This window comes from Halichoeres trimaculatus, unplaced genomic scaffold (assembly GCF_033239565.1).
Source record: "Halichoeres trimaculatus isolate MK-OKI-2021-1 unplaced genomic scaffold, fHalTri1.1 fHalTri1_scaffold_11, whole genome shotgun sequence".
Lineage (NCBI taxonomy): Eukaryota > Metazoa > Chordata > Actinopteri > Labriformes > Labridae > Halichoeres > Halichoeres trimaculatus.
Window position 1 is genome coordinate 21,744,604 of NW_027437189.1, and position 58,149 is coordinate 21,802,752.

Genomic DNA, 58,149 nt, shown 5'->3' on the forward strand with positions numbered 1-58,149 from the left:
AATTGTTTGGTTCAGCACTCGGGTACCTTTAGACCAACAAACAGTGACACTAACTTTTAATTATGCTGCTTTAAATGATGTGCTTTAAACTGTTCTCCTTGTGAGACAATCTCAATGTTGCACATCTGAAAAACATGACCGTAACCCTTTGTCACAGCCTTTAATTGCAGAGAATGTCTGAACGCGTATAATTATTTTCATTGCACTTACAGTTGGGATACCACGCTGGCTTTTTGAAGGTGACCATAAGTAATGCACTGAGGGTAGAGCTCTAAACTTAAACCAGAGTGAATCTAACCACAAATATTCCCACAAGAACTCAGTAAAACTTAAATTATATGCATCATCTCAAGTTGTACAACCAAATTTGGGGCTTTGGAGCGAGGAGATTGAGAGGAGCCCAGATTCATTCATTCCTGCATGCTGTATGCAGAGTGTTGTATACATTTACTGTTCGCACTGTACGTGCATCGTTTTCCTGAAACAGACAACAGAGGTGAAGAGACAAAAATGGAAAAGTACATTATTAATTGATTGACCATTCAGACCCATTTTTTTGCAACTTTTGGTAAGCATAAAAACACTAGTTATGCCGAGAAGTGGCCTCTTGGGGGTGCTACGCATGTCTTCCTTAATGTTATAAATAAATTCTTGAGTTTAACAAATGAGCATCACTTTCATCCAAAAGGTATGTGATAGGAATTTGTTTTTTTCTGACTTTTTTGATGTTTAAATGGCCCCTTCATTCAGATTCCAGTTATAAGTAGGAACTTCTGGGACTTTTCCACCCTTGCTTTGAAATACTTGCATTTTACAGTTGATGGATAGTCGTGGTCGTGGTCGTGTGTGGTGAACGATCTTTAATAGCGCTCTTAAAAACTGAGTAATTAAGTTAAACTGCTCTCCCTCAGTCTACTTGACCCTGAACTTTTATGAGTAATTTTAAACAATGATAATTTATTAAATAGCACTAACTATTCTGTTTTCGTGAAGTTAATGTGTATATGAGTGTGTGTTGTTGCCAGGGAGACGCCAGAGGGAGCGCCAGTGTTGGTGTGTGTTTCGGTGAGGCTGCAGCTGAATTAACGTACAGGCGAGGTAAATGCCGTCACGTGACCTGCTCGTTGCCGTTGGTGAGTTTTTCCCATTATGGCGGAGGGGCCAGCCGTGTGGATGGACCGTCTCTCCCTCTCTCAGTCTTGTTTTGTGTCTTAAGGGAGGGCGTTTCATTTTTATTTTATTTTTTAACATTTCGTCGCCACAGCCTGGTGTTCTTTCAACTAGACTACACTCGTGTTTGTCGGCGAAGTCATGGCAGACCGCGGCGCGGATTTGTCCGCCCTGCCAAAAGAGGTTAGAGACCAATTGGCGGAGTTGGATCTGGAGCTGTCTGAAGGTAAAGCAGGGGAGGGGGCTGACTGGCTGTTGATGGGGGGGATGCTATGGCAGATTTTTCAAGCTAGCTATGTCTGTCTCAACTGTCTGGGCTGACAAGCATTGTCTGAACCCATAGTTTCCCTCCTCCCATTCTACTTTAGGTTTATGACAAATTGAATGAAGCACATTTCCGGCACAGAGTTAGCTTCTGTTGAGCTAACAGATGATGTGAGTGAACGAGCTAGCAGAGCATGACAAGCAGCAAGCAGGAGGAAAAGAATGGCTTCATCCATTTCCTCGTGTCTCCTTTATGTTAAACCTTAGAGAGGCTTATTAGTAACAAAATGTCGATGTGGGGATGCCTTTCTTTACCAAATCCTCACTGGCTCATGTGTCACAGCCATGGCTTTGTGTGTGTTGCTGTCAGACATACTGAGATGTCCAGAGGCAAGGTCTGGCTATCAGGACTTGACCCTTCTCTCGTCAGCTTTGTTTTACTTCCTCTTATGGCAGGAATTTGATCCATCTGTCAGCACATGGCTTCCTGCCTGATAGCAGAGAGGTTGTGTTCTTGGCATATGGTTTCATGTTTCAGCTGAAAAAATGTTTTATTGCAGTAAAACTGAGTCACTGCATCGTGGGTTGAGGGGTAATGACAAGGCCTATAGCCATCTCCTCTGGTGTCATGTGAAGGTACAGTCTGATGAATGGCTATCATTAATTACCCAAGATGGTGTATGACCTCAGCTACAACAACCTTATACACCTCTGTGAACCTGCTATTACCAGAATTATAGGTTCATGTTCCTGTGGTGCTTATTGTGGGTTACAGCTCCCTTTAAGACCTGTGTCAGGTGTACACCTCCTTGGGCATGTTTGTTCTGCTCTTTAGGATGTACAGCAAATGAGTGATTAATATTTCTATTTATTCAAGTCTATAAATAACCTCACCATTCATTCATCCATCCAAAGCATAGTGCTGATCAACCCCTCCCCCAGAGCAGCTGTTAGCTCCAGTCCTGCTCCACACACTGTCCCATCCCTGACATTCTCACTGCTTCATGGCACCTAGGCTTTATTCTTCCAGCTGAGGTGTCTGAATCCAGTCCTGTGAAGCGACCACTCACTTGTGCCTGTGACCAAATCCTAAATCAAACTCTTTATGCTATAAAGATTCCAGAAATAACCACTCATATGCATCTGACAGTTGTATTCAAAAGAATCAAATTAACATGCGTATTTACAAGCTAATAAATGCTAGCTGTAACAAAGCTAGCCACATAGAAACCTTTTACAGCTCATAACAGCTATTGTTAACATGTAAACTGATGAATTACAGAATCTGCTTGACTTTTACAAGCTGGCTTTCCTTTGAGGTTAATTGTTATTCAGGTGTGTATCAGCCAGTAATCTATGTGTGTGTGAGATCATAATAGTTAATCCCATTATGCTGGTGGATTTTGGATGATGTAGGCCATTAATTAAAAGATTAAGACTCATGCTGATCTTTTAACACATAAAGGATCATTTATAGAGGTGGGCAACATGTTGTCTTAAGTAAGAGAAAGGTCATAAAACTCACGGTTTTATGCCAAATGATCTATGCTGTAGTAATTGTCTCCACAGCAGCTCTCTGGATATCTGGGGCAGGGTTTGAATTTAATGATGGGAACCTTTGAAAGTATGATTTTTCAGAGAGTATGATCAAGTATTTTATGTGTCAGGTGTTTATTTGCTGGGTTATCCAGTACAAAGACGATTGGATTATTGCCTTAAGTAATTTATTAGTTCATGTATCCTGGAAATGATTTACATCATACAATACATTTGTGATTCAAAATAAACCAAGGCATGGGAATGTGGCCATTGTTCTGATCACACTATAGGTACCAGATAATTATTACTTTTCCTGATACTACAGTGTGTTTCCTTCCTATAACCCAAACTTTGGTCGCTCAATAACAGTAAAAACGTTGTCTCCTTTAGATTTCACCCTGCAAATAATAATGCTGTTGTAAGCAGGAAGTGTTCTCTGTTGGTGGTGCATTCATGTGCTTGTCAGGAACATGTGAGACATGACATTGGATGCTGAACAAAGAAAAAAAAAAACACATGTCCACTTTATCCTGGCGGCCATTTTTTCTCACTTTATCTTTTGACTCTACTGCATGTCTGACAGCATGGCTCATGGTCACTGCTATGCTTTTCAGATAGCAGCTCCAAAGCGTTGAATGTACTGAAAATAAAGAGGATGAATGCTGCCTCAATTGGCCGTGAACACTTTGTTTTGTGGAGTTTCAGCTTCAAGAGCCTGTAAAGTCATCTGCCTCTTTGCAAGTGGATGCATGCTGCATGTCATCATCTTATAAGTAATTTCCTCCAGTCTATAACTAGCCCTCCTCTGGACCAAGTGGAAATGCCTGTTCCCTTGTTGCTGGGATAAGAACACAGGGCTGCCAAAAGGCCCCTTAAAAAACAGCCCAGTTCTGCTAGCCCCCTGTGACCATGGGGACACAATGACAACCATTCAGCTGGTCTGGGCCAGGAGCTCTGCTGCCATTTAGGCCTTTCAGCTGAGCCCAGCCTTTGTGTGCCTGTTGGAATGAGCTGCCTCCATAGGAAGAAAAGGGAGGGGCTGGCGGCTGGTCAGACTTGAGAAGATGACGTTTAGTTTGTAGAACCAAGGGAGGCAGTTCACCTCCTCACCCTGCCATGTCTCAGCTGGGCCAGGGGTAAAAGGTCATGTCTGCTTGCTTCCTGTTGCAACTCTACCTGGTGGACACCTCCTACCTACAGTCTGGCATTTTGTGCAGAAGTCTGGTGTTGACCTGACTGAAGGAAGAATCCAGACAGATCCTTTTTCTTCTATGAATTAGTTGGTGTTTTTGTAGGTCACAGAGCCTCTTCAAAAGCCAACAATTTAAGTGATCAAAGACCTCCAACTGATTCTGGTCTTTTCCAATGAATATCTCGTCTTTTAGCTGTGTTATTGCACACAGAGCAACACAGGACTTACTTTATGCTAGTCTGACTGGTTATTTTCCCTCTCTGCTATCACACACACTTGTTTTTACAGTTAAAAGACAGATGAAAGCCATTATCTGTTAAATAAATGGTTTGATTTATCAGAGGGCACAGGTAGAAGCGAGCTGTTAGCTGAGCCATGATGGGCATAGTAGCCGAGGGTTTGTAGGTCAGTATTCCGGAGGTTTTCATTTTACAAAATTTTTCACTATAAGCTTTACAAACCACTAAAGTCTGACTTAGGGATGGGTACCTTTCACATATGAAACGATACTGTACCGATGCCTGGTACCCGGCAATCGGTACCGGTACTCAACGGTACCAATTTTCGGTACTTTTTTGTGTTAATGTGGTAAAAAATTTCAATTTGTTCAATAATAAAGTATATATTTTTTTACAATTAAACTAGTATATTCTTCAATATATAACCTTGAAATGCTGTGTTCATGTCCAGCATGGAAAATTGCCTACTCTTCCACTCCCTCACAGTCACAAGGATGCGTTTGGGTACCTAAACATGGTACCTTTTGATTTTACATGAATCGATACCCGGTACTTTTGACATAATTCGGTCAGTACCTAAAAAAGTACCTAATTCGGTACCCATCCCTTGTCTGACTGCTATAAAACATTAAGATCTTGTAATAAGAACTGTATAAAGACATTTAGTAACACTTTACAATGACAATAACATCTTCACATCACTACATCTCAGTCTGTTTCTCTGTTTCCAGACATCTGATGATGAAAGTCATTTATCTGATGACATTAAAAGAAAGTGAAATGAAATATTGCTAGTTTTTAGCTGAAAAAGTTTTAATGTTTGGCAGACAGCCTTTTGTTTTTGTGTAATTGGTTTGTTAAGATTTCATAGTTACACATGACACTCTGGTGTATTGGATTGGTTTGGCTGAAAAACTCTAGCTCCAGTATTTCCTTTAAATCTGATAAAGTTGAAGTCTTTGTATATTCTTGTATTCATGTGTCAGCTTCACTCTCTGTTCACATCTATGAGTACGTTGGTCTACTCTAAGCACAGCAGACTGAGGCTCCAGATCATCGTTGTTTTCTGGGCCAAACATCCAGCATTTGGCTGCAGCAGAAGCTGGCTGGTTTCGTTGTCGTATTAAGACACACGACCCTCAGCAGAGGGTGACAGCGCTGATAGAGACCCACCCACTATCAGCCATCTATCCTCCTGACCTGAACCATCAGTGACAATGTGTAGGGCAAAACCTGATAGATCCTCATGGAAAGACTCCCCTCCAAACCCAGGGGAGGTCTGTGAAAACACCACACTTTTTCTCCCTTATTTTGAAAAGGGATAGGCAGTCAGTGGCTGTTTTTACAAGCAGTCACCCAAAGTGCTTATTTTGAGACAGATTACAGACATGCGATTAGACACTTCCTCAAACTCAAGGTCATGTGGTGCACAGCACTTTGTGTTGAAGAGAAGGTCTACTCTGGAGGATAGAAACATAAAGTCCTCTCACACAACTGTAACACAAGAATCAACCGTATTTATCAAATTCATTTCACAGCATTTGACCCCATCTGGCCTGATAAGTTTGCTTTGCTTTGTTAGAGCTCTAACAAATTTAGTTGCCTTGTTCTTGCTAAAAGAGTTTGCAAAATACTCAGAACTGATATTGTTTTTGTTATCACATCAGTCATCTCTTCCATACAGAAACATATTTACATTTATCTGCCTTTTTAGAGAACTTCCATGTAGAAATAATGACATGTAACATTTTTCCCAGGTCAGACAAACCAAAGATATCACGATAACATACTGCTGATTAGGTATGGGGGAGTACCAGTATCAGACCATTCATACCAGCCTTATTTCAAAGTATTGGTACTTGTAAAGGCTGCCTATACTCAAGGCAAAAAAAAATCTTACATGCAGTAAGTCCTCCTTGCCAGTAGTTGGCTCTACATTGCTGCAGTTTGACACCACAGCAAATGTGTGTCAGGTCCTTTTCAGAGAAAATGAATGGAGCAGGGAGAGCTAACAGTTCAACTGTTTTATTTTGCACTTTTGTTAATTTGTTCAACCACCTTTTAAGAGAGTCATTTGTGTTTTTTTTACTTAATGTCAGAGTGACTTTGCTGTCTCTTCAAAATAATCTGTGACTGTTGAATGATAATTTTATGTATCAAAAGTACTACTGGTATCAGTACTCGGTATTGGTGAGAACTCTAGAAGGAGTACTTATTCTAGTATCGGTCTAAAAACGATATCATTAGGCCTGTCACAATAACAAATTTTTCTAGATGATAATTTTCCAAAATATTATTGCCGATAAACAATATTATTGTCAATATTATTTTGATTTTTAACCCATTTTTTCATTGATGTAATTATGATAAATGGGATAATAAAGTGAGAACACCATATCAAAATCAAGAAACTTTAATTTCTTAAGAGTATTTAACTGTAATTAAAAGGTCAGGATCTTTTAAATAAAATAAATTAAACAAAAAATATAATAAATTTAACAAACAAGAAAGAGAAAAAAAATACAATGAAAATGAAATGGACTCTCTTTTAGAAAAAAATACATGTCAATGAAAATAATTAATACTAATCAAAAACAATAAAACATAGACCCTGTCTCTAAAGAAAAAACAAAACTCCAAAAATAAACAAAAAAAAACTATAGCCTAAATAAAAAGGAGTTTATACAGTTGCTGAATTGTTTGTAACATGTACTTTTTCCCAGTTAATCCGTACTGTTTGTCAAACATTTTTAACATTTCTGGCTTTCAACCATATTGAAGGGCTGCATTTCTTTGGCAATGTAGCTGTCTTTGAGCGCCCACCATTTGGTGCTTTTAAAGCCTCAGTAAGAGGGGATTGTCAAAGAACAAGGCTCCGCTGCACCTCCCCTTCTTCTTCTTCTTCTTCTTCTTCTTCGTCGCCACTATTTTCGAACAAATGCGACATATCAGCTCGTTGGTGTTCATGAGCTCACACTTTGTTCATTCTGATAAAAAACAAAATATTTCCACACTGGGACTGTGGCAGGCGGCTTAAGAACCGTACCTTTCGTGCCATCACTCATATTAGCGTGTGTTTCCTCCTTACCCCTCAGGATGCTCGCTTCAGCTTTCTCCGTGTGTACGCGCGAGCAGCCCCGTCTTCACCCCAAAGATGGCATTTTTGACAGATGCTCACTCTGCTATAAATCCGCTACACTCCGCTATAGAACCTATGCACCCCGATGTTAGGAAAGATAGACGTATTGAGCCATCTTCTCATTCAGCCTCTTTGGTCGAAAGAGAGGAGGAAAACAAACATGCATGCACGTGTCAGTTTATCGAGGCTGGCAAACTTACTGAGGACGTTTTTATTTATCGTTCGGTTAATTGATTTATTGATTATCATGACAGGCCTAGATACCATTGAACATCCCTACTGCTGATTATTTCCCATGATGCTTTTTACAGGAGCAAATCACTTTGTGAATATTTATATAATCTATGAAGATACATATATTTAAGTGTCAGGTCCTACTTGAAATTCTTGGGCACATTTATATGAGCTTTGGTATCAAAAGGCATGTTTCTTTTGGTAGATCCTTATTGTTTCTCTTAGTACCAGGTCAGAATGTACAAAAAGCACCAGTCTTTTCCCTCATTGCCTCAGAGCCAAGGCCTCAGGTCTAAGCAGATGGTGGGGCACTGTTGGCAAAAGTCTTTCTTTATGTGTGTGTGAGTATACAGTATGTTTGCACATGCTAATGCGTGTGGATGTGTCATAATACTGTTACACTGTGAATAGTTAATGATGGCTGCAGTCCTTTTTCTCTTCCAGACCTGTTGTAGGCTGAATTATTCACATGCTCTCATTAAATACCAGGACACCCTCACAGAGTGGTGTGGGAGTGGGTGTTGGTGTGTTGGTGTGTGTGGTTAGTAAGCGTGACTTCTTTACGTTCCCAAATTGTAGAAGTTGAGGCAGGCATGGGAAAAAAGAGGCCAACCTTCTTTGAATTAACGCCAGGAGATATTGACATCCCACTCATCAGCCCTCCAGACCTGCACATGTCTCACTTTCTACAGAAGATGCTTAACTTGTTGGACGTGCTCACGTGTTGTGTCAGGAAGGGCTGAGACACTATGACAGAGTTCAGCAGAATGATCGAGAACTGTTATTTCTCATCACAATACGCAATATGTTTGTGCTATTAACACATTACGATAATGTTCAATACGCACTATGTTTTGCTCTGTAAACTTAAAAAAACATTGTTACATACTTTAACATGTCTTCAGTCATTTAGTGTGGAGTCTGTAGTGTGAGTAAGATTAGTTAATAGTGATAAAGATGATATTGTTTTACAGTCACAATATAGTCCAGTGTACTCCATAAAAGCAGGTGGTGTGTAATGATGGTGCAGTGCTGAAGCTATGACACAGTTAGATGGTGTGTTATTAAAGACCCTGGTCTGAAGACCTCCCACTCTTCCTCTGTGTCCTTGAGTAGGACTCCATCACTCAAAGTCTGCTGCCCTGTGTCTGACTGTGGGCTCTGATCTTCATGTGGAAGTTCCCTTTCTTTGAGGTACAAGTCTTTGAATAAAAGTTCACATCACATTAGATTTTCCCTCCCCTTGATGTGATAAACAGGCTGCTTGTGTATCTCACAGTTAGAAGAAAAACAAGAGTTCAGACAAGCCTGTTTCCTGCTTGTTGTAAACCTGTGAGTCACTGTAATTAGGCGTGTCGTCCTCTCCAGGGCACATCCATCTGACATAAAGTGAGAGAACCTGTTTTAGCCTCCTGCCTTACTGGGCTGAGTTCATAGGTCCTGATGCCACCTCTGACTCATCAGAGGGAGAGTGGATGGGGAGATTTGTGGCAGCAGGACCCTTTCACAACACACCTGTATTCACCTTTTAACCAACCTGTTCCTGCCCCTGGGCTGAAGGCAACACTGGAGCACCTCTGACTCTGACGTTTCATTGCGCAATCTTCCCACTCCAGGCAGACTGTTGTGGCCTGCAGTCATTTAGTCAGGTGCCATGAGTGTGACACAGTAGACTACATTGACAGATCTGTTTTATACCTCGTCAGCTGAATGATCATCTCTACAACACCGTAATAGAAACAGAAACTCTGGTTGTTGCTGCTGTTGATGCAGAATCCCCCTAATGTATTGCTGGGCTATATCCACTGGATGACGGGCCATGTGACTGTGCTAATGCTGAAGAATGCTCTTGTGAATATAAATAGACCTGGCTGGCAAGACAAATTCGCTTTCATGCCTGAGGAGGAGAAAACAAGCATCTCTTTGACACAAAAGCCCCTCCATTATTGCAGTTGAGGCCACCCTCTTAAAGTCCCAAGGAATCACTTCTGATTGTGTGTATTTCTTTCTCACTGAGGCCAGTGTTTTCTGGTTTGTAGACAGCCGCCAGAAGCAAACGCTTCCTCACCCAACCGACTGGCTGGTTGGCTGCTACATATGGGTCACTGTTACGCCCATGGGTCGTGTGTGAAATACCACGACCTGTTGAGAACTGCTCTTTTCAGGCTGATCGGCCTGCTGTCTGACCCTTGCAGAACATTGCTAATTGTGAAAGGTGTTGGTAGCATGCTGGACCAAAGTTGTGCTTTGGTTTTTACAGCTATGCTCTGGTAATGGCTCCACTTAGAGTCTGCTTTCCATAAAAATCAACAAATTTTTCTTCACTATGAACTTTCTGCCAGCTCTGTTTGTTGTCAAATACATGTTTTCATTTGTCTTTGAGGCAGGTGCAAGCAGGGAGTGTTTACATCCTGGCCTGCTGAGTTCAGCTGTTTGAGAGCAGGATTTGAGTGACAGAAGTTTGGCATGGGAAAAAATTAAAACAAGAAATGCACTGATGGTGAGAATCAGAGCCAACAGTGGTGCTGATGTTTAAAGACACTGAAGCAGGTTATGAATTTTTTTTATTCCTCCTTCCTGATTGTCAAATACACATTAATATTGGTCTGTTTGTTTTAGTTTGTGGTCAGGATGCAGAGATAAACAAGTCTCCTTTCAACCCAGCTTCACAGTGCTAAATCACATGTCTCTGTAATCACTCTAAAAAGGGGAAGGTACATCATATTTGGTTGAATGAAGCAAAAATAAAGTTACACCCGTGGTGTGCAAGGTTATTGTTGGACACTTAACCACGTTAACTTAAATATCGCTGCAAAGTTTGAAATTCATTTTGAATACATTTTTTTCAAGTTGACATATTTATTTGTCAATATGTAATCTTGCAATGCTGTGTTCATGTCCAGCATAGAAAATAACCCACTCTTCCACTCCCTCACAGTCACAAGGATGTGTTTAGGTACCTAAACATGGTACCTTTTGATTTTACGTGAATCGGTACCCGGTGCTTTTGACATACTTCGGTCAGTACCTTTAAAAGTACCTAGTTTGGTACCCATCCCTTGGGATATGTGAGGGCACTTCAGGGGGTAAGGAAGATTTAAAAAATTATATAAAAAAAATAGCAACCAACCAAAATTCCTCCAACAAGTTTCATACCATCAACATTTGAATTTAGTATAAGTCCAAATTAAAAAAAAAAACAGGATATTATATCCTGTAGGTTATTCAATTCTAGTAGACACCCCCCCCCCCCCCCCCCCCAAAAAAAAAAAAAATAAAATAAATAAAATAAAATAAAATAATAATAATAATAAAATAAATAAATAAATAAAATAAATAAATAATAAGTCTCCTTCAATCCAGGATAACAACACAAATAACAGCTTTGTGGTTGAAGCTTAGCAGCAATTTTTCTGAAAACATGGAGAGACATGAGCAAAAGAAGGCGAAACCATAGCTAGGAAAATTTTGTTAGCATTTAGAAAAATGTGCTTGATGTGATTTATGCCCACAAGTTGCAACCTACCCAACGTATTGTGATTATGGTTTTTCTGTGGGGAGAAATTAGCCAACAGTAGAGTGGAGTCAGCACATCTTCAGCAGCAGTTAATAGAGAATATTTCGTAAAACAAAAACTAATATTTACAGCGCTGTGTTGTACGTCTTTTATTCCAACCAAAACTGCTTTGAACTTGTTAGGGGTTACTTGGCAGGAAATTAAATTCACAGAGGGTACATCACTGAAAAAAGTTTGAGAACCACAGGTTTACACAGCAGTGCCACACAACAGATAATAAACATCTGCTACTGACATTGTTACACAGCACATGATTTGCTCGCGCTCCATTGGCTATCAGAAGACCAAGTACCAGCTGATACTGTTTTTAAATTGATACATCGGTGCACCCCTACAAAGCAAACATTTTTCTTTAGCCTTGACTTTCTATAGCTGGTCACAGCTGAATTAGATAAAAAAGTAAATTAATTTTATCTTTGCATATAGCAAGTGAAAATAATTTTGTGACTGACAGCAGAACAAAGTTAGGACAGAAAACAGTTGTCTACAGGTAAAAGCATCTCACCCTTTACTACTTGCATCAAAACAGCACATCTGTCTGATTTTTTAATACAAACAGAAAAATTTTGCAACTCAGATTCCTTCTTTGTTGTAAATCAAGACCCTGTTTCTGCTGACCCACCTCTCTCCCTCTCTTCCTCTCATCCTTGTCTCTGTCCCGGGCTCTTCACCTGATCACTCCGAAGAGTGTGTGAAGAACACATGGTGTTTTCATAGCTGGTCACTTTCTATATGTCAAAGTGTAGGCCTGCGTCACAGGAAGGGCTGATGGGAAACCAGGGCTCAGTGCTACTGTTGTAAATGTACAATAAAAGTTTCCATAAGGTCACCTGCCTTCTCTGCCGGGGCACTCATTGGATTGTTTCTTTGGACTCATGCCTCCAGTTTGAATAGTTCTCCACTTAATTCTTGGGCTGAGCCAAATGGTTATCAAAAATACTCAGTGAGTCCTCAGGAAACCCCCCCAACAGGCTGATGTGTATCTCCCCTCTTGGCCCCTCAGAATGCATTGTGCTGGAGCTTGGCTTGTAGTCATGGCCCCCTTTAATTCAACTCCCCCGAGACTGAGGTAAAACAAAGGCCATGAAAACACATCAGATAGGTGGGGCTTCGGCCTCTAAATCCTGCTCAGTGAAAAGTGCAGGCCTCCTGACTCATGCACATCCACATCATGAATACTCCAAATAAAAGCTCTATGTTTGTAAAAGCACAACTTGAGTTCTGGCCACTCTCGTCATTTCCTGGAGATTAGCTGAAATGAGTTGTTAGCTGATCTGTGTGGTACTCTGACAGTTGTTGTGAGTATTAAAAGCTTTATTTTGTATTGACAGCATTGAGTTTGTCTCTGTGAAGATGTGTTTGGAGCTGAAGATAAAACACATACAGCTGTAAGCAAAGACAGATAAACACAGTATTTCTCACACTCGTTTAATAAGGCGCTCTGAGTTTAAATATAGAGCTTTGTCAAAATGTTAATCCCAAGATTTTCCGACTAAACTTTCCGCTGAAACTCAGACTTTTTTTTTTTTACACCATATTCGTTTCTCAGCTTGAGCACATTGTTCCTGAAACAATCTGTTTTTATCAGAACACAGCTTTTATCACCTAATGACAGGTCTCCGTCTTTCCCTTCATCACTACCTTCATCCTTCCACCTGACTGAACCATGGGGATGAGCCTGTATGAGCCACGACCCTGTGTGACCTTGCACCCTCAGTTCGACTTGAAGTGAAATGTTTCTGCTGACACAGCTTTATGTTTCTGACACCATGTCAGGTATTTCTCAGCAGTCTCACACTTTCCTGTTCTGTTGCACCTTGTCGAACGTCCCCACAGATTCAGCTCCATCGTTTCCCGTGCAGTAATACATTCTCATCCTGATGACAGCCGCTGTAATGACTGTGATAGCAGGTGGTGGGGGGTCAGGACAGTGAGCTGTCTACAGAGAGAAGCGCAGGCTAGGAGACCTTTGAGGTTTTAATATCAGCTGCAGACTCAACAATTGGGATGTGTGTGTTCCTCTAAGGCCATTCATGGCTTGTTAAGAGCTTATGATATTGATTTATGAGTCAGCTGTCTGGTTAACATTCTTCTCGCTGTATTAATGTCCTCTTTTAACCCATCATCCAGCTATTAAGCAGAGTCAAAGAGCCCCGTTTGTGAGTATGATAGCAAGAGATGAATCATAAGAGGTATCAGCAGGTCCAGGATCATAAGAAAAGTGTATGAGAGTATTTTTGTTTTGGTTGTTTTGACACTCAGAGGAGCAGATAGCTTAGATGATGAACAAGGGTTAGTGAACGTCAGGTCAGGTCTGCCTCATAGCTGACTCCCCTATATCTCTTAAAGTGATACTCTGGGATGGAACAAGTTGGGTCCCATCACAAGGTTTAGGGCAGAAATTACCCCTATAGCAGTGATTTTGTGCAGCAGAAGCCCAGAGCGCTCGCACCAAACACCCCCTCCCTGCTCCTCTGCTGGTTTCCTCTACACTCAGACGGGGCCATATTTTACTTGACCAAAAACACAAATATTTGTCTCTTGTTTATATCTGGCACACCGGGCACGCGGACTGATACACTAAGCGGCGAGCACCTGGTAACCAGCTGTGGCTCTGCAGCGACACGATGAGAACTAGAGCCTTATTTAGCGGTGTTTTTGTGTGAAAGTAACACGCTGAAAATTCTCCAAATAGAGCGTGAATGCAGACCGATATCAGGTTTTTTTGGTGGAAGTCCGTTTATTTGTGTTTTTGGTCAAGTAAAAATTGGCCCCGTCTGAGTGCAGAGGAAACCAGCAGAGGAGCAGGGAGGGGGTGTTTGGTGCGAGCGCCCTGGGCTTCTGCTGCACAAAAACATTGCTGTAGGGGTAATTTCTGTCCTAAACCTTGTGATAGGACCCAACTTGTTCCATCCCGGAGTATTACTTTAACTCCAACACCGTCTCATAGTAAGCCCACACCTCTCTCTTACTTTAACCGCTGTGCACACTCTGATTACCCTACGACGCAAAACATCCGTGTAACATGCAGTGAGCATCACCTTACTCTGAACAAAGTTAGAGTCAGGACCCCTCCACCATATCTGTCACCAAATCTGGCTCTGACCATCACTGTCAGACTCCTTTGACTGAGACCCTCATTCAGCTTTCATCACCTCCCAGTTGAACTAGTGCAGCTAGTCCTGTTCAGGGAACCCAGTATGTGCAGATCTCAGCTGACAGGGTTCTCACTCACACCAAGTCCTGGCAGCACATCACCTCCACTCTCATCCACCTCCACTGGCTTCCTGTCGAGTTCCACATCACCTGCAAATACTTCCTCCTACCCACAAATCCCTCCATGTCCTTGCTCCCCAGTACCTGTCTGACCTCCTGCACCAGCACTCTCCATCTCAAAACCCATTTGTCTTCAAACCTGGGTCTCTCTCCATACACCGCACTAGGCTGTGGACAGTAAAGCTTTCAGTGCAGCAGCCCCCACTCCCTGGAGCTCTCTTTGTTGCTCCATCCTTGGTCACTTTTAAACAGCCCTCAAAACGCACCTTTCATCTAGGCTTCTCCCCATTATTGATAACCCCACCCCCACCTGACTCTGTAAAGTGACCTTGTTTTTTTTTAAGGCTCCTTATGAATTCAAGTTCTTATTTTTCTCACTGGATTCTAGTGTTTATAAAACTGAAACTGGCTTCTCTAACAGAAACAAACACCCCAGATGTGTTTGTTATTTCTTCTTCTTTCAAACACACGCTGAAGCAGAGTCTGACCTGATTCTTGAATCAAACAGGTGATTTTAATGTTGGCTTAGTTTTGGCTGTGGATCACTGTGCAGTGTGCATGGGAGGCACAGTATCTGGTCACGGCGCAGCATGTTTCTGGCACATTCAAAACGATGGTCAGCTGAAAGCACGCTCTCACACAGTGGAAGCAGGATGGTGGAACGATACCACTCTCGAGGACCTTTTCTTTCCAGATTATAGTCTTAAAGCTCTACCACAAATTTTACTTTTACACACAATTTACATTTTCAGATTTTTTTGTGCTCGATTTTAAATGTCAAAGTCATATTCTCCCTTCAACTGCACGTAAGAGTCTCCAAAGGAATCTGAACCAACACTTATTAAAGCTCCATCCTGGTATCACACGTGCAGTGTAAGCTCATGAATGATGAGCTTCACTTGTGCATCTGAAACAGTTCGCTCCAACAGTTAAAGTTCACTTTCTCAAGATTCATGAAGTCAAACACTGCATACCCAGTCTACATACAGACACATTACAGTCTTTTTTATGAAACACTTTTTATTGCAGGACAAAGACACAGGTGCTAGTAACAACATGATCAATGACTCATATTTGACATAACACACTGACGCCTCTGAGCAGGATGCTGTAAACTGAATGCAGCTGTTAAAGATGTGTTTCATCTGTTATAATATACATGCTTAAAGTGCTGTGACAGGTTGAATACCCAAATTCAAGGCATATGATTTTCCTGAATGCAGAGTAACAATCATTACAGTCTGAGTCAGTGTACCAGAATCAGTTAAAGCTAATGTGGCTGAAACTGTCTTCATGTCTTCACCTGTTTTTACTCTGATGCTCGTGCAATACACCTTCTACTTTAAACACACCAGTGTTAGCTAATAGCTCGTTACGGTAACTTTAAGAGCAGCCTCGAGGGTAAACTTTATTAACCTTTGCTGCTTACTAATATACCGCCCACTTGAGTTTTGGTGACATCAGTTGTCTGACTCAACAGAAAGCCAGTTGTTCTTATCTCTTCATGAAATAATGGGCTCTGAATGTTACGAAACACAGTTTACTCACGATATTGTACAACATCCCAGGGAAGTTCTGTTACATACTGTAGATAAGTGTAAGATGGTGAATTAACAGACGTGTTAACTATGTAGTTTAGATTTCTCAGAGAGCAAAAGTTGCCCATCTCTAAAGTAGAAATCTGATTTCAATTCTGTGACTGTGTCAACACCACGGTACAGACACAGTACGCTCAAGGAGAGTGCTGTCTCTGCCAAATTCAACCAAAAGTCAACCAAAGTGATTCAAAGAAACCCTCTGCTCTCAGACAAGGGGAATTCTTTAAAGTCATCGAGGCAAAAACAACTTGAGGATGCTGACCACCCAATCCTAAGAAAAGTAAACAGTTTGTTGTTCTCCCAGTTTGTTGTTTTCATGATATGAAATTTGATCAGAGAAACTCTCACACAGCTGACCTGAAGTGTTTTCTTTTTTTTTCAACATTCTTTTTTATTGAATCTTTGGCACAAAGTAACCAGAAATTTACCATTCGTTACAATGAATGCGTGCATTTTCGCATAGGAAAATCAAAACGTGATAAAAAAAGGTATGCGTATTTACAAACTTACATAATCGTAGACATATGCGCATTAAACCCCCCCCCCAAAAAAGGCCATATCTGCATTAAGTTTTTCAGAATAAAAGAGAAAAAAAAAAAAAAAAGAACAAATAAATAAATAAATAAATAAAACAAAATAAGATAAGATTAAAAAAAACAACAGAAATTGATTCAATAAAATAATAAAATATTTAAAGTATTTAGAAAAAAAGGAAAAGAAAAAAATAAGCTATATACCCATATACATACATATATTAAGTAATAGTTATAACCAAAATAACTAGAAAAAAAATGAATAATAAAATACAGTTATAAGAATTAGAAGAGTTAAATGAAACAATTACAGTTTACAATAATAATACTAATACTACTACTACTACTACTACTACTACTACATAAATAATACAATTACATACACATAAATAAATAATTAAATAAATAAATAAATAAATAAATGAAAATGACCTGAAGTGTTTTCATCCTGTTCAGGTTAGCCTGTCTGATAACCCTTTGGTGTTTGACAAAGGGAGGGGGAAGTTATGATATGTGCAGCATATGGGTGTGTGTGCTGCTGTGTAGATTGTGCACCTGCTTTAACGACAAAGTCTAAACTGAAGACGTTAGTGTAATATTCAGGGTACAGCTTTGATGTCTTTTATGTTTCCTGAGAGTCCTTATTGTGGCTGAACTAATGCCACTCCTATACTTTCACTTTCAGTTTTCAATACTCCACCCTTTCCCACAGCCTCTGTACTGATGTTTCCTTTCATAACACAAACATAAGTGTTTCCTAACTATGATCTTTAGGCTCTGAAACCACATACTGTATGTTTTCTGTTGAACTGACTGAGTTAACAGGAAAATGTTGGTGAAAACCTCATTTATGAACTGCCACACCAGCCAGGATAAGAAACTATCACAGCAGTGAATAAAATTTACTTATTATCAAGACATGTCAAGTTTGTACGAAGACCACAGAAGGCCGTGTAGTTGCACTTCATGAGGTTCACTTTGGTCCAGGCAGTCCAGGTTTGAATTAGGGCTGCACGATTATCGCAATCGCAATCGCAATGTCAGCACACGCAATTATGTAATCGCAAAAGAGGATATCGCAATCGCAATCGCAATGTCAGCACATGCAATTCAGATTTTTCTCCATGATAACCAAGCAAGCCTGTAGACTCATCATGACACAACTTTTTTTATTAAATCACAAGCACAATCGCAATCGCAATATTGTCCACCTAATCGCAAATCGCACCTTTTCCTCAAATCGTGCAGCTCTAGTTTGAATCCAGCCTGTGGCCTCTTTTCTGCATGGCTTCAAATTTAAATAGGCTGCGGTTCATTTCCTTATGGCCAGACCTTTACGGTAAACTGAAAACTGACTGAATATTTCATGTCTCTATGCTTTTTTTCTGTGTTCACTATAAACTCCAAAACTTTGACAAATTGATCAGTACTTCCGCTTCAGCTCCCTACACGTGAGTTTACTTTTCCATGTGTGCTGAAAAGTCTGGTTGAAGGAGCTGGACAGAAAACATAAGACATCCCGAAAATGATTGAATGGATGAAAAATCTCACTCTGCCCAACTTAAATCATTAGGATATGACAGTTCACTTAAGACCCACAGGATCTAGCCCTGAATACAAACCAGATCTCTCTCTCCATGTCAGGAGAAATGACACTCCCTGAGCCTTTTCTCAGCTGGCTGGCAGATTTCCTCATCCATCCAGGGATCACTTCATCTCCACTGTCTGCCTGAAAACCCCCACCTGGAGCAGCCAGGTCCCAGAGGATTTGTAGGCCTGCTTTTGGAGTGGAAAACATTGGTCCTGGAGGTGGGGGGCGTTTGTATAAATGTTTCAATCCTTTTCCAGACATGAACAATATACTGTCTGTGTGAGGTCACTGTTCTGCTGCTGTTACACAAAAGAAATACTGGTTCAGTTTCTGGTTTCTGACTCTTATACCTCAGCCAACCCTAACATCAAACTGTTTACCTGACGACTGATGTTGACTGATTATTTTTTTAATCTGACACTGGAGAATAACATCTGATAGTGATATAAAAACTTCAGCTCAAGTTTGGGTTAGATTAACATGATCATATCTCCAAAATGTTTATAGCATAGACTGTATAAAACATGGATGTAGCCTCTGTGACGTCACCAGTCTGTTCCTGACACTTGAAATGAAGCCAACCTGCAGCCACATATGACGCCCGTTGCAAGTTTCCTTTCGAACAGCTACATGGCGCCCGTCAGCCACGTGACCTGAGCTGTGTCTCTGATTGGACAATCAAACGATCCTAATAACTTCTAAACCACTGAGTTTGAAAAAAATTCACTCTCCGTACAGTGTGTGCCGATAGTGAAATCTAGGGATGGGTACCTTTCATATTTGAAACTATACGGTACCGATGCCCGGTTCCTGGCAATCGGTATCGGTACTCAACGGTACCAAGTTTCGGTACTTTTTTGTGTTAATGTGGTAAAAAATATCACATTGTTTAATAATGAAATATAAAAAAAATTCAATTTAACAAATTTATTCTTCAATATATAACCTTGCAATGCTGTGTTCATGTCCAGCTTGGAAAATCACCTACTCTTCCAATCCCTCACAGTCATGGATGTATTTAGGTACCTAAACATGGTACCTTTTGGTTTTACATGAATTGATACCCGGTACTTTTGACAGGATTTGGTCGGTACCTATAAAAGTACCTAATTCCGTACCCATCCCTAGTGAAATCAGCGTTTTAGATCCAAGCTGCTTTTTGAACCAGGCTGTAAATATGCTTTTTAATGCTGTATAAGTTTGTTTTTATGGCTGGATGTGTATGTGACTTCCAGCCAGCCTCAAGCGCATTCTCAGCAACATTTAGCACTTCCACATAGGCTTCATTTTTACTAACTGGATGTTGCCCCTTGGTTTAAAGCAAGGCAGTTTTATTTTTTCATACACGATGGAACTTAATGTGCTTTGTGTAAAAACAACAAACGTATCTTCTTGAAATTACCACTATTGTAATGTCTTAAGATTTGATATTACTCTTTCATCCAGGCTAAGCCTGACTTGTTGTATATTATTATTCATTTGTAAAACTGGGCTTCCGTACAGAGGAGAGACATAAAGTGAAAAACTTGTGTGTGTGTGTCACCTCTCGTTCAGAGGGAAGTGAGGTTTAAAGGCAGCATATTCATACATGAATGTAAATTTAGAGTATAGGAATGTGCTTTTCTACTTGCTGTAATTTCAGAGCATGAGCTCTAGAAATAACCCTCTAACATCTACTTTACCCAGTGACCAGGTGCACTTTAGGCTTCAGCCACACTCATTCATTTGCATTTCCTGCTGAGAGCTCTTTAACCATGTTCTCAGCACAGTCTGCCCCTTGTTTTTGTGTTTCTGCTCAGAGTCTCTATAAATAAGATCCTGTGGGTGACGTTAGTTCCTCTCACATCCCCTGTGTTTATGTGTGTATTTACATGTAAATGTGTGTGCTGTGGCTGTTGCTGAGAGTATTTGTTTTTGAGCTCTGCGTGCCTCCTCTGTGAATCCTCGCAGAGACCCTACGGGAGAATAGCTTTCTTTGATTTGTTGCTATCTGTTTCTCGTGAGAGTTGTATCAGTGTTGTACGTTAGCATCACATTGACCACGGACAATGCTGCTCTGATAAACAAAGGCAGCTTTGTGCAGATTGAAGCGGCATCACTGGCTCAAGGCCCGACTATGACCTCACAGGGCTAGAAACAGGCCTACACAGCAGACTAGCCTCAATTTAAACATTTTTTTTGTCATTTATCTCCTTAGTAAATCCACACAAATGCCCAGACAGTGCTATGTAATCTATTAGGTTATCTGTAATCTGAGATTACGGATTAGGATAAAGCAAAAAATGCAAACGCTACATTGCCTCATTGAACTGTGTGTGTGCTGCCATGTTTGTGAGTAGCCTGCGCGACATGTAGGCTCTTGTGCTCATGTGAGGAAAGGAACTGATACTATGAGGCAAGAGGAAACTGTGGGTGGCAGAAACAGTTATGTTACGCTTCCTCCCAGAGCTGGATGTCACCAGGCTAATCTGCCCACAGTAATTACAGAGCTCTGCAGCGGGAGGGCTTAATACACGGGTTTAAGTAAGGTGGTCAGTTATGGCACCTCACACTGTGTGGATCTGTTCTCGCAACCTCAACAGAAAACACATCAAACGAAGCGCCATTGCTACACCATGGACAGGAAAGTGGAAGTCTTAGTCATTGCTGGTGGGGTTAGCATGATGTTGTGGTAAACCAGGGAATGCTTGTAGGCCAATCAGCTGATTCTTAAAGCCATTTAGGATCCACCACCACCGCACTTATTACATAAACCTTGTACCTCTGTGACTGGCTTTAATCTGATTGTTCCTGCTGGTGCGTTGTTAAGTTAGTGGACATTAACTACTGTCCAGACTCTCCTGTCTGCTGACATCAACCATTAGCTCCTTGTTTGTTTTTTGGGGCAATCATTAGCCTGCTGGTGACCTCTAGCTGATACCAAGAACCCCACAAAACCTGTGCTGAGTCCTTGATTTTCACTGCTTTGTTTCTGCTGGATTATTTCCATCATCTTGTTGCTGAATCTGTAACCCAGGGTGCCTCTTCTTTGAAGAACAACAAAAAACCTAAAGGCACTTTCACACTCTTGATTTTTCAAACTGCCTTTGGGTTTTTCTTTAACAAAATGAGCTCTCACTACTAAACAGATGGAAAACTTTGGCAGTAGAAAAGTGCTTCACTAAGCCTATCAGGCAGAGGAGCATTTTACAAAATTAAGAGGAGTTAGTCACGAGCCAACTAATATCAGTAAGAGGAAAAAAGAAAAGCACAGTTGGCAGCCAGGGTTACTCAGACTGAATGAAAAACCAGGGGCCTCGACGCCTTTGTTGCTGAAGATTTATTGAGATTTCCAAGAGACTGAAGTGCTGTTTGTTGAAAGTAGCACCTGGAATTGAAACTCTAAATGAAATCTTTCCAGTACTTCTTCTATTTTCAATTCTAATTTCACATGTTGAATGACACTCCTCACATACAGCACGCTCCTCTACCCATAACCCCAGCCCTTCCTCCTCTGTGCTCTCTGACTGTGTGCTGTTCTCATACTTCTGTTCATTGCTCATCATTTACTCACCATTTATGTGGGATTAGTGTTCCTCTTTTGGTTGCTTTGAGAAAACCAAAACCATTGTTAAAGCATACCAAGAAGCAGGACTTGTGTTACGTCAGTCACAGTTAGATGGTTCAGTCTTTTAGCTGCTGAGAGACATTACTGTCAAAGTGCTACAACATTGGCTCATGATCATGTTGCAGTCCTTTAAACAGAGGGCCACACGGATGCAGGGTTTCTGTCTTTAATGGAGGCAAGAAATATATTTTACAAGCACTTCATAAAATGATTCTGTTATTAAACTGTAGAAATTTGGCGCTTATTTTTGAGATACACCCATCAGTCCTCATATTGAACCATTGCTTAGGGATTTTGCACATTGTTGAGTCCTGATCCGATATCATTGTCCAACCCTGTAAAGCCTGACCCATTAAAAAAAAAAGAAAAAAAAAACTGGAAAATTTCTCATTCTCATCTCACTGTGATGTTTTTAACACTTTTACCAAAATCCACTGTTTTTGTTGATGATACTTTTTCGGCATCTTATTTGACACATTGGATGGTTTTGAAAACTTCTTGAGTAAAGTAAAAGTACATTCTTTTAATGCACCTAATACAAATTTCAGAAATGTTTAACAATTTTGATGTGATTCTTACAAATTCTTAAAAGTAAGCAATGATTTTCCTGTAAAAATGTGTGTGGATGATTTAAGAGAGCAGCTTTTTTGAAAAGGACCAAAATACAACTTCAGCTGCCCGTAGTGTAATGTAATCCTCAAGGGGGTAAAATACATTTTTTAAACAGGTTTTTAACAGATTTTTATGGAAACTCATTCATTGTGTTGATGAGATAGAGATCTTTGAAAAATATGTGTCAAAATGATCTGTATAGGTCAAAGTGTTGAGCCTTCATAGAGCTGGAGGAGTAATATTTTGCTATACTTCCCAAACCTCTCATTTGAAGACATTACAAAAGTTTGTTCTGCTTAAAGTTACCCACTTGAAAAATACCACTTTCACTCCACTCCATTCCACTTTTGGGCAAAATAGCAAGAATACTGCTGATTATGGTTCATATCCAATTGAACAGTTCTGTTCTGTTGTAATGTGACCAGATTCGAGTTTAGATCCAATGCTAGGGGTGGATCTGTGCATCCCTACTCTATCACTGCACCAGTAGAAGTAGTAGTAAAGCACAGTGTTTGGCTTTACACCAGTTTTTAACCTTTACATTACTGTTCATGTGTCACATAGTGGATCTACAGTTGATAAACAGAGGTTGTCTGCAGCACAGTTAAACTCATTTAAACACTGGTGGCATGTCTTGGACATTGCAGTTACAGCAGAATGCAGAGTTAAACTTACAGTTTCTCTCTTCTATTTAATATCTACTACCGCAAACACTAAATACGTACATATAGTTGTTTTTTTAAGGGTGCAAAGTTTGTTCACAGCCTTATTTAAGATCACAGTCACATAGATACATATAGGCCCGTCACGATAACAAATTTTGTTAGACAATATTTTTCCAAAATATTATTGCCGATAAACAATATTATTGTCAATATTATTGTCAATATTATTTAGATTTTTTCCCCATTTTTTCATTGATGTAATTACGATAAATGGGATAATAAAGTGAGTACACCATATCAAAAGCAAGAAACTTTAATTTCTTAAGAGTATTTAACTGTAATTAAAAGGTCAGGATCTTTTAAATAAAATAAATTAAACAAAAAATATAATAAACTTAACAAACAAGAAAGAGAAAAAAATACAATGAAAATGAAATGGACTCTCTTTTAGTAAAAAATACATGTCAATGAAAATAATTAACACTAATCAAAAACAATAAAACATAGACCCTGTCTCTAAAGAAAAAATGAAACTCAAAAAAAAAAACAAAAAAAAACCCAATAAAAACTATAGCTTAAATAAAAGGGAGTTTATACAGTTCCTGAATTGTTTGTAACATGTACTTTTTTCCCAGTCAATCCGTACTGTCTGTCAAACATTTTTAACATTTCTGGCTTTCAACCGTATTGAAGGGCTGCATTTCTTGGGCAATGTTGCTGTCTTTGAGCGCCCACCATTTGGCGCTTTTATTTTTATTCACTTTGCCGACCAAAAGCCTCAGTAAGTGCTGATTGTCAAAGAACAAGGCTCCGCTGCACCTCCCTCTTCTTCTTCTTCGTTGCCACTATTTGCAAACAAATGTGACATATCAGCTCGTTGGTGTTCATGAGCTCACACTTTGTTCATTCTGATTAAAAACAAAATATTCCCACACTGGGACCGTGGCAGGCGGCTTAAGAACCCTATCTTTTGTGCCATCACTCATATTAGCGTGTGTTTCCTCCTTACCCCTTAGGACGCTCGCTTCAGCTCTCGCTGCGGGAGCGGAGCAGCCCCGTCTTCACCCCAAAGATCGCATTTTTGACAGATGCTCACTCCACTACACTCCGCTATAGAACCTATGCACCCCGATGTTAGGAAAGATAGACGTATTGAGCCATCTTCTCATTCAGCCTCTTTGGTCGAAAGAGAGGAGGAAAACAAACATGCATGCACGTGTCAGTTTATCGAGGCTGGCAAACTTACTGAGGACGTTTTTATTTATCGTTCAGTTAATTGATTAATTGATTATCGTGACAGGCCTAGATACATATGGAATTTTCCGAACTGGTAAAAGGTGTGTATGACGCTCAGGGCACTCACAGTGTTGAGAAAAGGTTAAACAGATAAGCTGCATCAACACAAAAGACTGTTCTGTCGTGGATCAGATCAGAGAATGCCTCTGCAGATTAAAAACAAAGTGGTCACTAATGCCTGGATGCATGACTTCTACTGTGAAATGCTTTTATGTCAGAATGGGCTTCAGCTGGCTGTAGTGATCGGTGTAACTCACTGGGAATGCTGTCGGTGTTCTTTCCCCCTCGGTGACCCGGTGCCTTCAGCTGTTAGAGGATCATCTCTCTCTCTGACTTGTGCTGAGGGCAAAGGTCAACAACAGCTGTTTAAAAGAAGAGTCAGAGGGTCACTGCCATCATGTCGTTTTTAATGAGCCTTTCAAACACACTCATTTGTCTGTTTTGACACCCAGCTTTAAAAAGATAATCCAAACAGACTGAATACAGCGACCCCTGATTATGATGAAAAATTCAAATATTACAGAGACTTTGTCACTGAGTTTAGATACTCCACCAGACGTGTGCACACTCTCTAAAGAACAAACTACACTGAGCAGCATATGTCTGGACAACAAAGCATGCACATGATCCTGGTTTGACACACTGACACACATCTCACAGAGTAGGCCCGTAATGCCACTCATCTCTGGCCTCAGTCAGCATTCATTCCTCTGTGTACTGTAGCACAAGTTAACCTGCACCAGCTGTGTATATATACACACACTAACATGTAGATACATTCACTTCCTGCACCTCAGGGGACTTTCTGTCCAATGAGCAAGCCATCCTGGCCAGTTGGCTCTCGCTGTTAGCACGGACTTCTCCAATCAGCACATTCCTCTTTCTCTAGACAGACACAGGGAGACGGTTTTGGCAGTGCACGCACAGGGTGGGGTAACGCTCATATCCTGTCCCCTGACCTCAGATTGCACACACACTCACACACACACAGAGGCACACACCATCACTGTACTGTTTTTCTTCTCATTCTAGCACTCAAAACACCACATTCTTGCTCTTTAAACATGCAGCTTTTCCTCTGTTTTCCAGCAGCTGTCACAGTCGCTCTTTCAAACCAGAGCCCTCAGTGTCTGTGTGCCAGTGTGGTCGTGCCAGTCCACGCCTGTTGTTATGTCCCACACCAATACAGACTCTGCTCTGTCTGTGTTAATGACCTTCCTCTCTCCATCTTTCCATCCCTCCCTTCCTCCCTCCGGGCACCACTTGGGCACCACCGATCTCAGTCTCTTCAACAACAATGACGCTCCAGTCCACTGCAATCAATTTGTTGTTGATTGTTACACTCGCACATCTTCTCTGTCTCTGTTCTCTACTGAAGAAATGTGCTGCTTCTGGCATGGAAAGAGAAACTGAGAAATACAGACTGCAAATGACATTTTCTGTCTTTTTTTGTCACAAGTAGATCGCAGGCATGGTTGTGCACTCAGGCATGAAGTTGAAGCTGAATACTTTTCACCCCGTTTGAGCTTTTTTACGCAGACAATGACAGAGCACCCAATCACACAATCTCTCTCTAAAACAGTCTGTTTTTTTCCTCCTAAGTTACATGAACTCTCTGCTCCCTACCCCCTCCCCTGTTTCTCATACTTTCATAGTGTTGTGAAACCTCAAAGTTTCTCTGCCTGGAAAGGATCAGAAAAACACTCACTGATTCAAGCCATACTGAAAATCTACACACTCAGGAGCTTCCTCTTTAATTCTGGTAAACATTACACACGAGGATAGTGACCAGGGTGTGTACAAGAGCTTCAAGACTTAACACACAATCTCAGTCACACATGGGACCCCCACCCAGTGTTGGTCCAATCTGCTGTTTAACATTTGCTTCCCTCTCTCCCCCTTATCTTTCTCTCATTTCACATAAGTAGGGATGGGTAACTTTCACATTTGAAATAATATGGTACCAATGCCAGGTACCTAGCAGTTGGCACTCAATGGTACCAATTTTTGGTACTTTTGTGTGTGTTTATGTGGTAATTGATATTAATTTGTTTAATAATAAAATCTCAGAGTTTTTCAGTTTCACATATTTATTTCTCAGTATATAAACTAATAATGTTGTGTTCTTGTCCAGCATGGAAAACTGCCTACTACTCCACTCCCACACTGTCACAAGAATGTGCTTAGGTACCGAAACATGGTACAGTTTGATTTTACGTGAATCGGTACTTGGTTCTACAGATGGAATATATACATATAAATTGTACAAAGGTACCTAATTCGGTACCCATTCCTACACACTAGTACCAAGGTTATAATAGTTAACTAAAACGAAACTAAAAAGAAAATCTAAAATTTAAAATACATTGCAGTTAACTCAAACTAATAAAAACTAGAAAAGAGAACAAAAACGATAAGTAAACTAAAACTGTATCTTGTGTTCACAAAACTAACTGAAACTAGTCAATATTAAAGACAAAATTCCCTCAGTTATAGTTTTTGACAATATTAATAGCCTTTAGGATTTAAATTAATCCGACACATTTTCCCAACCACTTTTAAGACAGTTTTAGGCAGTTCTCAGCGCCAAACGACACCATCATAGCGACGTACTGGGACGTGCTTGTTTACTGCACTGACTGGCTGTGCGCTGTGCTGCCACGAAATGTAGAGGAGCAATGAATCAGAGCATCTGTAATAGTTTAATTTCATGTGAGTCTGACTTTATTGTTACAGAGTCCAAGTTTCTAATTATTTAAGCTCATATTGTATTGTGTTATATAATTTATGTTTATATTATTTTTATTTAATTTATGTTAACATTATTTTATATAATTTATGTATATATTAATATATTAAGTTTATATTATTTTCTTGTGTTTTAGGCAGCAGCCAACAGTTCAGTATCAGCATTGACTGAGCAGTGAGCACTATGTTGAACTGGAAAATAAACAGTATTACAAAATATTTACTCTGACCTTTTTGAATCCTCCACCTGGTTATGAAAAAACTAAAACTAAACTAAAACCAAGCCTTGTTGCAAAAATTAAAACTAAATAAAAACTAGAATGCCTGTTCCAAAACTAATTAAAACTAAACTATAATGGAAAAAAACTGTCAAAACTAACTAAAACTAAACTATAATGGAAAAAAATGTCAAAACTAACTAAAACTAAACTATAATGACAAATCCAAAACTATTTTAACCTTGACTAGTACACAGTCATAAATTGTTATTGATGTGGGCTTATGACAAATTCACTGGATATTACAAAAATTAGGTTACTGCTATTGCTCAAACACCGCTGATGCCAGTTGTCGTGCTGATCAAACACAATAATAAGTCACAGTGAAGAGTTATCAGATTGTTATAAACACTGAAATTAAAACTCATGGCTCTTTATGACCCAGTATAGTGAACAAGACCATCAGAGATCTGGTGTATTATCCTCATATTATGGCTGTCAGCATTAACAGGTTTATCACAATGCAACTAAGACTAATCCAGAGTTAGTTACATTATCAGTTATAACACCTGAATACTAGCACCACCTTCGAGCTAAGCAGGAACAGCTGTTCACACCGATGTCAGTGGACAACCACATCACAACAAGCCAAAAGCCTTTGTTCTGGAGAGTGAGTTGCCACAAACCTGTGGTTGAAATGAAATTGAGGAAGTTGAGCGCAGCACTGAATGGGAAGCATCGGACTGCAGGCCAGCCAGCGCTGCAGAGGATGTACGTCATTGTATTCATTTGACTTCCAAATCAAAACACAAGGTTTGCTTTGCATTGCTAACATGGGGTTTAAAATGGTTTGAAATGAAATTTAATGTGATTTCGACATGTGATTTAGAAGAAATTCTAGTGATGATCCCTGATTTACAAAACAACTGGTCCTACCCTACACCACTACACACTACAAAGTTAACTTATACACCTGCTGAACAATTACTGACACTCTATACCTTTTTGAATTATTTGACTGTTGCACTTTTAAAACAAACATGTATTTCCATAACAAAATGGCTCTACTTTTTATGCACAGAGTTGATAAAAAAGTCTGTTTTGTTTATGAAAGGGTTTTCTAAAATTCATACATCTTCTTCCCCTGACACGTTGATATGTATTCTGTTTTTTTCTATCAACTAATATTTTGAAGCATAAAAGTAAAACTGACTTCTGCTAGAATTACAACATTACAATAACAAACAACAGTATTGCATTGCTTGCAGAAAAAGCAAAATGAGCCAAAGATTGCAAAATCTAGCAATCATTGTTGACTCATGACACATTTTGAGGAACGTGTTGTTGCTGGTCTCGGTCTTGAACACTCACACATTATGAAGAGGTTTCCCTGGTGAAATACAAATTTTTTTTTTATTATGTCAGATGGCAAAACCAGTTTGTTGTAAACATATGGTGTGCTTCTAGGACAAAGTGCATCAGGAGAGGAGCTGGCTGTGACATGCTTCAGGTTAGCTTTACTGTGGACTCAAAGCTTGTGTAGCAGAAATTAAGCCAATCATAAAGATGCAGGATGTGTGCCGGAAACACTGTGTAATATGATTGAAGCATTGTATTTTTAATGAGCTTGTATTTCTGTGTATCCTGTTGCACAGGTTTCAGTATAGTGGTCAGTATTAGAACGGAAACAGTGGTAGAGAACATCTCCAACACACACACACGACTTCTGCTCACTCTGGCTTCTCTTAGTGACTCACCCCAACACAACCCTGTTATCTTTTCTTCTCCTTTTTTTCTCCTGGTCTCAGTTGGGTGTAGGGGGGTCTCCTTGTTGTCACGGGTTACAGTGTGAAGGAGGTGTCAGTGGTTTGAGGCTAAGCAGTCCTTTGGCACACTGCACTTGACATAGCACACAGTGTTATCACTGGACACAGAGGAAGGGGAATAATAATGCCTGAGTGAAAGTTTGCCGTAGACTGTTGTTTGTGTGTACAAGGGGAGTTTGTGTGTACGTAGGTTAACTCCATAGGGTGTGTCTTGCATGCGTGCTTGTTACACAGACAGGCTGTGTGTTTTGGGGTCCCCAGCTAAGTGGACTTTGTCTTTCTCTCCTGCTTTATGACAAACTGTGGTAGCAGTGGGAGTCCTGCCAGTCCAAGGCCGACAGATGAGGGGAAGGGGTGGGGCTGGTTTACAGTGGGAAAAGAGGAGGTGGAGGAGGAGATAAATGGCTGAGTCCCATGTGAAAGTTGCTCACATGGCTTCCTTTTCTTCTCTGCTTTCTATCCAGAACTTTTCCTGATAGCCTTCACTTTAGCCATTGTTCTCTGCTTGGCCCAGTTATCTAGCAGTAACCATAATCATACTTTGGTTTGTAGCTCTGGAGAGATTCTTGTGCTCACATCATGTTTGTTCACCGGGGCTAATATCAGGCTAAACAATGGAGTTATCTCCACGCCTGGTTGTAAATGGACTAAGCTGTCAACATGTGGAGTCCAGTGCATTTACTTTGGAGAAGATTATAATTATGACTCAACCCTAAGTATGTGTGAGCTAAAGCAGAGGCTGCCTTTGTGAGTGTTTCTCAAACTTTAACAGATTTCTGTTTGTGCTGTCAGCTGTGTTTGTGTGGTCATCATGACTAACATCACGGTGTGGTGTCGCTGTCTTCTCTCCTAGGTGACATCACGCAGAAGGGCTATGAGAAGAAGAGAGCCAAGCTGTTGGCCCCATACATCACACATTTGCCAAGTAAGACCAACTTCTCCTCTTTTTCCTCTTCTCTTCTCTGCTTGACTTCATTTCACTTAAACCCTCTTTCTGTCTCTACATGTCACTTTAATCTCATCTGTCAGCATTTTCTGTGCTTGTCACACTTCAGAGGGGAAACCTAAAGCTCTTGCATCAGAACTTGGCAATAAATGACCTCAGTATACTGGAAATTGCTTCTAAGCCGGTGCCCCCTCCCTTTGTTCTGTGAAAGGAATGACATTAAAAAAACTTTGTAAGTGTGCTTCAATTGCTCTGTTTTTTTCAGCTGAGAAAAAAAAAAACACAGATTAAACTTCACTATGAATGTCCACTCCAATGGGAAACCCCTTTGTGCAAGCTGTCAAAGGCAATGTCTGGCTTTCTGTGGCACTCTAGTGGCCAAAATGGGAACTACACCTATGATAAAAACAGTACTGGATTATTTCTCTAATAACTGTGACAAAACTGTTACAAATCCTACAGAATTTCAAATCAACACTTATTTGCCTCAAAGTTTTTAAACACAGTGGGAACACAGTTTGCCAAAACCTCAGTTAGTTTACAAGAACACCGTAAAAAAAGAAGGTAACAGAGCTTCGCTGCACCACTGTGAGCGAGTCACCTCTGTCCTCATTGCTGAGCTGCTCAGCTTTTTCACAGACAGATGACTTGTATGAGGGTGTGGTGTTTCCTTAGGAAAATTGCACCATATTAGCACCAACATGAAAAAGTCCCTCCTAATGCGTCAGAGAAATACAGTACGTAACTTTGCAGGAGCATGCAGGAAACTGCTAGAGATTTTTAAGGACATGTGTAATGTTTGTTACTGGCATTTAATTTCCACAGGTGATGTTGAGGTCTGTTGTCGTGGACAGCTTGTTCTGCACGTTTAAACAGGTTTTAGGAAGCTTTGAAGCTCCAAAGGTCACCTCCTGCTCCTGCACTCGTCCCCTCAGGCCTCCTTATCTATCTGAAGCATCATCTCTCCAGAGGCTTTACCAGGCTCTGCTGGGGAAGAGGACAGTGAACTGAAAATATTTTAGCTCAAATCTAGCCTAGTTTCACGTTTTAACAGAACAAGTTAAACGGTGAAGTACATGTCCTTATTTCATCCTATACTCAGAGGCTCTGTGAAGCTAAATTAGAGAGCTTTTCAGAACACTATATAATGTTTAAGCCTACATGATGCTTAATGGAATTACGTAAATCAAAAGTGTTAAATATGTTCCAAGGTATCAATCCATGAGCCCTTTCTTTTGTGTTCCTTATGCAATCTCCACACTTTCTTTTATAAATTTACACGTTCTTCTGCTTCGTAGATGTGGATCTATCTCTGCCAGATGTACAGCTTTCCCCTGGCCACAGTGCTGACCCCAGCCCAAGTCCTGAGGCCCCAGGCCCCTCCACGTCTTCAGCCTCCAGACACCACCGTGCACACCGCAGTGGAGGGGCCAGAGACGACAGATACAGATCAGGTACATGATAAACATGTAGAAGATAAAAAAGATCCCCCCCATCAAATCAGTGTGATTCATCTCCATCCTTTCCTCGCTGTCTCACTGTAAATGCTTAATCTTTATGTAGACATCCACACAGAGGCTGTTCAGGCAGCACTTGCCAAGCACAAAGAGGAAAAGATGGCACTGCCAATGCCAACGAAGAGACGCTCAGCCTTTGTCCAGTCTCCTGTAGATAACTGCACACCTCCAGGTATGCTGGACTCTTTAAACTTAGAGGGTAACGTAACTTGTTTCTCAGTCAGAAAGTATCTGCCAAATGCAGATGACTACTTCCTATTGAAAGCAGATGAAGTATAACTACTGAGGAGTAGGGGTGGGTACAGAATAAGGTACTTTTATAGGTACCGACAGAATTCTGCCAGAAGTACCAGGTACCAATTCATGTAAAATCAAAAAGTACCATGTTTAGGTACCTGAATGCATCCTTGTGACTGTGCGGGAGTGGAAAAGAGGAGGTGATTTTACAAGCTGGACATGAAAACAGCATTGCAAGGTTATATGTTGAAGAATAAATATGTTCAATTAAAAAAGATTTTATTATTCAACAAATTGATGTTTTTTACCACATCAACACAAAAAAGAACTGAAAATTGGTACTGTTGAGTACCGATACAGATAGCCAGGTACATGGCATTGAGTCCCTTCTGGTTAAAAAAATAAAACAAAAACAACAAATAATCTGTTTTTTCTTTCTGTCAGACACATCTTCTGCATCAGAGGATGAGGGCTCACTGCGTAGAAAAGCAGCTCTCAGTGCAGTGCTGGCCCAGACCCTGCAGAGCCCTGATTACTGGATCAACCGTTCCGTCCAAAGTTCCTCCACGTCCTCATCTGCTTCCTCCACCCTCTCCCATGGAGAGCCCAAGACCCAGCCTCAGCCTCAGCCCCAGCCCCAACCAGCTGTGTCTGTGTTAGCTGACGTTCTGGCTCACACACGTATAGGTAAACATCACTGATTAGTATCTTTATTACTAACCTTCACAGCGCAGCAACGGTTGGTTGTTGTTAACTTACAAAGTGTTTACTTTCCATTCCCCCAGAAAACAGCGTCCCCCCAGATGTGACGTCATCCACTCCTCAAGAAAGAGGGTCCAGAGTGGATCTGCCTCCAGCAGTCAGGGGCATGAGCCGTGGACAGAGCCGCTCCAGCATGCTCGATACCGCTGATGGTACAGTCACATAAGCCAAAATGGGTTCAGTGGATGTTGGTGGTATCAAGATATTAACCAGGGTGTACATTAGCCACTGTTGATGGGAAAATGATGATGTTTATTTCCTGTTCCTGAAATCAGTTTTCAGATGTGGGTGCTGATCTTTGGATTTAGAGGGTTAACCCTTTGCATGCTCCGATCACAACAGCTGACTGACATTCTCTGTTTTACATTGACCGTGTGTGGTGATGATTTGAGTGGTCTCAAATCAGAAAGCAACATGCCCACAACCAGACTCATCCTGAACATCATTCTCATATCACTGTGTGGTGTATGCTGCTAACCACGGATATTTTGTGTTCTTTCTTTTGGGTCCATTAATCCTGTCCCTGTCTTGCCTTTCATTTAAAAAAGGAAAAAGAAAAGGTAATAAAAATCAAAACCTGGGAAGGGGAGGGATGCTGAAGACACCCAAATCAGCTTGCTTTCCAACCTGGAGTCTGTCTTTCTGTCTCTTTGTTTTGTCTCGTGTTAGAGCCTCAGATGTAGAGAACCTCCTTGTTGTTTTTCCTAAAGATTGTCCAATCTGTCAAATTCTCGTCAAGTACCCCTTTGAATCTTTCCTGCTGCTGATTCAGATCCTGATTGTGTGCTAGTGCGTAGGGTTCTGCCAGTGTGAGCGTGTATGATCAAGTAGAGATTTGTGTTAGAATAGAGCTGCATGTGTGGGTGTGTGCGTGTTGTTCTGGTTGTTTTGTTTGTATATGTTTGTGACGGTGACCGTTCTTGGTGTTTTTCCAGGCGTGCCTGTCAACAGCAGAGTTTCAACCAAGATCCAGCAGCTGTTGAACACACTCAAACGGCCAAAGAGACCACCACTCAGCGAATTCTTTGTGGATGACTCCGAAGAAATTGTAGAAGGTGAGAAACAGTAATCGCATATCCTTGCAGGTCCAAAATTTTCCCTTCTTATAATGTAAAATAATAACAGGAGTAAGCCTCGGGGACATTTTAGGACTCAATTTTATTATCTTACATAGTCTGTTAAAGGGGACATATGCTTGTTTCTCCTTTCACTATGCCAGACCAGGATGCCTGTAAAGCATTTCTGCCCTCAGCACAAGTCATTTAGTTCCTTCATTGCCCCACAATAGCGTTCTCAATATCCTCAGTTTAGGCCATTCTGAAGATCTCGTTGAAACAATCCGTTTTTTGAGAATGACCTCCAGTAACCTCGCAACATCACAGCCCTTTGTGCTCTGATTGGTCAGTTCTATCAGAGGGGCGGAGGGGGTAGAGCCAAGGGGTGGTTTTTGCAGCATGGCAGTATTTACAAAATCGCCACATTGAATGGAGCAGACTGAGCGAGTTTGCTGTTTTATTAGTGCTATCAATGCCTTACGGTGAAGTTTTGGCAAACAGCAGAGTGTAGGATACGTCCTTTTGTATTGGACCCCGAGTCAGACCTGCAGCTCAGGAGGAAGAATATCCACCTTGACACAGATCATCTCAGGACGCTTCAGTGTGGTGAGTCAAACCGGTACTGTAACATGTATAGTTTATACGTGAAAATATAGGCAGACTTCACCAATAAACTATTTCTATAACAGGGCTGCATCCTGCTCCTTCACTTTTCTCTGTCTGTTTTATCCATCATGCTGAAAGTGTAGTCTAAGGATCGCCTCTACCGTCAGTTCGTCACTATGTTATTACTCAGTCAAGTTAGCCAGAGCTAATAGGATGCTTTATTTATACTCTTCTTGGTGGGTGTATCCCTCAGTGGCGGTTGTGTGACTAACTGACATCACAGAGGAGGAGCTGCTTTGTCAGATTACTCCAATAAAAAGAAAGGATCCTCGTGTCGTCGCGAAGGTCGAAATCTCGAAGCCAAATGTCAATGACCTATTTTCAGAGGCATCAAATCTCATTTTTTGAAAATTCAGGGGGTGTAAGGTCTTGTTTTCAAATTTATTATTTTATATGTAAGTATTAAATCAGGGATCAGCATGATATGTCCCCTTTAAATAAATTCATATTTCTTTGAAATGGTTGCTTCTTTTAGACATTTGAGTTGTTAGTCATCTTTTTGTCTGATTATCTATAAAGTAACTTAAATGGTTAACGTAACTGGAAAATACTTCTCATTTGCATTTAACTGTAGCTGAACACAATGAATATTTCTGAAACTGATCAATCCAGCCTCTGGGTCAGGTGGTGAAACAGTATTTTAAAGGTGCCTGGAAATTCTCTCAGCTGAGGACAAGCTTCCTCTCTGTCAGTACATTTTCTTTGCTTTATTCATGTCTGTTGAAAACAATGATCACTTCTACTTTATATTTGGTTGTGTTGCCACCACTGCTACAGTGTCATTCATAACTTCTTAACATAATCAACCATCTCTGTGTCTCTCTGTCCAGTACCCCAGCCAGACCCCAACACCCCAAAGCCAGAGGGACGTCAAATCATTCCAGTGAAAGGGGAGCCCCTTGGAGTGGTCAGTAACTGGCCCCCTGCGCTCCAGGCTGCACTGGCCCGCTGGGGAGCAACACAGGCCAAAAGCCCTGCCCTCACCGCGCTGGATATCACCGGCAAACCCCTTTACACACTCACTTACGGTGAGCAGGTCTCTAATGGAAATGTCAACACAAAGAGAAGAATGAGGGAGGATTTTTGATTACCTTTCAAGTTTAAGAAGCCCAGAATCAATACCCCCTTTGATGCCGCACCACCTGCTTGTAAATTTAAGATATATCTCCAGCATATAAGCTGAATCAACTGAATAGAATATTTGTTGGCACGAGCAGAAGAACGCCTACATTTCTTCTATTGTGGAGCTACAGTGGGCTGTGTAGTTCAGCTGTCTTGGGATATTTATACCACTGCAAGAAATGGTAAACAAACAGTAAACAGGACATAAACTTATTTTCCCTTCATCTTCACAGGCAAACTCTGGAGCCGTAGTCTGAAGCTGGCATATACACTTCTGAACAAACTGGGCACCAAAACAGAACCCGTGCTCCAACCTGGAGATCGGGTGAGAGGCTGTTGATCTTTACTCAGTCTGCCATTAAGAAAGTACAACATGAAACAGCATGGTACAATAGGTACATTTGTTCTTCTCTTCAGGTGGCGCTGGTTTACCCTAACAGTGACCCGGGTATGTTCTGGGTGGCTTTCTACGGCTGCCTGTTAGCTGAGGTCATCCCGGTGCCTATTGAAGTTCCACTGTCACGACAGGTAACGATGAATGTGGGAGTGAAAACCAATCACACACACAAAACTTCAACAAATGAATCCCAAACCTGATTAATGCCATATGTATGAGCTCAAACTCTGAATGATATCTCTTTTTTATTTAAAAAATAGAAATAGCATAATTGAAAGTAAGAAAATATGAGTGGTTTAATTCTCTCAGTTTTTATAACTGTCTTCTACTTGTGTGTCAAAAGTCTCTTGACCCTTGTCTCCCTTTGTAGGACGCAGGCAGCCAGCAGATTGGCTTCCTCTTAGGCAGCTGTGGTGTTGGTCTGGCGCTGACCAGTGAGGTTTGTCTCAAAGGGCTGCCCAAGACACCAAACGGAGAGATCATCCAGTTCAAAGGTCAGTATGAAGCTGACCAGATGCTGCTTGCTCAGCAGAGTTTCTCTCACCCTCGGTCTCTTTGGGAGCTATTAGATGGACTCATTAAATTAAATACACATGGTGGTCTTCTCTGGCCAATTTAAGGACTTGTGTGTAGTGACTCTGTAGTTCATAAAGTATTAGCTGTTCACCTTTGGCCTTAAACCAAGTTTGGTTCAGTGTGACTGCAGTTTATTATCTCTTAAAAAGCTTTCCTTTTGCTTTGTGTCAGCTGAAAAATTTAATCCTGTTTCTTGTTTCCTTGTTGTGGTGGTGTTTACCAGGATGGCCAAGAATGAAGTGGGTCGTGACGGACACAAAGTATCTGACCAAACCATCCAAAGACTGGCAGCCTCACATCCCCACTGCCAACACAGACACCGCCTACATCGAGGTACTTTCTAGAATATGAAACCACTCTTCAAAGAGTCTCATCTTCGATTATCAAACCAACTGATTCAGATGAACACACATAAGGGAAAGAGAGGAGCAGCTGTGCATTTTTCCTCTGAGCTCCCAAAGCATGGCTCATACTTAGGATTAAAGATATCTGAGCTTTGCACTCGAAGGCTGAAACATTCTGCAAGAGACTTGGCGGAAAAATTTAAGTGTTAACTTTTAAAAGATTCTAAAAAAAATCCTTTCTAGTTATGTTTTGGGTTTTTGGTTTTCACTTTATCGCTGTGATTATTTTGTTAATTTAAATGTTGACTGCACCATCAGATTCTTTCTGAAGAGAGGATTGTTGAAGTTATAGACATGAACTTTACATATTAACAGTTATTAAATGTGTTTTCTCACTGCGATGTTTCTGCTTGTGTGTATGTGTTTTTCTTTCACCATAGTACAAAGCGAGTAAGGAGGGAACAGTAATGGGAGTTGCTGTGTCCAAGATTGCCATGCTGACTCACTGTCAGGCCCTGTCGCAGGCCTGTAACTACTGTGAAGGTCAGAACTCAGTTCTCTTAATTACTCACTCTGTTCTCTCCTGTGCTAACTGTGTGTGTGTGTGTGTGTCAGTGTGTGGTACTTTAAAGTTATAAACCAAGCATTAAAAATGATTTTTAGAATTTTAAGAGCTCAGCTCTTTAGCTCCTCTGCAGCAGCCAGTCCTATAATTTATTTTTATCCTCTCTGGCTCAAAGAGGAGAGATACCTCAGTGAAGATTAGCTGAGGATCATATAGAGAAGAAATGCTCACTCTAATGGACCACAAAATTACATGGTGCCAAATTATGCACATTTCACACTTTGAGCTGGTCACACTTCATCTCCTGTATTTTCTGTTGTAGGAGAGACACTGGTCAATGTTTTGGACTGTAAAAAAGACATGGGCCTGTGGCATGGAGTCCTAACGGTGAGATCCAGTGTAATAGTTCCTCTTTCTGTGCTTTTTAGCATGCATACTCTGGCACTGACACGTTTTCTTTTTTCAGAGTGTAATGAACAGAATCCACACAATCACAGTGCCGTATGCTGTCATGAAAGCATGTCCCATGTCCTGGGTACAGAGGGTCCACATTCACAAAGGTTGGCCAAACTTTTCCTGCATTCCATATTTGATCTTTTTTATTCTTCAAGTACATGTGTCTCAGAAGATAGATTAAGTTAAGAGATCATAGTAAAACAGCAATAGAGTAGTATTAGATGATTTTTAAAATGAGATATTTGTTATGTCAACATGATGTTAGGGGAAACAGTGTAGCAATTTAATACAAAATCCCCAGATACAATTCATACAACGTGTTCCTGGTACCCTCTGTTAGCACGTGTGGCCTTGGTGAAGTGTCGAGACCTCCACTGGGCCATGATGGCCCACAAAGAACAGAGAGACATCAACCTGTCCTCCATACGTATGCTTATTGTGGCTGATGGAGCAAACCCATGTGAGTCACTTTTCCAAACCATACGTGGTCTCTTTAGAAGGAGAGTTTTATGTACATTCATTGTAAAAATAGATGAAAGACCTGACTTACCGATTTTCCTGTATCTTTTCATCCAGGGTCTGTGTCGTCCTGTGATGCCTTCCTGAACGTGTTCCAGTCTCATGGTCTGAAGCCTGAGGTGATCTGCCCATGTGCCACCTCTCCTGAGGCCCTCACTGTGGCCATTCGCAGGTAACACATCTGAATACTCACATGTTCTGGGAAAAGGCAATCAGATAAAAACTTACTGACTGTTTGCATCCAAACTACAAAGACCTTTAGGCAAATTACCAACCATTGAACATCTGATAGTTTTATCACGGTAATTGTTGTTCGTCTTATTCAGGCCTGGTGCTCGAGGAGCCCCTCTGCCAGCCAGAGCCATCCTGTCTATGGGTGGACTGAGCCACGGGGTTATCAGGGTCAACACAGAAGACAAGAACTCAGCTCTCACTGTTCAGGATGTGGGCCATATTATGCCTGGAGGTCAGCCTCCACCACTGGATTTAACCCCTACTGTAAAACTAGGTGACATATTTGACAAGAGGTGTTAATGTTTATCATATGTGTGTGTTTCAGCTCTGATGTGCATTGTGAAACCTGACGGGCCTCCTCAACTGTGCAAGACGGATGAAATTGGAGAGATTGTGATCAATTCTCGGGCTGGAGGCACCATGTACTACGGGCTGCCTGGCGTCACCAAGAACACATTTGAGGTGTGTGAAGATTTCATCCAGAGATTACTTTGTAACTCAGTCCACACATGTTCCACACACACACCCTTATCTCTTGATATGATGTTCTTCACTTGCCTCCGTAATTGGATTCACAACATGTTAATAGATTTATGATTCGACTTGCGTTGATGTCTTACCCTTCACACAGCAACTAGTTTAGAAAAACCACTAGATGGCGCCACTTTCATTTTAATGCTTTTTCTGTGTATGCATTTCCCTCATTTCTGAAAACAGGCTTAAAAGATGTGATTATGATATCATCCATTTATTCTCATTAATTATATATTATACTCAAAACCCTGAGAGGAATTGATTTGTCCTCTTATCTTTAGGTGATTCCCGTTAACCAAGCTGGAGCACCCATAGGAGAAATCCCCTTCAGCCGGACTGGGTTGCTTGGATTTGTTGGACCGGTAAGGCCGAGTTCACAGACAGAAAATACCTAGCTTTTTTTGAAGTAGCCTGAAGGAAATGTGGTTTTGGAGACTTCCAGCTCAGTGCATTGTCTGCTCCACAGGGCAGTCTAGTGTTTGTTGTTGGGAAGAATGAAGGACTGCTGCTGGTGAGTGGGCGACGGCACAATGCAGACGACCTGGTGGCCACTGCGCTGGCTGTGGAGCCTGTCAAAACAGTTTACAGAGGGAGGTGAGACACTGACAGCTACCTGTGACCCTGCATGTTTGTACCGCTGATATTCATCTGTGTGCTTATTCTTTCCTGCGACCTCCCACTGTAAGTCAGTCTAAGAAACGTGGCTTCTAATTTCTCTTTTGTCTTGTCTGCAGGATCGCTGTTTTCTCTGTGACCGTGTTTTATGATGAGAGGATAGTGATTGTGGCAGAGCAGAGGCCTGATGCGAGTGAGGAGGACAGCTTTCAGTGGATGAGTCGAGTTCTGCAGGCAAGTCAAACATATAGTGCCCCTCTTATTCTTTTAATCTTTGGCTGAGCGCACAGCGGCTTTGCTCTTCAAAACACTTGAATTGAATACTGTGTTCATTTTATGTTTGTTACACTAAATTATCTCCACAGGCCATCGACAGTATCCATCAGGTTGGCCTGTACTGCCTCGCCCTCGTCCCAGCCAACACTCTCCCAAAGACTCCTCTTGGAGGGATCCACATCTGTGAAACCAAGCAGAACTTTCTGGAGGGAAACCTGCACCCTTGTAACATCCTCATGTGCCCTCACACCTGTGTTACCAACTTGCCCAAACCCCGCCAGAAACAGCCAGGTAGATCACTTCACTATGTCTTCTGCTGATGGTGACGTAACATCACAATAAGGACAGAATTATCTGTAATTATATTTGACGGCCTTTGGTTTGTGGGATGGTGACACTGACCGTTGTGATCTGTTCAGTGGATGTTGGTCCTGCTTCTATGCTGGTCGGGAACTTGGTGGCAGGAAAACGGATCGCCCAGGCTACAGGGAGGGAGCTGGGCGTCGTGGAGGATCAGGATCTAATCAGAAAGGTAGAGTTTGCCACACAGACCTTCATCCCAACTTTGATCACTCTGACCTAACATAACTTTAATCTGAATGTGGTTGTGGATGACTTTTTCTTACTTTTTTTCTGTGAGTGGGAAGTGGTGTGTCAAAAGCAGTCTCGATGTAACACTCTAACTAGAGCACAGATGAAGCAGATGCTGCCATTTCTGTCACAGTGAAGTAAATTTCCTTTGAGCTGCATTGTAAAATGGGCAATTGATTAATAACTCAAATATTTTGATAACAAAATAGAAATTATTGGTTAGATTAAAGTGAGAAATATGTCATGATCTCAGCTTGTCAGATGCTATCTTAACATAAATTGGTAAGAAAAATATTTTATGGCATTTTTTATAAAGAATAGTCAGCAGTTTATGAATTTATTCTAAAATGACACCGTAAAAGTCAGCAAAAAGTGATGCTAATTCCTCAATCTCTTGTTGTTCTGCCTCTACTTTGCTTGAGCTGGGCTTTAGCTCTGTATGTGGCCCACCATGATGGTAAGGCTCACTTCCCGGCTGAACCCGTCTTTGCTTCTGCTGCTTCAGTCAGTCAGATGTGCTTCTGCAGCTGTGACAGCCTAATACCCGAATGCAACTGCTTTTGCCTGAAACACAGATGATTGTCAGTAAATTATTACACTGTTACATATTAAAATCTTAGAGCAGTCAGTTTCTCGGGGGAAGTGTCCCTTGATTGACCCACTGCCAACACTCTGAGAGACTGGAGTTGTCCGCTAGCTTTGCCAAAAACAAAATCTTAAATTAAAACCATTTATCTGCACTGAGGAGATGAAAGTTTCTTTTTCATGTTGCTTTGAGGATGTAATGCAGACCTCTAGCACAAGGCAATGAACAGTCACTAACATCTTGTTAAGTAGAGATTCGTGTGCACCTCTGCTCGCTGTGTTCTCTGTGATGCTCCCATGTGAAGCATGGCTTAGGGCAGCTGGTGTGCATGATATCACTGTCGACCTGTTGTCTGATTAGTTAAAAAGGTGACTGTGTAACCGGTTATTTGATATATCTGTCTATTCTTATTGTTTGGTGACATTTTTTTGTCTTTCTATGTGTTGGCCTGTGGTCACTTGGCCTCTGCCTCTGAAGAAAATTGTGGCTATATTGTTTTTTGTCTTTTTTGATCCTGTGCACTGTTCTTTTCCCCAGTGTACTAACACAAAAAAAACCGCATGCAAGCTAAGTTTTAAAAACATAAAGTGGGTTATTCCTCTGAAAAAAAACAAAAACATTGTTAATACAAATAGAGCTCTATTATGGAGTGAAAAACATATTCCTTAAAGCATTTAATCATCTAAGCCCATTGGGGTTTTTTTTGTTTTTTTTAAATGAAATTTTTATTTTATTTTTTTCCCATAAACACGTACAATAATAAATATAGACTTGTGTCATTCTAAAGTTCAGTGAGAATATGTGTGATAATCATGACAACAAAATATTGAAATAAACAAATAAATAAAAGAGGAGAAGAAAAGAAGGAAGAAAAGAAAAAAAAATATTAAAAGAAAAGAAAAAAAAACACAACCCCAAGCCCCTTGTTTGTACGGTGTATAGCTCGTTAGTTTTGCTAGTGGCTCTCACAAGGTGCAGCTGGTCTCAGCATGACCCTACATTTGGCAAAAATAATCTCTGGACATTTTCTTGTCTCTTTATATGTGTCTCTGTGTGAGACGACAAATGTGTCACAGATCATCTGTGAGGTTGTTTTAATGGTTCTGTGTTTTCTTGTTCCAAACAGTGTGTGTTTGAAATAAAAAAATATATCTGTTGTCGAGGAGAGGGGTGTTTATTTTGGGGCTGCTGGTTGGATAATACATGGTCTTCTTAAACTAACTATTATTACCATCAATTAATCGAGTAATCAGATAAAATACATTTTTGTGTGGTTAAAGAGCAGTTATTTTTCAAATGAAATTTTTTCTCTTTAAGAAATAGAATTTTCTGATACAGCATGTCAATAAGAGCACTTGCTTTGGTAGCTCCAAAATCTGTTAAAACACTTTGACACATTTTTTGTCCCTTGTACATCTCATCAAATGTTGCGCACCCAAATGGCACCCGTTTCCTAGAATGACCCATTAGTCTCTCAACTCCAGAAAAGAAGCTAGATTTCTTGCTAGTTGCTATTTTGTATAAGAGGAAGCTTGAGGGGTCTGAAAACTCTCTTAATATGGCCTCAGCTCTATTTGAAACACCACTCTTTGATCTTTTTTAAGATTAAACGATTCCTCGAGGCGGAGAAAATTACTTGAGTAATTTTTGTGATCGAGTACCTCGAATCATTCGAGGAATCGTTTCAGCTCTAATTACCATTGAAGCAGGTTTTCTTTTTTTTGAATAACAATATTTATGTGATGACTCTCCAACAGCACCAGTTCCTGTCTGAGGCTCTACAGTTTAGAGCTCAAACAGACCCAGACCATGTCCTATATGTGCTGCTCAATGCTAAGGTAGGACACATATGCACACACACAAGAGCAATTTATGGTGATGATGTGTGTTGCCTGACTGTGTGAGTTCAGCTGCATCTCCTCTTTCCTCCAGGGGGTGGCAGTCTGCACAGCCACATGTTCTCAACTGCACAAGAGAGCAGAGAAAATCACAGCAACCCTCTTGGAGAGAGGAGGCCTCAACACAGGAGACAACGTGGTGCTGCTTTATCCCCCAGGTACACACAGGCCAGCAGTTCACACAGCTGTCATTCATCTTATTCCTTATTTCTCAGGAGAAGATCCCTGTTTTCAATCTTCCTCTGTGTAGTTTATGTGCTCTTCACCTGCCTCCTTTTCCCGCAGGTATTGACCTGATAGCTGCCTTTTATGGCTGCCTCTATGCGGGGGTCATCCCTGTGACTGTACGGCCGCCCCACCCACAGAACCTGGCTGCTACCCTGCCCACTGTTCGCATGATCATTGATGTGAGTGCGCACCAGTGTGTGAGATTTAAACTAAGTTTTATTAGACTTTCCAACAATCTGATCTATAGCTTTAAGTAAAGTCTCTGGTTTTCATTAAATGTCAGTATAGTAGCTCTGCCGGTGACTCTTACAACTGAAGCCAATCCAGTAGAAGTGTGATGAAAGCATCAATAAAAGAAAAACACAACACAACACTGACACCAACATCCTTTATTTTAACAGCACCTCAAATGAATAAATTGTCATATTCTAAGTCCATGGATGAATTTCTTTTATGCTTTGTTGGTATTACAGGTGAGCAAAGCAGCCTGTATTCTCACCACTCAACCTCTCATGAGGATCCTCAGGTCCAGGGAGGCTGCTGCCAGCGTCAACATCAAGACATGGCCCACCATCATCGATACAGGTGTGGTGCTGAGCATGTTGTGAAGTAACTGACCTTATTAATAGCTTTACTTGATGGCCTTTCTGACACACTCCCAAAGGGTGAATTGATCAGTCTAAAAAGTAAGACTTCAGTGTTTATCGTCCAGCAAAATGTCAATTTAATGTTTACCTATCAATGAAACAGCAATATGCCTTTCAAGTATTTTGATTTATAAGGAAAAAAAACAATACAATTCTTTTTTTATGCTCCTAGATGATCTCCCCAGGAAGCGGCCTCCACACATTTACAAACCCCCTACAGCTGAGATGCTGGCCTACCTGGACTTCAGTGTGTCCACCACAGGCATGTTGACTGGAGTCAAGGTAAAACACTCTCAAAACTCACAAATAAGAAACAATCAGTCTGATTTAATAAAAGTTATGATGTCTTCAGCTCATGAGGCTTAAAGTTTGTAATCAGTCGATTGCTTTTTATTTTATTTTTATTATGTTTTGAGGTAAATGTTAAAGGTTGTCATATCAGTGCCAGTTTGACAGTAAGTCATGGTCTAGTACAACACAAATATGAACCCAATTAAAGCAGCTTTTATGATAATATGAGGATCACCAAAATGCTCAAACCCGATCAGGGTTTATAAAGGTGCAAGGTAGTTTTATCTGTCGTGACCTGGTCTTTCTTTACAGTGCTTTTATTTGTTTCATAGTCATGATCAGTTTTGAAGGGGATTTCAAGGTACAGAAATAACTGATGGGGCTCATGGAGTGAATTTTTGGACAGAGATTTGATGAGTAATACTGAGGGTGGTAGAAAATCTAGAAATGTCAGGGTAGGCGAGATGATGATGCACACACAAATTAACATTGCTTGGTAGATTTGGCATAATAAATGTATGCCTGAAGAAGCAGAAATGTTCTTAACTAAATGTGACAGACTGTGCACATGACATAAATAGCATGTATGTGTTTTATTTGCAACACAAGAGCTTTTGTAGGAATTCTGTTAAAGCACAAAGTGTTTGTTTTTCTGTTTGTTTCCTGTCAGATGTCTCACGCTGCAATCAGTACTCTGTGTCGCTCCATCAAGCTGCAGTGTGAGCTCTACTCTTCACGCCAAATAGCCATCTGCCTGGATCCGTACTGTGGCCTGGGTTTTGTCCTGTGGTGCCTCTCCAGGTACAAAACGACACTCACACACAGGGAGATGACATATCACATTTTTGTAACTGTGGCGTTGTATCTGTATTTATTATCAATTATTTATTGTGTTTCTCAGTGTTTACTCAGGTCACCAGTCCATCCTTATCCCTCCCTTGGAGCTGGAGTGCTCCCTGCCCCTGTGGCTTAGCACGCTGAGTCAGTACAAGATCAGAGACACCTTCTGCTCCTACTCTGTCATGGAGCTCTGCACCAAAGGCCTGGGCACCCAGACAGAGATACTGAAGGTCAGAATCACACTCTTAGACTCCCAAAATAACTCTGCAGGATGCATTTCCCCTTTGAAAAAACGGCTCTATTATTTCTGTCTTTGCTCTGACAATACCAGCACAGTGATGCACTTATCTTGTTTTTATTACTCACACTAGCAGACGCTAGTTTTGGGATTGTGACACAAGAGATGATTGAAAATTGAGCACATGGTCAACAACTTGACCTCAAGGAACCAACAGTTCTGCACATCCCAGGTATCTTTCGATTGGCTTTACTAACCCTGAGAGAAGTGACTGGCTGTCACACGAAGCTGGTTATCGACCTGGAAAGTAAACCACGGGTTACAGGGGTGGTGTAACAACATATGACCAATCACAGACATGGGCCAACTGCCATCATCAAATCATCGTTTTACACATTCACAGCTCACTGTGTTAAAGGGATAGTTCAGTTTTTTTGAAGTGTGGTTGTATGAGCTCTATGTGACAACTAAGGACATTAGATACAGTAGAAAGGTGTCTCCTCTCCCTCAGTAAGACACAAACTGTAATCGATGGTGACGAGGAAATAGACGCTAACAGGGAGAGACCGTACCAGATTCAAAGGCTATTTTCTCTGCCTACAAGAACTAAAATCAAAAAGTAATACCACAGTTTAAGAGTACGCTACATAAAATATTTTTTAAGTGCACTAAGTCTTCGGAAATATAAACATTTATCTGGCCCTAACTAACTGGTCATGTATCCTTCTGCGCAGCGCTAGTGCGCTCCGTCCCCCCTCCTCCTTTCAGCTGTAGGGAATGTAAACAAACTATGCTTCGGGCGCCAGTTACAAACATAAATATTTATATTTCCGAAGACTTAATGCACTTGAAAATTATTCTATGTAGCGTACTCTTAAACTGTGTTATTACTTTTTGATTTTAGTTCTTGTAGGCAGAGAAAATAGCCTTTGAATTTGATACGGTCTCTCCCTGTTAGCGCCTATTTCCTCGTCACCATCGATTACAGTTTGTGTCTTACTGAGGGAGAGGAGACACCTTTCTACTGTATCTAATGTCCTTAGTGGTCACATAGAGCTCATACAACCCCACTTCAAAAAAACTGAACTGTCCCTTTAATGTAACGTAACCCAAGCAGTAATCAGCTCATAATGAAGGGAGAACCGGCCAATGAGGAAAACACAGAGGTTGAATTTACGACCTGCTCCAGAGCTGGTTATTTTCAGGTTTTCATGATGATCTCCTTTGGTAAGAGTTGAGCTTCCCTGATAGTCCTGAAACTAAGAGTTTGCTCTTAAGTCCTTCTTAACCACAAAATAGAGTCAAAACCTTTCTGATCTGAGGTAGTATATCACAGTTTATCAGTTCTTGTAACTAAACCAATGATTTATTTTTTCTGTCAGTTTTAAGTTATTCCTTGGTGGCATTTGGACAAAAAAGTCACAACACCGAGTTCCTGTTTTTGTCCAGCCCAGTCCACACTGAGCTGTTCCAAATGTTAACCATCCTTGCTGTGTATCTCCAGGCTCGGGGTCTGAATCTGTCGTGCGTGAGGAGCTGTGTGGTGATAGCAGAGGAGCGTCCTCGCCTCGCTCTCACACAGTCCTTCTCCAAGCTCTTCAAGGATCTCGGCTTGTCGCCGCGCGCTGTCAGCACTGCTTTCGGCTCCAGGGTCAACCTGGCCATCTGCCTGCAGGTCGGTTTACTCAGACACACACAGCTTTGTATCCCCTCTACAGTCTTTCCTGTTTCCCTATGGTGAATAATTTTAGTCATTACTGTTTGTCCAACCACTTTAAGTTTGTCAAACTTTCCTTTCTGGATGTGATTTATTCATTTTATTTTTTCAAAATGTGTCTAAAATCCCCAGGTTTTGTTTGTGTTTTCACCTTTGTATTCTTTCTTTCAGGGCACCGCTGGTCCAGATCCCTCCACCGTCTATGTTGACATGAAGTCACTGCGGCACGACAGGTAAGATGGGAAACAATAGTGGCCATGTGATCTGAGAACTAAAACAATCAACAATCAATGAACAGTTTAACAGGATATTTAACATGTTGTCTCACGATCGTCAGGGTGAGGCTGGTGGAACGAGGAGCCCCACAGAGTCTGCCTCTCATGGAGTCTGGCACTGTAAGTACCATTTACAAACTCGAAACACTTTATTTTGCTGCACTGGCTACAAAGGTAGAGCAAAAGAAAAGTGTTGATTCCCCAAAAACTTAAGTTTTCAAAACTTCTTCCTCAAAGATTCTACCAGGAGTCAGGGTCATCATTGTCAACCCAGAGACCAGAGGCCCGCTGGGAGACTCGCATCTGGGAGAGGTGAGGAGACAATGATAATTCAGGAGATGTTTGTAACAACATGTTTTACAACTTGTGATAATTCTGATTTTTAATCAGAGATTTTCTGTGAAAAACGTTTTGACTCAGATTTTAGAAGGAATCAAAAAGTAAAACTGAAACTGCAAATCTCACTCATCTTCTTCTCTCACCTTTTTCTGTTTAGATCTGGGTAAACAGCCCACACAGCGCCAGCGGCTATTACACCATCTACGGGGAAGAGAGTCTGCAGGCGGATCATTTCAACACCAGACTCAGCTTTGGGGACCCCCAGACTCTGTGGGCCAGGACGGGCTACCTGGGCTTCATCAAGAGGACAGAGCTGCTGGACGCAAGTGGAGGTGAGAGGACAGTTTAAAAAGGATAAAATCAGTGGTTTGTTTTGAGCCTCTTTTTTCCTTTTGAGTCTTTGAAAGGCTTAATGGTTTACTACTTCTGTCATAATATATTTGTAGCAACACCGTCCTGTAGTGATGTAGGGTAAAGTAATAACAATAATAACTCAGCGACTGTAAATCATAATTTCTGTCCCATCTTCAGATCGACATGATGCCTTGTTTGTTGTGGGGTCCCTTGATGAAACGTTGGAGTTAAGGGGATTGCGCTATCACCCCATTGACATTGAAACATCCGTGTCCCGAGCCCACCGCAGCATTGCAGAAAGGTGAGCATCTCATCAGCACTGGTTACTTTCAGGAAACGCAGATGTCGCAAAATAATTTTTTTGTGTGTGTGTGAATAGCATGATGCTACTCTGCCCTCTGGTATTCCCTCTGTTGCTGGGTTAGCACAGCTAGCTCGTCCATCTTATTGGAGATAGATCTTACGTTCCCAATAACAATGGACGGACGGACAGGTCCATGTCGTCACTTCTTAGTTCACACCTGAGAACCAGCACATCGTCCTCACCTCCTCCTCTTCACCTTGTGGGAAGACATCCAGCCTTACACCAGTTAGCATTGACATGCTACAGGCTGCTAACAGCTGAGTTCACATGTAAACAATGCAGCCATAGTAACATGTAGGATCTCCAGACAAACACAGGAGAAAAAGTAGTAAAAATATCACTGAGGCAACGAAAAGTTTGGTGTTCATGACCAACAAATGAGCCACACAAAGTAATGATCCACTCCAAATACAAAGATTACGAAAAAGAGACGAAAAAAATTACAAGAAACGGACAAAAAAGAGAAGGCTGCTGCAAAAGGCAGCCATAGCCAACAGGGCAGCGCCTAGCAAAAAAAAAGTTTTTAAAGGTGTAGTTCTAGGGATCATATGACTGACCTCCTCTCCTTCCTCAGCGCTGTCTTTACGTGGACCAACCTGCTGGTGGTGGTGGCGGAGCTGAGCGGCTCAGAGCAGGAGGCCTTGGACCTGGTCCCCCTGGTCACCAATGTGGTCCTGGAGGAGCACCACCTCATCGTCGGAGTGGTGGTCATCGTGGACCCCGGGGTGATTCCCATAAACTCCAGAGGAGAAAAGCAGAGGATGCACCTACGGGACTCATTCCTGGCAGACCAGCTGGACCCCATCTACGTGGCCTACAACATGTGATCCCCCTCTCTCAACATATGCAGAAAGCTGAGCCAGGCTCTGAGGACAGACATGAGGGAGAAAGACACACTGGTGCATTCAGAAGTGACCCGCCAGTGTTAAACCTCAGACACACGTTAAAAACACCAAACAATGTGGGAAAGAGAGTGCAGTACTCTCACTGTGATGAGACATGCTTCCCTCTCTGATCCTTCTTTGCTTCCACCTGCTCAAATCACTGCAGACCAGGTTCATTAGATTACTGAAAAGGAGGAAGGGTACTTTCTCTCCTCTATTTTATGTCCATCTATCATTGGGAGGAAATGTGATCTCCATCCTCTCCATTACTTCCTTATCGCTTCACGTCATGTTTTTTAAAGACATTTTTAAAAACAAAGTCAAGTCAAAGAAAGAAACCCCTCCTTCCATCCCTTGATTTCATCCATTCATCTTTGTGTGCTTGTTGATCATTTTTTATAATTCCCCTCGTATCTTGAAGGCAGGATCGTGCACTGGAACTGCTGAGGGGAGCTGGAAATATCCCCTCTTGCACTTTAAGTCCTCGCATCTCTGAGTCCACTTCCTGTCTCACCTGCCTCTTGGGGGGACCTGAGCAAGTCCACATCAGTATTAAAAAGTGCCACCAGCGAGTGCCGCTCACATAGAGGTGAACTGAACAAATCACCTTCCCACCAGGTGTAGATGGCTTCCACCTCCCACTGCATACTGTATGCAGCAGCAGACAGGCTGTCGGCAATCAGATGTTACAACAAACCCCTAAAACAAACACGCTTGGATCCTGTATGTTGGACTCATAGATGATCCGTGTGAGTAGGTTTTGGATCAGTAGCTAGTTCCTATAACTATGAAGTACTAATTAAGTATGATAAAAGCACAAATTTGCTGGAGAGATGATGAAACATTTGGAAATGCATGCTAACTTGGAGTGAAGGTAATGTCAGTTCGCAGGCAGAAATTGAAAACATAAATATAAGCTTGATTATTTTGCTTTGGTGAAAACTCAACTCAAAGAGTTCTCTTTAACCACATCACCTGGTCTTCATAGGTAGATGGAGTTTTCTCAACTAGAAATTACACTGTACACAACATGGATGAGTCTTGGTGAGCTCACCTGTTGGTTTCTGGTCTGAATACGTGGTTAGTTACTGAGTCGGAAATGCTGACTTTTACTTACAGCCCTGCATCAAACTGAAAGTTAGAGCTGTGCCCTCCCCCTAAGTCTGCCTACATGAACTTGTCTCTTAGCTTTGATATAATCAAAACGGACAAGTTTGATCAGAAAATACTACTCATACTGTGTACAGCTGGCACAAAGTAATGGGGGAAGGAAAAGAGCCAGAGTGTTCTCGATCCAGGCTGCAGATAAGTTGTGTTACATATGGGGTCTAATATGGTTTATTCAGCTTGGCCAGCCTCAAATGGACTCTTGAAGAAGTGCAGGGTAACTTTTTGCTCTTCAACGTCGGCTTTATTTTTCATCATTGTAGTTTGCTACCTGTTTCAAATCGTTCAAGACGTCTGAAAAGTAGATAGTTCAAACATCTGCAGTATCACAACAGAGCCTACTCTGTCTACTTGCTAGGTCAGTTTTATACGTTAAAAAGCTACAAAACAACAAGACTAAATGCTCAAACTAAGTTGAGATGATTATAATTGTTTTCACGTTGTGGTTTGACTCTGTGATTCCATTTTTCTTAACTTGAACTGAAGTGAGCTCAAAGCTGTCTGTTCGATAACGCAAAGAAAAGCATATTTCATGGATGTTGGCATCACAGTTAATTAGATCAGGCAGGTGAGTGCCTTTTTATTGCACCAACTTCATATTTATCATTATGGACTGTTGAATTTATTTACAAACAAAATATGAAGAAAGAGGACAAACTTTGCCTTACTAAACCTGTGGAAATTTAGAGCTTTCAATGCATCATCTCTCATTTTCCAGCTAAACTATTATTATTAGCATAATTAAACAAATATTCCACCATTTCACTGGAGAAATCAGCTGAAAACTTGCTCATATCAATTTTTTTAAATGAAGAGGGGTTTGTTTTGTTCGTTAGCAAAGACTTATGGTCATGCCTTTCTCATTTCATCATATCCATTAAACCCAATTCTCTCTGAATGTCAAAAACCTTAAAAAAAATTAGGGATGAATAACAATCAGTTAGCAGCCCATGTTTTAAAAATGATAAATCCTCCTTTAAGGGACGGAGGTAATAAAAGAGGTTAAGGCTGTTGTCTGTAAACTGTATTTTAGAGGTCAGATACTGTATTACTGGTGTTAATGTGTACATGGATATGAACTTTTTCCATCAAAACTTGACTGATCTTTCATACTTGACAGCATTTTTCTGCATTGTTAATTTATCACATTGCAAAAAAGAAAGAAAAAAAAACAGGTTTCAAATTATTTTGGCAGGAACAATGTGCACTTTCCCGATATCATTTTATGTGTGTGTGTTAGTATGTCCAAGAGGGAGTGTGTGAGTGTGTGTTTTTTTAAGTGATATTTTTTTTTTCTGGTGGAACAAGGTTTGTCTTTTGTATAAAAAAATGATCCCAGATTATTGAAACATTCTTTTTTATTTGTCATATTTTGTCGCCTCCACTGTATTTGAAATCTTTCCATTAAAAAAAATTGGAATCAGATTTATTTTTAGGGAATTCATCATTTTTTTCCTAATTTTTTAAACTGCACATTTCCTCTGCAAAAGCCTGGTTTGACTCAAAAGCAGCACATCAATAAACCACTGATGACGTGTATGGAGCCAGTATGTGGGGCAGGTTACAATTACTCATAAGAAACTTAAGTGAAGCTTCTGAGCTACTGTGTGTGATAACTGCTTTGTTGCTACTGTTTCACTCCGACAAGTTTTAATAAAGTTTTATAATTTCATGTTGGCCTTCAAGCCTTTTCAATAGACATTGGTGCTATTTAATAAAGAAAAGTTGACAGACTTTTGTCCTCCAATGTCATATCATAGAGACTTTCTTCCTGGATGCCCTTTTTGTGTGAAAATAATTCATTCCCTCTCCATTGCAGCATTGGAAACATCTCACAGCTTCATTTCTGAAACTCTTTTCTTGGTTTTCATCAGCTCTGATATCTGATGAAAACTCATCTTGGACAATGCAACTCGACATACCCACCATCTCATTTTTTTATATTTATTTCAAGTCTTTTTTTTTTCTTAGTTCTGGTGTTGTGCTGAACAACATGCATTTCAAACCTCCAAAGTTATTCCAAGCACAAATTGTAAATGAACATGTGAGGTTATAAAATTTGGATCTTTATCACACAAAAATAAAAAAAAAACTCAAGGGCCCACAATGTATACCTCAACGACTGTCTGTTCACTATGCATTGTCGAGCTGCAGCAAAGACATTCTGAACTTGTCAATGGTGCGATAACTTCTAACAACATGTCTTACTTGACAAAAACACTGTCACACTGTCATTGGGTGTGTTTCATGTCAAATAAAAAAAAATCTTTGCCAGAAACTTCTGCTGTGTCCTATTTTACTTTCTGGAAGCTTCAGGAATCAGCTGCCAAAATGAAAACAAGAATACAACTTCTGACCACCAGATGGCAGTCAAACTTAACCTGAAAACTTGAAATTGGACATCTATGATGTCACAGCCTACTTTTCGTTTTTTCTCCACTTCAGTGCTCAAATGATCACACTTAACATTAATATTTTACCACCACATCTGACTGGTCATTAAAGAAATGAAAGGTATCACATTTTTAGGTTTTTGTATTTAAATTTACAGCGCCACCACCTTGTATCAAAAAGGTAAATATTCTGACATTCTATAAATAGAACTTCCTGTTTGAATCCCAGGAGCTCTGTGTAAAGGGGTTTCTTATTAAGTTATTGTAAATAAAAATTAATGTTATTCTTGGTAGTTTTTTGTTTGCTTGTGTCTTTCATGCACCTCAACTGTGACATCAGGGTGAGAGGTCTGTGAAATCCTCCTCCACTGAGATCTTACACTTTCATGCATCTTGCACAGTGAAACATCTTGGTCTTTTTGCTCCCAGCAGCAAATATGATTTAAGTCCTGTTTGAAAGACAGTGGTGTCTCCTTGGCAACAGTCTCAGACCGATAACAAAATTCAGATTCCACATTTAAGATTTTCAGATCCTGATTGGTTCCCAGACACATGTGACTGGACATCACTGATTTCAAGACAGCTCAGAGAACATGATACATCTCTAGTCTTCTTTATATCAATAATAAGAAAAGTAGAGAAGGCTAAGCAACATGAAACATATGAGGAAACCTATAGGAAGACCTCTTCATCTGTCTTCTTTGTTGTTTTATGTTAATAATTTGTAATTCATTCTTTTTTCAATTTCAATTTCATTTTGTCCTGCTATGTGCACTTGCAGTCTGAATGTGGTGATGAGACAAAAACGGAAGCTTGTGAGAAACAACTTGGCTGGTTTCTAAGGCCATTAATCAAGTTTGAACAAGCAGCAGTCTCTGATGGATTATGCCAGTAAAACTCAAAAATCCAAAATGACTTCGTCCAGATGGCTACAAACCTGCAAACAACTGATAACTTGAGTGATAGTTACTGCTGACAGACTTCCTGTCTGTGAGTTTCAGAGCAGGATGGAGCAGATCTAAGATCAGTCTAATTTAATGGTCAGTTTTTGTGCAGCAGGCCTGATTAGTCTTCAGCCAACCTGTAAACCTGCAGGTTCTGGCAATGAAAATCCAACCTGTGAGGAAACTCATCCCAGGAGCCCACACTTTTTAAACATGACACTTTCATGGAGTTCCAACTCAGTTGACTGCAATCTGTTCATCAGCATACAGGAAGTATCCAGAGACAATGGCTTTATTAAGAAAATGTTGCTGATGATGTTGCTGTACTTAAATTTCTTTAGACACCAGAGGAGATTAAAAAAAAAAGAAAAAAGATTTATTACATCCAGTCAGGTCAGTCAGGTAAACAGCCTATTTCAGTTTGGATGTTTTTTTTTTTTTTAATTCTTTTTGAAACTACCTTTTAAGATCCAACAGTGCAACATATAAACTCTTGCATTTTTCAGTTGCTCTTGAAATTTTGATCAGGTGTATATCATCTTCACTGGTAACACTTTGGTGAAGGTATAAAATAAATGCTGAAAAGACTGATCTTTCTGTGAATAATTCAAGGGCTTTTATCATCTTGTTCAGTTTTTTGTTGATATACATGTTCAGATTGAGATTCATATTAAAAAGTGTAGAAAAACTGGCACTGGCGATGCAGCTAGACAAAAAGTGTTAGATTTTTAACTTCTAATTCAGGTAGGAAAACTGCTCAGGACTTTAGAACCATAGAGGCGTGGCAGATTTGATTGACAGTTTGGGTTGGGTGTGCTAGTTTGTGTCACCTGTACTCATGAAACTCGACTCCTCTTCTGTGTGATTCTTGTTTGTAACTTTTCCACCTATTTCATGAAAGTATAAGGCTCAAGTAACCACAAACTGTTGTTGGGGAAGATGGTACCTCGTTTAACGAGTCGTCAAACTACAAGAAGGCCTTTCAAAGACGTCAATGCTTAAGTTTCACAAGTAAGTGAAATTTACAGTAACTCTTTATGCTCTATAGCTGGTGTAACAGCATTTTCGTCCCTTATTTTTCAGTTTATCTCACTAACTTTAAACAAGACTCGAATACCAGCCGTTGGCCCCTTTCGCGTTACTTTTTGTCCGGCTAGCTAATTAGCTAACAGCACCGTATCGTCCAACTCCAAACACAAGATGGCGACAACCAGACCGTTGGTAGCTTGGAGGGTTGCTCAGGATGGCAGCGTTAGCTTTTACAGTCGATGGTCAATTTTATCAATGCAGCCAAGCCCAAATGTGTTCATACCCCTGGTTAATTTCGACGTTAATTTACGTTTATTCAACCAGCAAGTTATTTTTTAACTGGAAATGACAGGCTTCTGCCAAACGATTATAATACAATGTACAAGAGGCATTATGGAAAAATAACGTTTTTCATCTTTTATTTACGTTTGGACAAAAAGTGGCATGTTCAGAATGATTCATTCCTATAGCAAACTGTCATAGTCTGTGGGGAAATCTAAGGTTCTTAACCGTCCTAAATAGACCAAGTTGTTCTGAAGCATCATAATTACCCTGATCTCTGTTTAATCAACTCAACAGGTGAAACAACACCAGCTCTCTGCTTTGGTTTGTGGACAGTTATGGCTGAGACAAAGGAGCTCACTGAAGACCTGCGGCTGTACTTATCAGAAGTCAAATGATAAAACAAGCACAGATACAGAGGTACATAGATGTTTTATTTGTTTCTTTTTGAAGTAGAATGATACTCTTTTCCTTTTTTGGCAGAAGTGACAGATGCTAACCTACTGAAAGTGACACATAATTATAATAATCATAATGATAATAACAATAATGTAGCACCTTTCAAAATGTAGTTTCAAAGTGTTTCTCACAAAAGTAAAAATGCTCACAGGCAAGAAAAATTCCAATAAAAAATGGAAAAACATTTAGAGCAGAACCTGAGCTCTTTGTTGTTCATAATAAAATGTTGTCAGGTTATGTCTTTGAAATTTAAAGTAAATAAATGTTAAGCCTAAACAATAAAACGGTGAACAGAGTGCACAACAAAACCAAATAAAATGAATTGATGATAGTAAAAAAAGTAAATAAACAGGAAATCTGTAGAGTTACTTTTTAAAGAGCTTTCTGTAAAATTAGCTTTTAAGGAGTGATATAAAAGCAGGTATAAACAGCTACTGTGGGGCTCTAACAGAAAATGTCCTGTCTCCTTTGTTGAAGAGATACCAGGACTGGAGTAACGTAGTCATGTTTCTTGGTGTCTGTTAAAAGTCTGGCTGCTGAGTTTTGGATTAGTTGGAGGTGGAAACAGGATTTTTTTGACAGAGACCAGAGAACAAGGAGTTGCAGTTGTCAAGATGAACTGTGCCAACATTTGAAACCACTTAGCCCACTGACACCTGTACTCCATTAAAGCAAGTAGATTTTCAAAGCAAAACCTCTCAATATTTTGTTCCTTCCTCCTTTGGATTGGATGGGGAGCATTGGTGCACAGCCATTTTTAGATCTCTCCAGAGAAGTTTGATCAGATTGAAGTCTGGGCTCTGGCTGGGCCACTCAAGGACATTCACAGAGTTGTCCTGAAGCCACTCCTTTGATATCTTGCTGTGCTTAAAGTCATTGTGGATCGAACCATTTCTAATCGATTCTTAATGGCAACCATTTATTAGACCCACCCCTAATCCTGACTAGTCTTCCAGTTACTGCTGCTGAAAACCATCCCCACAGCTTGATGCTGCCACCACCATGCTTCCCTGTAGGCGATGAGCGGTGCCTGGTTTCCTTCAAACATGACGCCTGGCTGTCATGCCTAAGAGTTCAATATTTGTCTTGTCAGACCAGAGAATTTTTCTTTCTCATGGTTTAAGTTTTCTTCAGGTACCTTCTGGCAAACTCCAGGTGGGCTACCATGTGCCAAGGTTGTCCTTCTGGAAGGTTCCCTCTCTCCACAGAGGACTGCTGGAGCTCTGATGGAGTGACCTACAGGTTCTCGGTCTCCTCCTTTCTCCCCTGATCACTCAGTTAGATGGGCGGCCAGCTCTAGGAAGAAACCTGGAACTTTTTCCATTCTTCACTGGAGGACACTGTGCTCAGTGGGACCTTCAAAACAGCTGAATTTTTCTCTACTCTTCCCCAGATTTGTGCTTCAAGACAATCCTGTCTCGGAGGTCTAGCAACAATTCCTTTGACTTCATGCTTGGTTTGTGCTCCGACATGCTCTGAGAGGTGTGTCTATCCAAATCATGTCCAGTCACATAAATTTACCACAGGTGGACTCAAATTAAGCTGTAAAACAGGGCCATTCAATTAAAAATTTGGTCAGACTAAGGACATGAGCTCGGCCACACATTTTAGTGGCAAAGTTAAGCTGCTGTGGCCCTCTCCTGAGCTATGTGAGTCTGCTTTGTTGTAGTACAGCTTCAGTTGTAAGACACGGTCAAACTGAATCTTAGCTACCCCCTCGTGATTTCTAGGGAAACTTAATCTGAAACGTGACATGTTTTTCAGTGTGGTGTCTTCGGACATTATTATCTTTTAGCACTGCAATGCGTTCGTTGCATAGTTAACACATTGGTTTGATTTCTGGACTTTGTAGATAAGTAAATAAATAGATACTTTCCAGTCCACACAGGATTAAACTGTCAACTATCCTTGCTGATTTTTCATTTTAGGGTAGAAAGAGACATGCTTTTTTCCCCTGTGCTGGACTGCTTATGTTATCTTTCTAAATGTTCCTGTTCAGTGAAACGATGCATTGGGTTAGTTGCTAGTTTACGATAGGTGTTGCAGTCAATATTTGTAATAATGTTGGAATTTTTGTAAGAACTTGTCAGTGTTAGTAAAAGATGTGTTTCTTATCGGACTCGAACCTCAATCACTTGGCAGCTACTTTCTGGCCACTCAAGGGTTGCTAACTGAATAGCGCTGCTGTAGGAACATCTAAGGATGATCAGTGGAAACAGGATGCAAAAAAACTTTTTTCGCATACTCATTCTGGGGAGGTTGTGTGTAGAATTTGGGGTAAAAATGAATAAATCACATTTTGGAACCAGGCTTTAACATAAAATGTGGAAAAGGGAGCACTTTGAATACTTTCAGGATGCACTGTAGTTCTTAAACACAGAGCTCTCTCAAGAAACAAAAGCTCATTTCACCACATCAAAAGTAGGGACTTGCATCTTAGGTTTCCTTTGAGTCGTGCAAAGCAAAAGAAAATAGGTT

The 58,149-nt window shown here is 40.7% G+C and overlaps 1 protein-coding gene across 2 annotated transcripts; it reads left to right on the forward strand.

Moving 5' to 3' along the window:
- The first annotated feature begins 1,123 nt into the window (after positions 1 to 1,123).
- Positions 1,124 to 52,236, forward strand: dip2ba (disco-interacting protein 2 homolog Ba). 2 transcript variants are annotated; one of them, XM_074680820.1, is made up of 39 exons: positions 1,124 to 1,396; positions 30,178 to 30,249; positions 31,569 to 31,724; positions 31,834 to 31,959; positions 32,469 to 32,711; positions 32,810 to 32,938; positions 33,722 to 33,841; positions 35,338 to 35,535; positions 35,863 to 35,954; positions 36,047 to 36,157; positions 36,397 to 36,520; positions 36,826 to 36,935; positions 37,387 to 37,489; positions 37,834 to 37,898; positions 37,978 to 38,071; positions 38,308 to 38,427; positions 38,544 to 38,658; positions 38,813 to 38,952; positions 39,046 to 39,182; positions 39,536 to 39,616; positions 39,721 to 39,848; positions 39,989 to 40,103; positions 40,235 to 40,436; positions 40,565 to 40,677; positions 41,170 to 41,193; positions 43,080 to 43,160; positions 43,255 to 43,378; positions 43,506 to 43,627; positions 43,922 to 44,033; positions 44,268 to 44,377; positions 45,057 to 45,187; positions 45,288 to 45,456; positions 46,969 to 47,139; positions 47,353 to 47,414; positions 47,519 to 47,576; positions 47,694 to 47,768; positions 47,953 to 48,127; positions 48,327 to 48,450; positions 49,088 to 52,236. In XM_074680820.1, exons 1-39 carry the CDS (start codon positions 1,312 to 1,314, stop codon positions 49,338 to 49,340), a joined length of 4,770 nt encoding a protein of 1,589 aa, XP_074536921.1. In that variant the 5' UTR covers positions 1,124 to 1,311; the 3' UTR covers positions 49,341 to 52,236. The 2 variants fall into 2 exon arrangements, with proteins under 2 accessions (XP_074536921.1, XP_074536922.1); XM_074680821.1 differs by lacking the exon at positions 41,170 to 41,193.
- The last annotated feature ends 5,913 nt before the right edge of the window (positions 52,237 to 58,149 follow it).

Coding starts and splice junctions, on each gene's coding strand:
- dip2ba (XM_074680820.1), top strand. CDS start 1,312: ATGGCAGACCGCGGCGCGGATTTGTCCGCCCTGCCAAAAGAGGTTAGA. Junction 30,250..31,568: donor ATACATCACACATTTGCCAA/GTAAGACCAACT, acceptor TCTGCTTCGTAG/ATGTGGATCTATCTCTGCCA. Junction 45,457..46,968: donor CCCAGACAGAGATACTGAAG/GTCAGAATCACA, acceptor GTGTATCTCCAG/GCTCGGGGTCTGAATCTGTC.